This window comes from Diadema setosum, chromosome 12 (assembly GCF_964275005.1).
Source record: "Diadema setosum chromosome 12, eeDiaSeto1, whole genome shotgun sequence".
Taxonomy (NCBI): domain Eukaryota; kingdom Metazoa; phylum Echinodermata; class Echinoidea; order Diadematoida; family Diadematidae; genus Diadema; species Diadema setosum.
In genome coordinates, this window is record NC_092696.1 from 18,094,463 (window position 1) to 18,166,551 (window position 72,089).

The following is a 72,089-nucleotide window of genomic DNA, read 5'->3' on the forward strand; positions in this document are numbered from 1 at the left end:
ATTGTGCAGTATTAAAAGAAAAAAAAAGTGTCTTGTTCAGAATGTGTTCACTGTTATTGTAGTTTGTGTTTATTTGTTTGTTTGGTGGGTCATAGGATTTCTGTACCAGATGAGATGTAATTGCTTAAATGATTTGTGGTATTTTGTAGTACATGTATCATGTTCTTTGTTGATAAGCTTGTCTTGTATTCTTTCAGGAACTTTGCTGGTGCCAAGTCAAAGTCTTTCCGTCGAGAGAATGTGGATCTTTTGGACAAACCAGAGCAGCTGTCTTCAATGGCTATACCAGGTGAGAGTCATGTTACCCCAGTGATAGCTGGAGTCCAATTCCAGAGTGGTTAACCCTGACTTTAACTAGTGGGGAAATTCTGTTTAATCAACATATTGCTTACAGGAGCCATGCTTGTGCTGCGATAACTATTTTATCAGAGGATCCTGATCAGTGTATATCAAAATTTTACGACCCTCATAAAGGTAGTTACATCAATCAGCTAATCTTTGAGGAGTTGTAGATTCAGAAAGAAATGAAGACAGGATACTGTAAAGATTTTTGTTTCAAAAAGTAGATTCTAGAGTATCTATCTTGTGTTGCAATAATCAAAAGTGCACACCCAATTCTTAACAATCTCTATTCTCTACTTACACAAAATGTCGTTCTTACACCCCAATGGAAATAGTTTTGTGCATACTGTAAAGCAAGAAATATTTGCAGTGTGAAATTTTCTTGAATCACAGCTGACAGCCTTTTTTTTCTTTTTTTTTATGCCTCCGCCAAGAAGTGGTGCCGGAGGCATTATGTTTTCGGGTTGTCCGTCCGTCCGTCCTTCCGTCCGTAATGAATTTTGTGGACAGCGTAACTAAAAAACGTTTTGAGGTATCCTAATGAAACTTGGCATGTATGTGTATTAGGGGGTGAAGTTGTGCCTATCAACTTTTGGGTGCACATGCTCAAGATCAAAGGTCAAAAGGTCAAGGTCAAATACGTAAAATTTCACTATTTCCACCATATCTATGCAATGCCTGAAGATATTTTCTTAAAACTTGGTGTATATATGTATTACCCAATTAAGATTCTCTGGTGGAAGTTTGGGGTCATGAGGTCAAAGGTCAAAGGTCAAAAGGTCAAGTAACTTGGAAATTGTTCATGGTATCTTCATGGAACATAGCATATATACATGTACTGACTGACAATGATTATCTAGAGAATTTAGGGTTCATGGGGTCAAAGGTCAGGGGCCAAAGAAAAGGGCAACACTTCAACATTTTACTATTTCCCTCATATTTATGCAATGCCAGCGGGATTATTATTTTTTTTTTTACACTTTGTGTATGCATGTTTGTATTAATGATTATGCAAAAGTATGAAGTGAAGGATCTATGAAGATAGATTGCAACATATGATTTTGTTTGTTTGTTTGTTTCTCTGTGTTGGTAGGAGCATAGCTGCCTTGGACCCTGATAGCCCTATCCATCATCATGAGGTTTCCCAACCCACTCAATGCCATGCAGAGCCTTTGGATCAACGTCATCATGGAAGGACCACCTGCTCAAGGGTGAGCCACAATGTGCACACATCAGCAGGTCTGAGAGTATTCTGAAGGGGGAGGGCAATTACAGTATGCCGGCAGTGCAGTCATTATTCTGATTCAGTCTAATCAGGCCACTCTGCATAAAGATTGACAATCAATCAATCAGTCAATCAATCAATCAATTAATCAATCAATCAATCAAATTTCTTCAAGCAAATATCTTTGAACCTCATTAAAGCTTTGGTTTCAAAATATTTCATTTTACCTTTTCATCGGCTAAAGCAGCATCTTAGTGAGTACCATTATAATTCTTCAGTCATGGGGAAAATAATTTTGTAAAAGTAAAAATCAATACCTCTCAAATCAGCAGTGTTTCGAAGTCTCATTTGTATGCCACTCTCCTTCTCTTTGTGACCCTTCTTATTGGAAAGTCTGGACGTCAACTATTTCTACTCTACACATTAATGTTGTTTCCAGAAATCCTTTCTGTCTATATGGCTACAGATTTTATTGTTAATTTGGAAGAAAGGACAAATATATGTTCATTCTTTAAAAAAAAAGAAAGAGTGTGTATACATGTATTATCAAAGATGGATAATGAACAAATACTGACATGAAAAAAAAAAATTGTGCGTTCTGTAGTTCACATTACTGTATGATAATGTTTCATTCTCTCCCCACTCCTCTGTCCAGTCTCGGAGTGGAGCCATTGGACAAGGATGTAATAAGGAAGCCTCCTCGTTAGGTTCGTGACCCCATGATCACCAGACCTCTTCTTATTTATGTAGTCATTTCTGCCCTCATCATCGTCGTGGGGATCCTCTGGGTCTTCTGGAGAGAGGTTAGTGCTCCCTTTATTGTCCATGACTGTACACACATTTCTATTAATATTGGTCAAGTTCTTCCTTTACATAATTGTAATATTATGCCCTTGCTACATTGTGCCGAGTGATAACATTAGTGCATTTAGCAAGCTATCTTCTGTCAGATGCTTTGTCATGCGGATTGTAATATTAGATAATGATGCATGTATTGATTTGATTAGATTTATCCATTGTCTTTATAGATACTTGGCTGTGTATATTAGTACATGCAGTAGCAGCATTCATCTTCACATACAGTATGCAATGAATTGTTTTGCTCCATGAAGCCTTTTCAGAATATAAGGACAAGCATTATACTATCTTGAGCTGGGATTTATCAACTTGTGCCTGTCAAGCAGTCCAGATGGCACTGTAATAATGACTGCTCCTCTCGATTAGATGCAATCCTGCCTCAGCCTTCTCTGTGTCAGACAAAGTCATAAAAAGACGTGTAGCATACATGTATGAATACAAGACCATACATACTGTCTGATGCACCACTGGTGATGAAATTACTCAATTGTGTACAGACTTTGTCAGTACGTTTCAACATAAAGTAATGAGTGATAATTTTGATAAGTAATGTTGTCAAACATGCAGATCATGCCTTGGTTAGCTGTCCTTCAAGATGTAACTGATGTTGGTTATCTACTTCCCACCACTACAGGAAATATTCCAGATGGAAGCACTGTCAGTATAAGGTGAGTGTGGCATAAACTTCCCTCCCCTTCTCCCATCCCACTGGTGTATTCGCACACTTTTGCCATGTTATTGTTGAAACCCAGGGCCGTCATTTAAATATCACAGGCTAATTGTTAATTGTACACATTGTAAAATTATTGCCCATTGTACGCTAATGTGTACAAATGTGTCCTTTAAAAGCAAAAAAAAAAAAAAATTGAATGAGTTAACTATGTGTAAAACATCTGTCATTATGATTGTACTTCTTCACAACTAAACCTCAGCACTTCTGTAGGATTTCTTGTATTCTGCTCTGCTTCATGTTTTGAGAAAATTAGAGGTTTCTTATACTTTTTTCACTTTATAAGATATTTGTAGGAAAATAATGCTATATACAAGTACTTGGTTTCATAGGCTGCTGACTGGATGGTATAATTGACTAATTTAATGTCTAATGCACTACAATGACTTCCATGTCTGTTTAATTAGAGGGGCAATCAGGCACAGTTTTACTCTTTTCCATAGAACTCCTTTTAATGACTTACTCTCGATTGACTGATTTTTGTTGCTCATTTCAGATATCTGTTTCTTGGTGATGCTGGCTTCCTCTGTCTTAGTTGTGCCGGAGATTAAAAGTAGGGTCATCGGCGGTTGAGTCGGCGTCACATCATCAAGCAACTGTGTGATTTTGAACTTGTTTGACCTGACGATGGTCTCATTGATACTTGGCAGGAATCTTAATATGTGGTTTTGCAGTATTTCTGACGCATTCAATCTGTCAAAATCTTCATACATGTACTGGTGCACGGACATTTGTTTGGTTGGGTATACTCAGTGAAAGTCATTAATAAGTGAAGACTGTGTACAATTGTACCTGCTACCTGTATTTTAGGTGTAAAACTCATATTTAACGAAACCCCATTCGATAGAGAGGGTCTGTTGCATCAAAAAATTTGTTATATAACCAGTTTAAAAGCCGTCACGACATACCGGTCAGAAATTCCTGGGCTAAATCACCCAGCGCCACTGACAAATCGATTCTCTGAATAATACTAAATAAAATCTTCGAACCGGACTTATCAGTCGCAAACAGGCTGTACTGCACGGCCATTTTCCGACACCAGGTGTTGTTGTTGTTGTTGTTGTTTTTGATAATTCGCAAACCCGTATCGCGCCCTCTCTCAGTAAAAACGATGTATTTCCTTTTTTTTTTGTGTGTGAAAAGTTCAGGGTCGGGGGGTTTTCTAGGGTGGGGCGGGTTACGCCAATACAATGATTTTTTTTTTTTTTTTTGCCTTATGGAAGTGTTCCTGTTTGCACAAGGTTTTATACAGTGCACTCCCGTTACAACGTACACGGTTATAACGAAATTTCGTTATAACGAAGTAAATCTTCTGGTCCCAAAATTATCACCATTAAAGTCTATGGTACAAAATTCGCTTATTACGAACACGGTTATAGCGAAATTTCCGTTATAACGAAGTCTTTTCCGAGCGCCACAGACAAAGAAAAACAAAAGAAATGTGCTCCGTTATAACGAAATGCGAATTGCTTTCGAAAACACGTAGCGGAACAAGCATATAGCGTCTCTGCATGGGTGAACGCTTCACACTACTGTGAGTTCGCTCCTTGTGTCACGTACAGTTTCTGAGGGGAACTTGCGTTTATTATTGTAATACAGTTATCCCATCACATTTCACATAGCGTTCTAGTGTATGATGACTATTCAGCAAACAGGATATGATATATATACGTGGTTTCCTTGTTTTCGTTATACATTGTATTTGTTCGGTTATAACGAAATATTGTTATAACGAAAGAAAACTGCCGGTCCCGAGCATTTTGTTATAACGGGAGTGCACTGTATTTAAGTGTTTCTCATGGTTCTTATAATGGGCATTTACTTTAAACAATTATGACTGATAATGGTTTTTATTGATGATGAAGGTTGCCAGTATTGAGTAATGCATTTATATTTAGTTCATTTCTTGAATCTGTAGCATTTGATTTCATGTATTTGAAATTTTGCAATTGGTACATGAATGCCAACTCTTTCATCTGCACTATTGCAGTCTTTCAGCAATTACAGATTTGTATGATGATAAGATGACAAGAACATTTTAATGTGTAATGCTGCTTAAAGGGACAAAACAAATCATGCCCCTATAAAATTGAATGCAGGTTAGTTCTCTCCCTCCCCTTTCCCAAGTAAACATACAGATTTCATAGTTGTGATGACATTCTCTGTCAGAATCGTCTTTGATATATTTGCAAGTTATATAGCACTGGTTACTCAGAGGAATACCAATACCAATGTCAACCCATCACTCTCAGTCAAGCCATTTTTTTTTTTTTTTTTTTTTTTTGGTTGATAGCTGATGATGTTAGGGGAAGGCGAAAGATTGATTATATGGCTCATTGCCAATCGTTCCAATGTCTAATCCACTCAATGTGTTTATGTAACATCCTCAGTCATCATGACATCATAATAATGTTTGTATTATATTTATGACAATATTACATCCCTATCACATCGCCAGCTCATTATCAACATGACATCCTCACATCATCATCATCATTAGATTATCATGACAGAATCCTGATAGCTGAATTACATTCATGAATGTGAACAGGAACCACAAGGAGAACAGTGCAAAGATCACTAAAGTGGCTACCCTCTATGAATAAGTCTAAATCATCATCATCATTGTCATAAAGACATAATTCCTATACCTTTATAACATCATAGCATCATTTTCACATTATTGTGATATCATCACCAAACACTGTGACATCATCATGACACTAATGTGACATCACATCATTTTCCTATCATTCTTCATATTGTCCCTAAACCGTGACATCATCCTGCCATTAACCTTCCATCGCTTTCCTTTTACCCACTCCAATGAATAGCACTTTTAATGGGATAGAGATTTTATAGTCTCTATGCAAGGGGTAAACCCATTTTATCCTCTTTATTATGAGCAGGTCTAGCTCTGTAAGAATATTGGATATCACCTTGCTCAGTACAAAAATACTGTCTGTGGTGTTTCCTCAGTATTCATGACTCTTTAAATTGCCAGAGGTTGCAATGTAAATATCTCGAAATACTGCACCATTTAACTTTGAATGAAATTTTATGATAGATTAATTTGATCACTGTGGTCCAATTGAAATGTACTTACATTGTCAGATTACATGATATGAGCTGAAGGACCCCTGACTGTAAACTATAAACTGCCATATGTAGATTGTTGAAAACAGTAAGATTTACAGTGGAAAGGCAGGATTTACATCCTGGTGTTGGGAAGAAAAATCCACATTCAGTTTTTCACATTGGCTGTGATAATGCTGGAAGAGCATAAACAGAATTGATAGTGTTTAGCTCTCAGTCTTCTAAAGTTCTAGTGGGTTTTCCTTCGTTCAAAAATGTGATTTAGTCCACATTGTGAACAAAGTTCCTTCATAGGTGTGTGAGTTTTTATTGTGTGTCTGTCTGTTTGTCAGTGTTGTTGAGTGTATATGAATCTTTCCTTTGGATTCAGAAATTATTCGTAAATGTACAAATTATCGTCTTATCAAGGAGGTACTAGTACCTCCTTGGTCTTATAAAGTTTTTATCTTTCAATTACTTAGCAATGTACAATCCATACAGGAGTGCCTCTCTTGATCATGTTTTCCAGCTTATCTGAGATTCTAATATTAAAGACTTCCTACAGCAAGTGTAATTGTGTGGTATCTCTAGACTGATGAATATCTGCATAGTTCTATTTGTCTCAGAGTTCATTTTAAAGGGATGTTGACTTCAATACTGTTTATTTAAGTGATCAATGTGAAATAGTTATGTTTATTGACAAAGTTGAACAAAGTTGCTTACAATATACACTGGAACTGGAAATACAAATGAAGTCAGTGACACGATGGGTGCATCTGTTTTACACTCCACATTTTTATTAAAGTTGTACATACAGAATAATATACTAGTATGTGGTAACAGTTCAGCATTGATGTTCATAAGGCCTTGTGTGTAGTCATGACTTTCAGACCCACCTTATCTTTGACACAGTTGTAGTCTGTATCATGTTAACTCTGATTGTTTGAAGGTTGTTTTCACAGTGAAGTACACAGCAGGATCCTGTATAAACTATTGATGTGCAGTAGTCATACTCAGAGAATGGGACTTCATTGGATGATACAATACTTTACATTGATGATCTTTGTCCTGTAATGGCGGCTGACAGTAGACTGGTATAAGCCAAGTTTTCATGTTAACAAGAATTTTATTATGTGTTCAGTGCCTTCAAAGATCAGTGTACATGTACCACTTGCGAGTAAGAATCTTTATGTCTGGAGGTGCTTCAAGTCTGGCTTAACAGAGTTTCCTCTTAACCAATTGAGAACCAGTCGGAGTATACTAGGGCAGGTGTCTATGGGAAATGCTTGTTGTCGCAAAATCAGTCAGTCCTCATTGGGTTAAGGCTAACTTGTGTCGTAAGCAAATTTCTGCCCCCTCTGATTGAAACAGGTTTACAGTATACAGCATAATTTCAGAGCAGAAGCATTGTACTTGCCATTCAAAATTAGCATTCATTAATTATTGTGAGACTGAAATGAAATGAATTTGAAAAATATAGAAAAAAAAAAAGATATGTGACAAGGCATGTACATTTGTGCCAATTGCCTCATTTAGATTGTAGAAGATTGGAATTTGATTTCATGAATTTGAAAGATTGGAATTTGTGACACCTTGACTGTGGCATTAAGCTGGCAATGCCAGAGAAGCTTCAACCACATGACATGTAAGAAATATGATTGAAGCTTGGAAGTTAAGGGATCTGTTTTTGATAGAAAAGAAAGATCCCTTCTGAAATGAATCAAACCTGCATTAATTACTTGCGACTTTTCAAAGTGTAATATTTCAAATATTGACTGGATGTGCCATGCCTACGAGCCCCCTACACGTTACATTGTAAGTGGATCAGTGTTGTAATTGTTGAAGTGCTTCAAGTCTTTTTTGAAAAGGCACTATATACTGTAATTATTGGTTATCATATGTTATTATGTTTTATCTGTGAGTGTCTGATGAAGAAAATGTATGTTTCAATATCTCTCATGTTTCAACAGGAGAAATATGGGGGTTATTTCAGTGCAAATTGTAATCTGCGATGCAACTTTTACAACATAACAGTAAGCATACAAATTTTACCTGGTAATACATGTACTCAGTAATATTCAGATCTTACTCAGTAACATGAAATAACAATGCCATAATGTTAGAAATACTGCCTGCTGGCTCATCTGTGAAATAAGTTCAGCCTCTGAAATCTTGTTACTTCTGGCCATAAGTGGGCGATTCATGACAGGAAACAATTTATCCCCCAAAACTGTGTGGCCTACAGGTGACATCTCTTGGGTCTGTTGTGAATGGAAAATATGGACTGATAACAAAGGGACTGTACCCAAACTACTGTGAAAGCAGTGTGGTTCAGAGCTCTTTAGTAGGTTGTGTGGAATACATACAACAGCAGTGCGAGCTGTCTTGTTGAATAATGGCAAGCCAATTTGAATATACAGTGTTATTTACATAAACTTTGTATTTCTTTTATGTCTAGAATTGTGAATGACTGCAATTAAATTTCCATCTTGTGATTGGTATGGCACGAATATCTTTCCTTGCTAACTTGGCATACAAAGTGAAAGGAGTGATTGAATGCGTGACTGGATGAATGATACACAAGATAAATTTATGACTGAAAAAGTGAGATAGTTACTACGTACATCATATAGCTGTGTACACAACTGAATGACGCCATCTCACAAACTGTAAGTTTTCTATATATATTGTAAGTTGTGCGACTGGAAACAACCAGTTCATTGTGAATGGGCAAATTAGTTTACTGCTGCTCAGAAGAGTACAGTACAAATGTATATGCTCCAGGTGAATGACTGCAAAATTAGAGGTTTTGGTGTTTGTTTGTTTTTTTCATACAAGATGCAGTGCAGCATACTACTAGTACTCGAGGAATAATAACAGTGCTGAAAGTATGGAGACCTATAAGTGAACAAACCATAAGAGCAATCAAATGAAAACACACACACACACACACCCTCACATACAAAAAAAACCCCAAACAAACAAACTTGGCACATAATAGCATATATGTGTTCCTTTTCAATCCATGACTATGAGTGTGATGAAATTAGTGTATCATCCTTGCAAGTTTTATAACATGGATTCTATATTTGTATCCAGTTTTATTCATTCTTTGATAACTGCTGCAAAAGTTCCAACACAAATGAAAATACAGTCAACCTTGCTTAAGCTGGCCTCGCATAAGTCAAATAATCACCCAAGTCAAAGGTCCTTTTCAAGTCCTCTTCTCTTTATACCGGTACATTCTATTAATTTTAATCCCTCATTAGTTGAATTTTCTCTGATCGAAGCTATTTCTTCAGTCCAAATAGATTCAACATGGGCAAGGTTGACTGTAGTTCAATTCCTTCAACATATTCTACAAACATTTATTGACATTTTGATACCAGGTACTACATATGGAATATGTTTGCCGTAGTTCAATGGCACCTCTACTAACCACCACACAACACTTCTCCCATCTGTTCAGACATGAAGTTTTTAATGACAATCTCCTAGAGTGCAAATATGGACTGCTCTTCAGGGAATTGTTGATATCATTACCACGAGGGATCTCGGCTCTGTGCTATGACCCAAGGAACCTTACAGGGGCACCGATAGCAACAACTGCCTTGAAGAAAAGCAGTTCATATCTGTGTATAATAAAGAAAATTGTATATGAAAATTTAGTAGGTTGATGGCAATAGCTCTTGGATAGCCAATTCACACATCGGCGCTGCCATTTCACGTGCATTGCAATCGTATTGGATATTGGTCACCTCTCTCACTATTGAAGCCAAGTGCTTACCCTACATGTGCATATGAATGTGCTGCTACAAATCAAGAGGGCAGTTTAGTATAATATGGGTCAGTTTGGGTACTGTGGGAACTACAGGTAATTGCTGACTGTATGCCCCAATTCTTAACCAATCAGACTTGAAGATTCATCAAATGAAGTATCTGGTTGTAGTGATGAAGTATGTATCTGGTTGTAGTGATGAAGTATGTATCTGGTTGTATAGTGATGAGGTATATAGCTGGTTGTATAGTGATGATGTGATGAAATACTAGTACTATATGTATTTGTATTGTGATGATGTAACCCCGGCGCGCCCGGTAACCAGTAACGTGTTGGGGTCGCTGTTGCATGCGGTTACCGCTGATGTTGCTCTGCCACGGCCACGACCTGATCCCGATCTCGCGCTCGCCAACTGGCAATGGCGGAGATTAAGCTGTGCTGAATCTTTTGCATAACGCCATGGCGGGATCATTCCTACTCCCACTTTCAGAACAGTGGAAGCCCATGGCCCATGATCGACATCGAAATCGCGAAAGCTACCGCGCTCAAAACCCACCACTAGCACGATCGAGCATCCCACCGCGGCGGCGGCCAGCGGCTGCGCACGCGCGCCGCGCCGATGACGGGCTAGCTAGCGCGCTGTAGTGTTATGGTACACACACGTGCAGTGTATGCATGCGTACGTGTTGCGCTGCATGTAGACAAGTCGCATGGGCCAGCTTGGTACACAGCGAATATTGCGCACTCGTTTTGTCGAACGTATTTTGTCATGAAACGTATTTCAGCTCATGAAATGTATTTTCATGGAATGGTTTTTCGTTCATCGAATGATTTTTTTTTTCTCGAAAGTATGGAAAGCCATGTATGTAAAACACTTTTTGTCAAATATATTTTGGGTCTAATAGATTTTTGTTGAAATGAATATATTTTGTCGAATATATTTTCGTCAGATATTTTTGGTCAAATATATTTTGGGTCAAACATATTTTGTGTCAAATATATTTTTGGTGAAATATATATTTTGTCGAATATATTTTTGGTCAAATATATTTTTGGTCAAATATAATTTTGGTCAAATATATTTTGGTGAAATATATATGGGTGAAAACGTTGAACGATGTACAATTGGGCAAATCAGGGGTCAAAATTAAAACATGTGACTCATTGATATAGATACACCTCAGTGAAATGTCATTATTGTCAGCTTTCTTGCACACCCAATTATACTGGGATATCTCCAAGGGTGTTGTTTTTATTCAAGGTTAAGTAGAACTGTGACATAATGGCGAACGTCTCTGACTAAAATAAACATCGTTTTAGTGAAAATTCAAATGAAGGGTGAAAAAAACATTCAAATGAAGATAGTTTAATCTTGTTCATACTTTCGAAGACGGTGTTAATTTGTTCCTAAAATCTGGTTTACCTCCTGTGAAGTTTACAAAAGCTAATACACATGGAAGTTAAAGAAAAAGTGGAGTTTTTGTCATTTAAGCAGAGAGTTTCATATTCTTATCTTCACTTTCATCTCATTTGAACAAAACATGTAGCAGGGGTCTCATTTGTTTAAATGTTAATGTTCAGTAGATACTAATAATGAATTTAGTGCATTTCGTTTGATCAAATCACCATAAAAGCCCTATACAGATGCTGGAAGTAAGTCATGTTTTGATCAGAGACGTTCTGGTTTCACTCATAGACGTTCCTCAGACATAGGCAATACAAATGATGTCCTTTGATCCATATTTAAGAGTTTTGTGAGCAAACAACATTTTCCTTTATTAAACACATGTTAATCTTTTGTCAACAATTCAGAATGGTAATTTCAACTTGAATTGTTTTTCATACTAACTGATTGTAACTACGAATCTCCAAATTGTAAGAGGAATTTCGATTTCTGCACCAAAAATCAACAACAAGCCTATTCTTGATATATTATTCAGATCTTACAACACCTTTTAATGACAGACAACAAAATTACATGAAAAATTTGCAATTTCAACTACTTTACCTAATTACTCATTTATATCAGAGACATTTGCTTTTCCATCAGGGACGTTTCGGCTGTAAGTTATCACTAAAATTAAACATCAAACTCCCTATTTTAAAAGATGCTCGCAACTGGACATTCCACATTCATTGAGAAATCATTTACCTAGGCCTAAATGTCGAGAATTGTTTTTGTTTATGATGACCACTACTTTGCATTTTACCTTCAGGTGTGTTATGCAGGTGTGCCCACACGCTGTCAATTTTGTATATGTTTGCTTTCAATTGTAGTCCAAATCTATAACAAAGGTAAACACAAATTCATTGATACTAATTTAATTTGACCCCTTAGTCTAAAATATGATTGTATGAGTATAAGCCAGTTTGGCTTTTCATTAGGGACCGTACCTGGGCCACTGTTATGATGTCGTCTCAGAAAGCTGTAATTAACCTTTGCTTATCCTAAAAGCATCAAATTTCGCTGCGCTTTTTTTTTCATACTATATGGCAGATATAAATTGTTAACAATGTAATGCACTTGCCACAACACCAAACTCAAAAGAATATCGACAGTATGGTATAGCAACTGTTTGTTGACCAAAAGTGAACTGAAAACCTCTTTCAAGAGATTGACAATGATAACATAACAATATCACATTTTATCTGTCACATCGTTAGGGGATTATTAACCCTTCTTCCTTCAACTCAAAGGCGATGCATTATAGTGTTCATAGTGGAAACTAGGTAAGGGACATTCTTAATAGACGTTTTCTTGTTTCATCACAGACGTTAGTATTTGAACTTTTTTCATGTATTTGGCTTACAAACCTTAAAAATATCACTAGAATATTTCACCTTACTTCCAAAGGAAAAAGCTTCATTAAAGGGGAAATTCAGCCCAAATGTATAAAGTTATTCGCTGATAAGAAAGAAAATCATACGGGCTCCACAAAAATGAGAAGGTTGTGACATTTTGAAGTTTCGCTAGTTCTTCAGTAAACAGTTTTTGAATGGTCATTATGAATCTGCAAATGGCAAAATGAGCATGTCATCCCCTCACAACTTGCCATAACATTTGAACATAATATTTTGAAATTTCCAGTTTTTCATTCAAACATAATTGTGCCCCAGGCTTAAATCCGGGTATATATGTAACTGATCACTATTGCGAAGGTAATCAACCAGGAATAGCATTATGTTTCAGATTTCAATGCCAGAAACATTAAATTTTCGTTATTTTTTGTACACGATCAATGGAAAATGGAGAGGTTATGACATGGTTAGCTCACTCATTTGCATATTCTTATCCACTGTACAAAAACGTTATTTGCAGAAATTGGCAAAAATTCAAAAAGGCAGTTAAGTAAGGGTGCAATTAAACATAATCAAGGGTTCAAGTGTGTCCTGCCATTGTTTCAAATTGGGTGCAAATTATTTCAACCTTTACTTCTTAGCGTATAAGCCTCAAATTTCACAGGCTCAAAAGCAAACGTAGTGACGTGTATTAAAAACGGAGTCGGCATTATAACATTGAACTGAATTTCTCCTTCATTTGGTATTCAATGTCCTCAATCAGTGCATAGTATCGACTGTGTCGCTTGCGACACCTGAAACCGGGTTTGGGAAAGTCATTATTGTGTAAACAGATGGCACCTCCAAGATATCCATCCGGTCTTGCCAGTACCACGGCCGTGTTCCGGAACTTGTAGGCTCCATGAACATGACTGAGACTAAAGATCCTAAACAGGATATTCGGAGTGTTTACAATCCATCCGGTCTTCCCATCTTGCTGTAGGAAAAAAAGAAATAGAGTAAAAATGATATTAAAGTTAACTTGCCATGCACTGGAGCAATGTACGCACAAAATGAACGACTCTGATCAAAATTATAAAATCAACATTGTTTTTAGATTGCGCAAATAACCTAGAACAATGTATGTATACGAGGGCCATCTACTGTGGAATAATGAAAGATCTACTCCCAATTGTAGTAGTTGAAAATATGTAAAACGTCCCGTATAACGTCTCTGACGTAAACATCTTTGCTTATCAGTACTTAATGGGTTTGATTTTTACAAGATATTAGCATTATATTTGGATTGAGGAACCTATGTGCTTCAAACGTAGGCAGCAATTCGCCATGATGGGTCATTAATATTGGTTTGAGAACAGATCTTATTTGTTCAGAGAACGTCCCTGACCTAAACCTGATTTTCTTACATTTCTGCTTCTCTCACAAAAAATACGTAATTGAAAGTGACTACTACATTATTATTATAGACTACTGACCTATTACTAGTCATAAAACACAGTTTCTGTCCAAGCAATGTGTTTACACTTGTTCAATCAACACAAAACCTTAAATTTGAAACTCTTCTACATATTTTCAACATCTTTCAGGAAGCTTCATTTTTCTTAATATTATAACACGCCCGTGTAAACTTTGTTCTTCTTGTTCCTATAATACTAACAGCACCCATCCAGACCTAATTTTACTTTAATGTTCTCATAATTTGTAGAATGGATGTCTTTATTTCATGAAACAGTAATTATCAGAGACGCTTTTCATTTTGCTCAGAGACGTGCGGTCTTTAAACTTTATGTAGAATCTTACATATTTACTGTCTATCCTTCTTTAATTTATTTCTAATCCAAAGGTTAAAATACATAATTTCACAGATGATACTAATTGGCAAATCTACGGAATGATAACTGTTATAAATCGGCACAAACACCAGGAAAGTTTTTGTTATTACTCACATTTTCAGGATTTGTGGGCATTTCCGTTGTTGAATTATGCCGACTCGATTCCAGGATGGTGCGTCAGCGCGCAAATAAAGTATCATGCAGTGTGTAAGTGTCAGATGAGGGAATATCCCTTTAGAGATTTTCAATCAGAGACATTCGCTTTGATCAGAGACGTTTGCCAATTTGGATTTTCAACCAGAACTCATTTGTATGGACAGTATGTTGCTCTTGTTGCCAATCATCATAATCGCCTGGCTCACACTGACGTACTGATCACCAGTTTTTATCTCAAGCATAATCAACTTTCATTAATGACACCATTAACCAATCGAACATCTCTGATGGTTATTCAGTATAATTTTCTTTAATGAGCCACCACGCGATTATTTTATACAGCTCACTCACAAATTTTGATGGAATAGTAGTATGGATAAGACGCTAAATGAATATGGCCTTACACGTTTTCATATTCATCCTTGAGTTTTTGCGTCAAGGAAAAGATAATTCATTCAGAGACGTTCTTTTTCAGACATGAGTGAATTCAAAAGTTCCTGATAAGATAAATAATATACACGTTCATGGCTGAAGTACTTGATTAAATAGTTGGAGTATGTGGGCTTACTCACAAGGAAAAACAAAGCTGTAGAATTGGATAAGAACAAAAATTGCGACGTCTGATTCTGGGATTTTTCATAAAAAAAAAAATAATAAAATATTTTTGTCAGTTTTTTCAGCTTTAAGGCATTATTCTTTAAGGAAATGCGGTAACAACAATACAAAGTGTATATTTTCTGAAAGGCACAACCCTCCCCTACCAAATGATACATAAAACTATGAAAAACACCCACAGGTGACAATTTTACAAGGGTTTGAATATCGCAAAGCCCGAAAATGGCCAATTGTACATCGTTCAACGTTTTCACCCATATATATTTTTGTCAAATATATATTTTGGTCAAACCTATATACTTTTTTGTCAAATATATATTTTGTTTGAATATATTTTTGTCAAATACATATTTTATTGAATATATCTTTTATCAAATATATATTTTGTCGAATATATTTTTGTTGAATGAAATTTTACTTGATGAAATGGTTTTTTAGTTGGTGTCGAACATAAATATTTGATTCCCCTCTGGCGCGCCATAGCATACCGTATAAACGGTGCAATCACAGGCATCCTTCGATCTGTCCATTCATGCCCGTTGTGTAACTGAGCTGTCCTTGATTTAGGAAGGGAAGGTTTTTGTGTATTTTATACCATTCCCAAAAAGAGTGTAATTGAGAAGGCCAAGTGTAGACGAAGAAGAAGGACTTCGCAACCAGCAGTGTCATCATGGCCAAAGTAGACGACATTCTTATGGAGATTGGGGAGTTTGGTCCCTTTCAGTGGCGCGTATTTGCTATCGTGTGCTTCGTGGTGTTTACCAACCCTTGGGTCTCGATAATTGCCGTGTTTCTGAACGCTTCGATGGATCACTGGTGCACGGTTCGTAACAAGTCAACCAAGCCATTAATAGTAGGGCGATTGATACTTATGTATGTGAAGTGTGGGTGTGATCATAATTATATTCAGGTATGCCGATATATGAAGAGCTTACTTCCAAAAGGCGCTAAATCCAGTGAAAAATGATGGATTTAGCGCCTTTTGGAAGCAAGCTCTTCATACAGCAGTACAGTATATATATAAATAACATAAATGCAATTTGTATACGGTAGGAGTAATAAACTTTGATAAAACCAAAGCAAAATATCGCTTTCGAATGGAAATGACTGATGTTGGTAAATCAGCTACTTAAAAGTTGATTTCAGTAATAATTAATGGAATCACCGAGGAAAATATGCGAAGTACTAAAAATACCGCATTTTCCAATTACAATGTACTTGTGTAAATTGAAAATCTGACAATTAAAGAAAAAAAGAGATAACTTTATTGTTACGCTTCGTTCATTCTGCTTGTATTTTTTTTTGTTTACCTGTGTATCAAAGTTGATTTAAACCTTGTGTTAAATTGAACTCTAGCAAGAAATAAGTCACCACGAGCGTTTATACTCGTGACATAATTATATGCGTACATCTCTGGAATAACGATTTTTACCTATGAGCTCAGAATTAACTCTTTATAATAAGTAAGTACTGGTAATGTTACAACAATAACAACAGCAGCACCTATAAGTGAAAGAGTGGTGCAAACATAAAAAAAAAACAACCAAAACAAAACACACTTCCTTATCTGACCGCGCGTTGTCCTCTGACTGACGGATATTTCCTTATAATGACACAACTGCATCTTAATTACTATCAGTAACTATTGCTGTGTGAATAGGTATCTATCGATGGTAAAGCCAAGGCAGCAGGGCTAATATGAAGATGAAAAATGCGGATGATAGAACTACTCTCCTGATAAAATGCTTGACTCCATAGAAACTCTATATTAAAGCCCCTGTCACACAGTATTCCACGTCCAAATCACTTACAAAAAGCTATGAAAATCTGGTGGACGTGGTCGTAAGTGGTAATTTTTTGGTCAATTTTGGTTTGGCCGTGCTTTGTACGGGGTATGGCCGTTGGCGGCTGTTCCACTGCTGAAGCACTGCCTAAGCACGGCTAACCAGCCACTTGTGTGTACGCGGAAAAATCCATTTGTCAGCGATAAGCCGCTAAACACACGCTATTTCCCGTGATACCAACGAGTAACACGCGTCAGATGACCGTGCACTGCCCATGACAGACGCTAAACTTTCGCGTCTTTACCGCGTCTCCCCAAGTTTTAATCACTGCCGGAACACGGACTATCACGTGTGTTACACGTGTGTTGCACGTCTTTACCACGTGTGCCGCCCGTGGTTGTCCGCGGAATAAAATTTTGAGCAGTTGAAAACTTTTTACCCCGCCGTTCAGATTTTTCCCCGCGTCCTGCCTCGTCTATAAATCGACCGTAGCTCGTCTTAAACTCGACATCAACGCGAACAACACCGTCTGCTTCACGGGAGACCAATTTTTGATGTGTTTTGGCCGTGATTAAGCCGTAAAGCTCTGTGTGACCGGGGTTTTATGTTCATTACTCTCTTGCTATTGAGATATTACCCAGAGTATTTAAGGGACAGTACTGCATTAAGCTGAATTCATCTGAATTGTAAAGCTGAATTAAATTCAATCAATTGAAAATGAAATTAACTGAAATAGCTCAAATGAAGTGAAATGATTGAGATGCCACTCTAAATTCTATAGAATATAGAGTGACCGTTCACTTAACTCATTGATAGAGTTCGCTCTTATTTTATGCATACATTGTAATATACGGCATTTTTTTTTCTCTTTGCAATCCATATGATTATCATTATGTTCTTGTATACAAGATTATGATGGAATTGACTCCAATGAGCCTGTCACCGTTGCAGTTTTTCATGACAAAAAAAAAAAAGCAATGCGAACACTATCTTATTTCAATGCTTACGTGATACAAATAAGATCTCTTCTATGTATAACCTATGTTGCGGTAGTTGCTGGAAATTCCTTACATAGACCACAACTCTATATAGCATTTAGCAATTTGCATTGTCAATTCAATTCTCCGTGAGAAAAATACAGATAAATTCAATCGAATGAAATAACGCCGAACCCAGCAAACTCATCAGATTTTTCAATATTGATAATCGACGGTATTGTGTAATTAAGTTAGCTATCAAATACCTATCAGTGATACTATGACTTACGTAATGTCTTCCTACAACACTGTCTGCTTCTACTGTTATGTCTCTCTTCTCTAATTGACAGGCGTGTACACTAGAAGTGGAATGCAAACGGATAGCAAGATTAGCAAGATTATCACAACCGAAATATAAAGGCAGAGTGTACCCTAAATGTTCTCTTTTGATGCCCTATACAAAGTCCAACTCAAAAGACTGGTAAACTAATACAGGCACTCTTTACTTAGTACTCAACATTGCTGATTATGTTTGTGAAAATCAATGACCTGGGTTAACAAAGCTTGCCTGCCACAGCGGCAGCCACCTCACCGGATTCCAAGTAAAGCATTAACTTTGATTTCAAGAAGTAACAGCTAAACTAAATAATTAGACATTATGCTGTTATAAAACAAACAAGCAAACAATCAAACTCGCTAACACTGAAGACATTTATCAGATGGAGAACAATCTCCATCTGATTCATGCAAACATCATCAATGGGACAGCAGGAGTTATATGTTATGAACTTAAGGTATCGTTCTTTTTCATTTTGTCTTTTAGGCCTCTCTATATTCTTCTGCGTCTGTTTTTATCTGTGTCTCGAATTGCCTACTGTTGTGTCTCTTTTTTATGGAATAGGTTTCAGAACATGTCAAGGGATTTGACACTCTCGCCTGCTCTTTGCATTGAGTACAATGACTATAGGTTAGACCCCGTTTACAGTGCGAGGCTCGGCCGCGGCCGAGCCCACCTTCATTTCAGTGTAAATGCGCAAAAGGCCAAATGCGAGGCCAAAATTGGCCAAAATTGGCCTCGCTTTTGGCCACGCTCTGGAGGTGGACCCGGCCTTTTCTCAGTGTAAACGCAAACTGGGCCAAATGCGCGGCCAATTTTAGTATGGCTTCCAAACCCTCGCCTGTACTATTTCGCTATTCAGGATATTAACCCCTCAACGTCGACAACTAGTATAGTTTAAGGGGGTTTTGTCCTGCAAAGGATGTTTTCTTTCGGCAAAGGCCGTTGCCCGAACGGCGACTTCGTCACCATGGAATTCAGTTGGCAAAGGGTCTGAAAACCAGACAATACCAAATTGCCTTTGTTTACAAGCAGAACGCCACTACGACAAAATATTGAAAGGTTTGAATCAAAAGCGCGGCCGAGCCCGGCAGTGTAAACGGACAAAACTGCGGGGCTCGGCCCCGCAATTGAGGCTGGGCTCGGCCGCGGCTCGGCCCAGCCCCGCACTGTTAACGGGGTCCTAGACTGACATTAAACGCAACTGAAACTTCGCGATCATTTCCCGCAACCAGTCCACCAGCTGTTTGCCGGCGGTGTCTCTAATGCGCGCTGGCCATTGTCATGTACAGGTGTGCATTGTTATGTTACTTTCACTGGCCACCAGGCGACGCGCTCTTTCTCTGACCCTTCTAGACTTGCGAACGCGCACTAATGACCCAAACTTCGTCGATTCAAAGATCGAGAAGCTTGTCTGCCAGTGTGAAGACGCGACAGAAGATCGCGAAAACTTCGCGATCGTAAAGGCCGTGCCACACTTTTCCGTGAAAGCCTTGCGGGTGAGTTGCGAAGAACAGTTTTTGCTACCCGGGGGTACCCGCAGATGAGCCGCACATGACAGTATATACCACGTATCTCACCAGTAGTTGCCAGGAGTTGCGCACGCAAGTCCTCTTTACCCGCAGCCAAGTTTTGGCCCTGTCACATCTTTCCAAGCAAGATACGCGGGCTTGATGCCTGTGGGAACAAGCAGGACAATTTTTTGCAGGTGGAAAAGGATTTTGGTGTCTTCGCACGCGTATTACCTGCTGGACCCGTGCTATTTACGTTCTACTTACGTCCATTCCGTTTATCTGCGTGTAGGCGTATGGATGGCTAGAGAGGACTGACAACTAGGTGAAGGAATTCCTCTGAAGAAATTTGATAGGGCAATTAAAAAAAAAAATTCCACGGAAAGTTATGCAGAAGACACGCGCTTCCGGCGCAAAAGCATACATCCACGGGCAACCTAATGTATAGAAGCGGGTCAACTGCCTATGACTTGTGGTAGCTATACAAGGGCCTCCTACTGGTGTTCTGCGTGGACTTCTGCGGGCAATCCCTAGACGACTCACCAGGAAAAGTTTTGGTCATGCTCAAAACTTGGCTGCGGGTAAATCGGACTTACGTGCGCACCTCCGTGCAACTGCGTGCGAGATAGGAGCTATGTACTGTTACGTGCGGTCCAACTGCTGGAAGGTCCGGGTAGCAAAACATTTTCCCCGAAAATCATCCCGCAATGCTTTCCCAGACACGGTGTGACAAGGCCTTGAGCATTCTCAAAACTTGTACCGGTGTGTCGTGGGGGTTTGCCAGCAGAGATACACGTAGAATGCCAGTAGGAGGCCCTTAGCGGCAGCACCTCGCAGGCAACTCGTACTTCTCAGCCCCCGTAGGTCGCTCGTAACTGAAAACGAATCGGTTTCCAAGCTCTCACGCAGGTCACACGGAATACACGCATGTAGCAGGTAAGTGGCACATGTCTAGCAGATTAGACGCAAGTACGGAACTCGCCAACATCAATGTAAACACAAAAATGGATAAACGCTCCTCGCTTGTCAAGGTAATATTTGCAGTTCCATTCATTGACTTTGACAGAATATGACTAATTGCGTGTTGGTGTGTCAATCACTGACCCAACAAATGTCATGGTACATCAAAATGGACTGAATTAATGAATTTTCTGCTTGCCTCTCATTAGCAATTGACAAGACCAGGACCCGTTTCATAAAAAGTTGATATGATAGCAACTCTTTATGGGATGGCAATTGTCCTGGGAACGACAAGAATCCTGATTCCTGATTGGCTGTGATTATGGGAAGTTGCCATTCAAGCAAGAGTTGCTATCCTAACATCTACGTAACTCCTACAGTCTTGGGCTGTCTTTTCACGTCCTACAGGTTTCTCATTGGGATGACTACGATTGCACAGATGTTGGACTGACCGCTGACGCCTGCGTAGCCGCCAAGCGCAACGCCAGCATCCCGTTCAACTTCTCCGCAGATGGAGGCCTTGTCTACGAGCAATGTCACAAGTACAACACGTCAGGGGTCAATTTCTGGCCCGGACTCTCTCCGTCTAACTACAGCACTGGATCTGATGACGTTATCCCATGTGACCAAGGATGGACCTACGATACGTCACAATACAAATCGTCAATTGTCAGTGACGTGAGTATTAACAGTAAAAGTCTATCCACGAAAACAACAGTAACAACAACAACAACAACAACAAATCTCAAGTCGTGAAATGTCAGCAAGAGAAAAATGCTGGGAATTTAAATAAAAAGTGCATGTATGAAGCGTCAGCAGAAGACAATAGTTCACACAATTCTTGATCAGCACTGTCAGGAGTTGAGGCAAGTAATGAGTCAAAGAAACTCTTTATTCAGGAATCACAATACCATAATTATTACAATAATGCCCAACTCCCTACCATAGTCCTACTACACGTGGACATTCATCGCTCGTTAAGTCTTTATGTGCCACGTTCGCACGCCCGACTAAGTCGACGGCGTGCCAACTTCGCATATTCTGCTCAAACCGCCCAAACCGATCTATAAATCGCCAAAGGTCACTGTACAATGAAAGTGTCTCACCATTTCGTTCCTCTCACATAGCCTGCATGTTTGACTAGCAAGCGGGGCTTTTTACTGAATTTGTGTGTAAATTCTAAATTTCTGTCATTATTTTGTGTGCAAAAGTCATGCCTTTTTACAACTATGTAGTTCCTCGCATTTGAAAAAAAAAATAACAGATTAGTCATACAATAATTTACATGAAAGCAAAGCTTGGCATTTTCTCAACAACTTAGCTTATTACAGGTCCAGCTAAACAGAAATCTATGAAAGGTACATGGATTTGAAAAACAGAATGTCTTCTCAGAAAATGACAATATATTGGTTTCTCAGAATAATATGGCACACAGGGGGTTAATACCATAGCACATAAAGAGTTAATTAATTCGTGCACCTGTTTCTGTCAAAAGCGTCACAAAAGCATTTTGAACTAGATCAAGAAAATCAAGAAATCAAGAAAAATGCATGTGCAATTGTAGTGTATAATTGCAAAATTACCGCTAAAGCATTTTCATTTGCAAAATACAAGTACTTTACAAGAAAAACAAATAATTAGGCAGGTTTACTGTGAATTTTATTGTATTATTTTCCCCATTTGTCGCACATTGTTTCAGAATAAACATGGACCGTAACAGTAGAGGACATGCTTGTCTCGTCATTTAGGGACGTTACATGCGTGGCCGCAAGTGACCGCTTCAGTATAATTACCAATTTTGTGACTCAAAATTTGTCCTTGTTTGAGGTTTGCTACTCCCCATTATTGGTGTTTATTCAAAGGCGGTTGAGTCTGGAAAGACGCCTCAGCCAGATAGGACCGAAGTGAGGGAAACGGTTCTTTTAACAGTGGCAATGCACGATTAAACAATCGTCATTGTCCAAAACGTCTAAATGTACTCATTAAGATGCACATGATCAGGTGGCGGTGGTGAACATTGGATCAAAGAAAGACCTCCGTTAATAGTCCATAATGTGCAGAAGGCCCATGCCCCTACACACACACTCACACACACACAAGAGGAAATCCCCAGTGTATTATTTTACCAAAGGTTTTCCCAACCAATTTCATCAGATTTTCATTCAAATTAATGAAAAGACGTTCAAATTCAAGCATTTTTTTAATCACTGCTCCACTCTTACGGTTCATTAAATTCTTTGAGCATTCAACTTTCTTTTATTCCATTCTTTTTATATTCTGCTCTATTCAATTTGGAGAAAATTTAATTCAATTTCAAGTCCTGAAGTTGGCATTCAATTTCGCGCCTGCTGGATAGACGTTCAATTTCTTCCCAACTACGAATTTAGATTCCATTTCTAGGAACATAACTTCGCACCTTGAACGTTGGAATTCAATCAACATAGAAATGTTTCTACGCGTAATTGTAGGCGCCGTTTCTTTTTACTCTCATTTTTGGTATTATGTATTTATACTTACAATTTCAAAGTTTTATTAAATTGTACTGTATGTATTGTATGTATTTCTTTCTTTATAGCCCTTTTCCCAATTTCATACTATTACCTATGGCCCGAATTCACAAAGGTAGTACAAATGAAACCATGGTTTAAACCATGGACAAAAGCCATAGAGCGCCAAGTGTTGCACGGAATATTTCGATACGAAATTGGTCATTTTGTCGACAAAATGACCGTTTCGTTAACGAAATTATCATTTTGTGGACGAAAAGTTGATTTAGTTACAAAATGTTGTCATTTCGTTGCAAAATAATAATTTCATCGACGAAATGACTGATTTCGTAACGAAATGTTCCATGCGACACGTGGCGCTCCATGGTTTTTGTCCATGGTTTAAACCATGGTTTCATTTATACCACCTTCGTGAATTCGGGCCTAATAGTGTGGATGGGTAATATTTTGGAAATTACCATATTCCAGAATTTCTAATAATGTCCACATCCATATGCATATGTTTGATTCTTTTAATACCTTCCTCGTCTTCGTATAACTATTATGATAATTTGCCATAATCGGCCCAGTTATAAACCCGTTTCATCAAAGGGTATCGCCAATGATGTAATCTTACTGGTTGTTGAATGCTTCACCCTTTGTATGCTTTTCATGCCTTTCCTGTGTACTGTGCTGTTGCGTAGCAGCTGATAAAGTCGTGAACAAATAAAATATACATGTATGTGTATTATAAAAGGAAAGTTAAACGAGCTGAGCGAGTATATGACAAGTGTCCAGTTTCAAGGTTCGTAATGTGCATATTCCAACAGATGAAACAACGGAATCACTGCCAACATGTTGAAAATTTGTTGTTATGTAACATGCTTTTCATGCCTTTCCTGTGTACTGTACTGTTGCGTAGCAGCTGATAAAGTCGTGAACAAATAAAATATACATGTATGTGTATTATAAAAGGAAAGTTAAACGAGCTGAGCGAGTATATGACAAGTGTCCAATTTCAAGGTTCGTAATGTGCATATTCCAACAGATGAAACAACGGAAACACTGCCAACATGTTGAAAATGTTTGCCTTTATATTGTGAATTTGAACTTTTTAACGTTCTTCACGGCAGTGCTGATATGAATTTGAATGCGTTTCACGTGCATTTTTAATTCGATCGCCCCTTTTTCCACGTTTATTGGAGAAACTCATAAAAACTAATGCTGATGTGATCAAAAGGTTGATCTCCGATGATAATTCAAATTCACTGGAACTTGAATGACCGAATCATTAAATCGAAGTGCAAATCTGATGGAATTTGGCGGGAAAAACCTGCATCTATCACAACAAATGACGAATAAATGCACTAGTTTTCAGTATTTCATTTACTAAGATTCTGTTTTTCATTGTTTTCATGCGGGCTTGCACATATCAAAGGAACAATTACACCATTATCATGCTCTTCTTTGTACAATTCTAAGGATAGGTGATATTCGCACAGTTCCCCCCTTTTTTTAAACTGGTTTGATTGTGCACGAAGGTCGGCCAATGTTGTTATATCTGTGATAGTAGAGAGGTTAAGCCCTCAAAATCATGAGAATTGTGCAAAATTTGACCAAAGCATGAAACTTTCACCAGTGTTTATAGTACATACCATAATATTCATTTTAAGATCGGGAGGTAAGTCTGATTTGACCACTGATGACCTCCAGAGGTCATTGAACTTTCAATATCAGAATATTGATGTTTGGAGGCATTTGTGAATGATAGGCCTATAATATGGTTACGATGCACTAAATGTGCATATGTACTTCAACGAAACTATCTTCCGATTCCACAGTGCATTGACAGGTTTCTACCCTTGACCTCTGATGACCTTTAGAGGTCAATGGCCTCAAATTATATTGATCTGTGGTGTCATTAGTTAATCATAAACGTGGTTAAGATGTACAAAACAGGCATATCTGTTTTACAATGAAATTGTCTTCATATTCCAAAGAGCACAGGCAGGTTTATACCTTTGACCTCTGTTGACCTTTTATAGAGTTCAATTACTTCAAAGTATCACAATATTGATCTGTGATGTCATTATTTAAGAATAAACATGGTTAAGATGTACAAAACAAACATATCTGTTTTACAATGTAGCCCAGATGGCTACTAACACATACAATAAAGAATGAAATATTAAAAAACCCAGAATAGAATAGAGAGCAAAAGAAAACATCATTTCTCCCTACTAACCAAACCTCTCCCTTTCCCGTAGAATAAGACGGTATAGAAATGGTTTCAAAAGTCGTAAAGACTTACTTTAGTGATGAGTGGAATACTCTACTAAGATGTGAGGAAAGATATGCAAAACTTGTTTGTGATGAAGTCTCGGTTTCAGACCTACAGGAAGGCAGGTCGTTGAATAAAAGACGTTAGTAGCATTGGTGCTATCCATGTAAATTTTATCATTCTCCTGCATTTTGCATTTGGTGCACAGACAGGTTTCTACCTTTGACTTCTGATGACCTTTGCAGGTCACTAAGCCTCAAAGTATCAGAATATTGATGTTTGACATCATTTATTAATGATAAACATGATGATGTTCTAGATAGCATTGCTCGGCCCTATTTATTAATCTGGCCTGGTGCATGCCGAAAACGGAAAAAAAAAAACATAATTAAAAAATCGACCATTGGCCCTTGCCCAAAGCACTGCCCCGGAGCACTCCCCCCCCCCCCCCCTTAGAAAACACACACACACACACACACACACACACATACACAAATTCCGCCGACCCTGTTTAGGTGTATTCTTTAGGAAAATCTAATATGGAATTGTGAGGTGCACGTCACCATGTCCCCGGGGAAGAAATTACGCTGTATTATGCACTCGAAAATCGGTCAAACCTGTACCACCCCACCCTGGCAAAAGGCAGCTACTCGCAGTATGTGACAAATTAATAGTAATGATGATGATGATAATAATAATAATAATAATAATAATAATAATAATAATAATAATAATAGTAATAATGATATCAATGATAATAATAATAATGATAATAATAGTCAGTTCTTAGAACGCATAATACCATAAGATAGAGTCTCTATGCGTGTACAAAATTAATGAAAGCAAAATCTATCACATATTTATCTATTCAAACATATAATCAACAATTATCAAAAAGGTGAGTGTTTAACACAGATTTGAATTCATCAAAATCTCTAATGTACACTGAGAGGGAGATTATTCCATAATGAGGGTGCGATTTTTCCAAAAGCCCTATCACCAAATGTCTTAAAGGGACTGTACAGTACTGGTTGAGGTGGGGATTCATGTTTTGAACATTCTTAAGTGAGATAATGAGAAACTTCATGAACTAGAGAAGAGCATGTAATTCTAAGATGGATTCAACGTTTATTTGATGAAAACTGGTTTTCAAATAGGTGAGATATCCATAAAAGTGATAATAGTGAAAGGCGACAGGCCACAACTTTATTAGGATCTCTTTTTTTTCACCTTGTTTTTGGATATCTCAGCCATTTCAAAACCGATTTTCATCAAATAAACTTTTGATACCCCTTAGAATGGCATGCTCTTTGACATCTCATAGAGTGGTTTCCGAATATCTCGCAAAACGTAAAAAGCTAAATCCTCACCTCGACCAGGGCCGGTATTCCATAAACTTCTAAGTTTAAAGCAATTTGTCTTAGATTTTTGCTTAGCTAAGAAAATTGCCCTAACGGTATTCCATAAACTGTAAGGCATTTTTCTTAAGTCGGGCGATTTGGCTAAGCAAAAATCTTAAATTCTGATGATGTCATAAGCAAGATATTCATGTCCACTGTTCGCGAACAGCTGCCCCGCGGTGAAAGTCTATGTATTTTACGTGTTTAAGCAACAATCGCAACTACCCTAGCCACCCATGGAAAAAGATGTAGGCCTAATGCACACTTTTTCAGAGGCTTTTTTTTTTTTTTGATAGGAGCAACGTCTTCATATTACTCTAGGTCTCACAGTGTCTAGAATGTCAGTAAATGGCCTACTTATTTAGTAGTAGGCAACCAAGACCTAACAGTTACGTGTTGTTTTGGATCTTTTCGGTCAAAGTTATGGCCTTTTTAGTGAGACTCACACCGCAATCACATCACACCACATTTCAAGTACGATACCGAGTGAAAAAACAGAAACATCATAAAATCATGAGAATCAAAATCAAAGCGAGTACAATCTACTTATGTTTACACCCTAACGTAGTTACTAGTCCCAGATAACTTCGGTATTCCGTGGATCACCGATCCGGTAGAGCCGGAGAGGACGCTTTGTGACAGTGCTCGCCTGACTCGATACACAAACTGTGATCGCCGCACGTGTACAGGGCATGTATACGTCTACGTAATGTATGTAGGGGTTGTGGCATAAACGTAAGACTTTGTCCGGGCGGCTATGTGCGTTCCTCTAGCTGCGCGCTCCACTCCGCCGCTAATGCGCGCTGAGAAGGAGGTCGAGGGCACGTATATACGCGCAACACATACCCCCCCCCCCCCGATTCCCGCGTGGCCCATGGCCCATCGAGTTTCTACCGTATTGTTACTGTGCAAGACTAGTGCCCACGAGACGCACACGAGACGCTTCGTCAAATCCTGAACTCATTTCATTTACATTACTGATTACTGATGAACTTCTTTATTCAGCAAAAAGATGAAAAATTATGAGCTAAAGCCGCCATCTTTTCTACATTGTTATGCTAAACCCATATTTTTTTTTTTCTACTGGAACCCAAGTTAAGACAGCTCAATAGCTGTCTTAAATTTAAGGTAAATTTTTTAGACAAATGTCGTTATGGAATACCGACGGCACATTTTAAAGAAAATATGCTTATCCAGCAAGCCGAAATTTGTCTTAGCTAAGACAAAATTCGTAGCAAAATTCTTAGCAAAATGCTAAGACAAATTCTTAGCCATTTTTTATGGAATACGAACTTAAGCTAAGAATTTTATCTTAGCCAGAAAATAAGCAAAATTACTTAGATTTTCTGACATAAGCATGCTTATCTAGTTTATGGAATACCGTCCCAGAACTGTACACAGCCTTTAAATTTGACACTTATTTCAGAGAGGAGATTTTTTGATTTTGAGCGCAGATTACGACCAGGATGATATGGCTTCATGAGTTCACTGAGATATGCAGGGGCATTTCCATGAAAACATGTGAATACAAGGGTCAAAATCTTAACCCCTATAACGAGCTCTAATGGGCAACCAATGAAGACTACGAAGAATGGGAGTTATATGATCAAATTTCCTTTTGCGTGTTACAAGCCTTGCGGCTGAATCTTGTATCCATTGGAGTCCTTTCGGCTGAGAGTGTGGAACTTCAATGAGCAAACCATTATTATTATCCAAATGACTAAAAATAAACGCATGAACCAGTCTTTCTGTAGTTGCTTTATCGAGAACGTGTCTCAATTTTCCAATCCTGTGTAGACTTATGGCTGCAGATTTGCAAATGTTATAGATGTGAGTTTTCATACTGAGATCATCTTGGATAATGACACCAAGGTCACGTGCCTTAGAAATTGGCAGCACAAAAATATCGCAAACATTGACGAACAAAGTTGTTGAGGACTTCTTACGAGATCTTACATACACAACTTCAGTTTTCTCAAGATTCAATTTCAAGCAATTTTGCAGAGACCAGTCTTGAATTTTACCTAAGCATGATTTAATCTGACCAACTGCTACATCATCAGTGGTGTTTTTTGGCAATGAAAGATAAATCTGAGTATCATCAGCATATGTAATTTTACTTATGCCACACTTGTCAATTACATCCTCTAAGGGAGCTGTGTACATTACGAAACACAGTGGTCCTGAGACAGAACCATGAGGAACCTCTTGTCTGAGAACATAAGGGGCAGATGCAGTACCATTGATTGACACACTCTACGTTAGGTTGCTAAAGTAAGACTGAAACCAATCAAATGCAGTACCAACAATTCCCTAAGTCGATGACAGACGACGGAGCGTGATGTTATGGTCAATATAAGTGTCAAATGCAGACGAGTAATCTAGCATCACCAACAGTGTCTCCTGGCCCCTGTCTGCTGCAAGAAGTAGGTCATTAAAGCACATATCATATCTCTCTCAACACTGTGATTTCTCCTGTATGCTGATTGTGTTCTTCCATACATTTCATTTGATTCCAGATATGCATGTATCTGATTAGCACATGCTCGCTCTACCAACTTTGCAACAAATTTAAGCTTTGCTATTGGTCTGTAATTTCCCAATACCTCTGAATCTAAACCTGGCCTCTTAATAAGAGGATCAACTTGCGCATGTTTGAAGGAATCTGGAAAACAGCCGCTCATCAGAGAAAGGTTGGTAATGCGTGTGAGTACTGGAGTCAGCTCAATAACACATTTCTTCAACAGCCATGTGGGTATTGGATCCTGTTTGCAAGACGAAGATGGTGAAGCCAGCACCAGTTTCCTTACCGCTGTCCCGGTTTTCACTAAATAAACTTCGAATTCCTCTTAAAATGGTATGCTCTGTACTATATCATAAGTGTTTTCTTAGTATCTCGCAAAAAGTTAAAAGCCCGATTCTCATCTCCACCAATACTGTACCATCCCTTTAAAAGCATGTGATGGGAAATGTAAACAGTATGTGCGAATGCTTCTATGTTTCTTGCGAAACTTATTTTTTTTTTTTAGTGATGGGGAAAGAAAAGAAAAGAAAAGAGAAGTCTCGCTTCATGAGAGATGTTAAGATCCCGCTCTACACCACAACGCCTACGGATATCTAAGCTGGAGGTGGGTTGGAGTGTCTTGTATATAGAGCACCAACCGTAAATGCAGATTAATTGGCACGCTATCTTTTGAAGAGGAACAATACTTTGTTTCACATTGTTAGTGGGGAAAAGAAAAGAAAAGAAAAGAAAAGAAAAGAAAAGAAAAGAAAAGAAAAGAAAAGAGAAGTCTCGCTTCATGAGAGATGTTCAGCTCCCACGGCTCTACACCACAACGCCTACGGATGTATAGGCTGGAGGTGCAAGGGTTGGAATGTCTTATATAGAGCACCAACCGTAAGTGCAGATTAATTGACTCTTTTAAAGAGAAACAGTACTTTTTTTTCACAAAAGATGATAGAAGGAAGACGACTGATAATCATCCGCTCGTGAAATCAAGCAGAAGTTTTTCAAAACATTTCAACAAGTATCTTGGTGAGATTCAGTCTGTTAAACATGCCAATATAATGTGAAAAACAAATTGAAGGCCACCTGCAATAGGCCACCTGCAATACAGCCTCACATTTTCCGACATCACAACAACTTTGATCAACACGTTCCATAGAACATACTCGTGATGGAGAGGGAAATAATAAACAACAACATTGCAAGATTGATGCATTTCTGCCAAGACGAGTGACGGGAACTGATTCCATGTAAAATACATAAACATGTATCTTAATTTTTCCATGCATTTTCCCCATGTCATTACACACAAAGCAGTGTCAAGCAGTGCAAAATGTGGGAAATGCTAAAAATTACACTGATATAAACTGTCAATCTCTTAAAGCATATTGGGATTGCAAAGAAAGTTTGGAAATTAATTGGATGTAGAGTTTTTGTTTTGTTGAATTTATGTGCTTTCATTTTATCTAGTTTGTTATAGATTTTCAAAATTGAGGGATGTGAATTCGGCAGTACAATACATAGAGATCACTATACTAAATACAAGTAAATCTGACTTTCCTTATTGGAATTTAGGACAGTATCATTTTGTTGATATTTTCCAACTAGTGTAAGAAATAGTTATTTAAAATGCCATTAAGGGTGTACTATTGTACTGGTACTTGGCACCATATCCCCTGGTGACTCCATAAGGGTATGTTTTACAGGTATAACATCATGTAAGGCGGTACATATTGAGTATGCCGTTATACGTCATTCATGACGACACTAGGGTCCCATTACCATTCTGAGGTGCTTGGACAGGGCTGGGAGTATATTTGGGTGCACGTCACAAAACCGACCCACGAATCATTCAGCCCACGAGTCATACAGCCCATGAGTTCGACACTAAGCAAACAAGGCCCACAAGACCGACACATTAAGCCCCTTGTAATGTCGAACTCGTGGGCTGTTTGTGTGGAATGCGGGGCGGAAGGTGTAATTGTTATTGTCCGTTATCATTGTGAATAATGTGAATGTCGCTGTGAATACCATTGTGAATGCTACTGGTTCTATGGCAAGCCGAATTCTCGCTGGTTTCGGTATCTCTGAGAGTGCAAAATGATCACATTTTGAAAATTGAAAGGGTTGACAAAAATTCGAACTCGTGGGCTGTATGACTCGTGGGTGTCGGTCTCATGGGATGTCCCCGTATATTTGCCGGTATAGATAACACTGTAGGACATACAGGTCCTACAGTTGGGCATAATACTTGATATGGTGTTCAGCTCACTGTGTCCAGACTGAGCATGACCCGATAATTCAGAACCCTCTGCCTGAGAAAGGATTGTAGTCTACCCCGCGAGTCAAAAAGAAGCTTCCTTACCACGTGCATTCCGTACACTATGTCCAAATGCACCCATCGTAGCGACAAACTTGTCTTCACCTAAACTGTTTAGATATTGCCATTGGAAGACTGATGATCGCATACAGTGGCTATGCACCTATAAGAACGCTGGTCTGACCCCAGGATGTCTATCCAGTTTAGTTGTGGAGGAGATCTGTGTGCCGATCCCTGCAATGTAAGCTCCATCGCGTGCCATTCACTGAAGACGCAGAATGATGCTGTGTGCCCTGTCTTGAAAGAGATCGAGGGTATAGTTCTAGACCAATTTCAGCAGGAGGTTACACTGAATCATCACTTGCTGGCAGAGTATTTTAACCGGATCATGCAGGTGATATTACCCGCTGCCAGCGTACTCTGATTCACACGTTGAATGCAAACCGGATGGCGGCCATATTGAAAACAAGCAATGTTTGGGCATGGGGCACCACTCTTGGCCAGGCCCAATTGTTAAGGAGTATAGAATATAAAGAAGACAATAGGAGCAAATAGGAGTTCTACTCCTATTTGAAAGTGAAGTACCTAAAGAGGACATTATAGAAATTATGTGCCAAATTGCCTGACTTAATGACCCAAACTTAATTGGATGACAAAAGCAAGTTGCAAGACACAGGATTGCTTCATGTGGAATGCATGTTAGGCCTCACAATATGTCATTTTCCACATGGTCCCTGACGTCAGTGTATGCTCCAGGACCATGATTCATTCATCGGAATCATACAGCCCACGAGCTTGACACTGGCCAACACAGGCCTGCCAGCTCGAAACTAGGTAATATTGCCCATGAGCAATATTACCTGGTTTGCCACTATAGGCAAACCAGGCTCATAAGAGTCCGACACACGGAGGGGGGGGGGGGGGCGGTCCACGAGACCTGTGACTGAATAGATTATGCTCTCTGATGTGATATTAATCTCGTGGGTCTTGTTTTCCTCGAGTGTCGAGCTCGCGGACCGCACAGCTTGTGGGCCTATTGATGTCGAGCCCATGGACCTTGTTCATCTAGTGTTTAGGTAACGGGATATGTGACTCGTGGGCTGCGTAACTCATGGGCTGTACGACTCTTGGGTTGTTTCACTTGTGATGTACACCCGATGAGGTGGGCCTCTTGTTTTCTGGTTAGCACCTTTCACCCTTTCATCCAGTTCAAGGGATTTTGCCATATGCCTGTTCACAAACTATTAAGCATCAACCCAAAACATGGTTCTCCTCTCCCCGCTTTCCATATTTAAGCGTACAAACTTTGTCCAGTGCAAATTGGGTAACGTTGCACATAATTTCATGCAAGCTAGTCTGCATAACTAACCCAAACATAAATATTATATATGAGGTCACTGCAATCACTGAAGACACGTAAGCTTCATTTCTGAAGTAATTGACTGCTCACATTTCTGAGACCTGTTATCATGAATCAATGCTCTGCGGAATATGCATACATACTTTGATTAGAACGTCAAGGCGTGATTTGTACATGATTAAACATTTAGGATTAAGCCAATGAAGCCAAACATCAATGTAATCCTACACAAATTCCGATACTGTATTCTAAAAGTCTGACCTCACATTGTCCTTAGAGGTCAAAGTTGGATATACACAGGGTATGACTAATTTTCTGTGGAATGCATGATTGCACACCAGGTATACAGTTAACCAATGAATATACATCAAATATCAATATTCTGATAATTTGAAGTCATTAACCTCTGAAGGTCATCAGAGGTCAAAGGTAGAAACCTGTCAAGAGTCTGTGGAACATTGAGGCAATTCCACTGTTAAAAAAAGAAAAGGTTTTAGTACATCATTGCCGTGTTTATCATTAACCAATGACGCAAAATATAAATATTCTGATATTTTGAAGTCATTGACCTGTGGAGGTCATCAGAGGTGAAAGGTAGAAACCTGTCAGGGCTCTGTAGAACATGAAGACAATTACACTTTAACAAAAATGAGTTTTTAGTAGCCTACATCATTACATTTTACCATGTTTAACATTAATCAATGACACAAAATGTTTCTGAAATTTTGAGGTCATTGAACTTTGAAGTCATCAGAGGTCAATTCGGACTTACCTCCCGATCTTAAAATGAATCGTATAGTATACAAATATTGACTGCTCATGAGGATGATGGTGGAAATTATCATTCCAAAGGTGCTTTCATACCGACCCTTCTATCACTCCTCGGCTAACGCCTCGGGGTGATAGAAGGGTCGGTATGAAAAGCACCGAGGGAATGATAATTTCCACCACCATCCGAATACAGAGCAGTTAATATTTGTTTTATATACCTCATCATTTGACTACTACTAGTAACTAGCTAGGTAAGATCTGGGGCTAGTCAAATACGAAGTAGATTCTAGGCCTAGCCCTTGGCCTAACGTTGAAACAGGCCACAGCGTAGCGCTCGCTTGCACGGTTTTACATTTCGTAGACTACTCAGTACTCACGCGGCCTTCTGCGAGCTCCTGCATATTAAAAGTCTTGACATAAAATTACAGTAGGCCTATGTTATTATCCAGCTTCCCGTCGCTCGTGTTTTAATTCGATATTTAGAGCATTCGAATTTGTATAATGAGATTTGTCTCTGCTTCGGGATCCTACGACTCCTCCAAATTCTCCGGCTCCGCGCATTCAACTCACTTCAATCACGGACTCGATCGCCATGCACCATGTTGAAACATGCCTGCATGCTGCTGTGCGCGCGCTATTGTGGTATGATGTGATGATTGTGCATGTGTTGTACGATGCGCGTATTACGGTGAATGTCCGGGGGGGGGGGGGGGTGCGGACACCGCGCGCGAAGTCTACATGTACTTGTTATGTGTGCAAAAGTTGCGGAGGGTTTACGAATTCTATCACGAGGGTTACTGATATACTTTTGACCAATCAGCGATAAGACTCTAACTTATGAGGTATATAACATGTACTAACACTGGTGAAAGTTTCATGCTTTAGTCAAATTTTGCACAATTTTTCGGCTTATCTGCTCTACTATGGCAGATCTGCTTCCCGCAGGTCTCCCGTAAGGATTGAGTGTATTACATCTCCCACAATGACTGAATGTATTATGACGTTTTCCTGTTCATAGTTTGACCTCGTCTGTGGCAAAGAGGGCCTGACGGATCTGGCACAGTCCATTTTCTACGGGGGGTTCTTGGCCGGTTCTATCGTGTTTGGTACACTTGCTGACATGTAAGAAATACCCCGTGTGTGTGAGGGTGTGCGTTGTTTGACCATCCTAAACGGATAAAAATACATACAGATACAAACAGTCACATATGGATATATATACATACACAAATGCATTTGTATTTAAACAATGGGCCATTGCAAAGACAAAGAACATTGCAATTGCCTTTCTTCTTTGTCTTTAACTGAACTGGAATCACCTTTTTTTTTGTATAAGATAACATGTGTATAAGATAATGTAAAAACTGATAAAAGAAATGAGAGGCAGTCTCATTGCAATATCTCCTCCCCTTTTTCAATGTGGGGTTAGGGCCGATACTCAAAGTTAAAAAGTCAATATCTCTTCCATTTATTTATATATATATACTTTTTTTTTACCAATTGAAATTAAACATGTACGATTATTTCTGTTTGATTCTGCTGCATTCATCAACAACCAAAATGAGCTCTGATTGACGACACACTTCAGTTCAGTAGCCTCTCTTCTTCCTTTGTTTTGAACAACTTCATCCTTGAATGGCAGGTTTGGTCGTTGGAGGATTTTGATGTTCTCTCTCTCCATGCGAATGACATGCGGCATCGTGTCGGCTTTCGCGGCGAGCTGGTGGCAGTTTGCCACCCTACGCTTCTTCCAAGGAGCCACTTCCATCTCCTGCTACATCATTTCTTTCGTCATAGGTTGGTAAAATGAAATGTAACGAGACTGACTATTGCGGAACCCCCTTTGAGAATTGAGTGCAGTAGAAACATTAGTTGAATGTATCAACGTTTAAGGAAAAACTGAACAATTCATCTTAAAAGTAGTACATTTGTAAATTCTCGATGCACCATCGCTGGAAAACTACATCAAATCGTGACCTCATAGTAAGTTAAGAACAGAACCATACAGCAAATAAGAAAGTCCTAAAAAATTATATTTGTTACAAAAAGTATAGAAGCGTTAACTTGTTAGTGGCATCTTTACATATCGAAAGTAACATCATTCTCCCTGTCTTCTGAAATAGGTAAGCCAATTGCTCTTTCGCTTTAAATTCATCAAGTATGAAAACAATAATATCATTTTGTTTATCACTAATAACCATATCATTTTTAAAGAGTAAATGGCTTTAAGCAAACTCAGTGGAAATAGAGGCGCACTCATCAACTCGGCTTTACCTCGTTGAATAGAGTGATTCAATTTTTCACCTCTTGCAAAATCATGTACAATCACACTCGTGACCATTCACTATTTGTATACCGTTTTACGCGAAGGAAGAACGGTAAGTAAAGTGTGTTCGAGGCAGATAATGCAGTTAAAACAAATCCGTCGAAATTTAGACAAATCAGCTTAGTCAAACTCAGTCAAACTCAGTCAAACTTTCAGCATAATTTCAGTTTAACAAAAGTTAAAAACAAAAATATTCACCAGGAAGATAATTTAGACATGCAGCTTTGTCCATTGCATTACTAACTGAAAAAAAAATTAAAGATGTACAATCATCCTGTAATATTTTGTAGAAACAATTAAAATAGAAGTTTCAATCAAAAATTGAAAGGTGTCCCAACTAATATATGCAAATTAAAAGATGCCGCACCTGCGAAATATGAAATTTTGCTACACAGATATTTACCTCTGCTAAATGCTCTTTTCCCCTGAGGATTCTAACGTAAAATGGTGTATACCCAGTGACTTAATACCAATGGCCGAAAAAATGACGTATCATACAGTTCTGGATAAGGCAATGTGAGATGTGTAAGTGCTACCGTAGTTCCAAACCTCAATTAAGCTTGTGTTTTATTCGTTATGTTTGAAACACCACTCAGTCAAGTCTGATACAGGATGTCATTTCCTTTGAAACACGACTCCCACGTAATCAAATTACTTGTGTCCATGTCTTTAATTGTTCACTTCAGAAAGTGAACATGTGGCATAGTAATTCATTAGTCATTGCAAATTATCACATTGGCATACTTTTATTCTAAGGGATAAAACTTCTAAACTCTGCGTTTCCTTTTTTTGTAATATAAACAAAGGTACAGAATTTGTTGGACCGTCTAAAAGAGGGGCAGTCGGTATGGCCTTTGCTGTCCCTTTCGCCCTTGGCTACATGCTACTCGCAGCCATTGCTTACTTTATCCGCTCGTGGAGGACTCTTCAGCTTGCCGTCAACATCCCGACCGTCTTCATCATTGTACTCGTCTTGTAAGAGCGTTCTCGAAATATGGTTGAAAGCGAATACATGGCTGTAGTTTGTCCATCATTTCTTGAACAATATGAATAGCGTGTGGATAGTTTTCACATTGCACATTTTGAGATGAAAAGTGTAGATATTGTCGCTTCCCATTTTCTCTTCAGTGGAAACCTTCGAATCTTTTAGAGTTTTTTTTTTTCAGTTGACGGAAAACGTAAGTAGAATAATGTGAATTATTATGTGATGTTAAATCAAATAAACAAAATGGTAAAGATTCGAGTGAAATGAGAACGTGTCAAAGTTTAAGAAACCATAATTAAGATTTCTGAAATATTTGGTTTAAAAATAGTTTTAATGAAGACATTTTAGTAGTAGCAACCACATACCCATGCAAGTAAGACTAACTAGATTAATTTAAACATGGTGTCACATGTCTCTATGGAGGAAAATTCGTAAATCTTCTCTAATTTTGAAATTTACTTGACATAACCTAATGAAAATCATCTTTGCGCCCTATTGGTATCGCAGTTTAGTATGTTCCATGTTATAATCTGCCAATTTCCCGCTGTCTACCTCTTACTCATGCAAATCACACACACACACACACACACACACACAAAATCTTCGGAGGCAAAACGTATATCTCACCCTTCGTTGCGAACCGTTTGTCCCAATTTTAGCTTTCTTCCGGAGTCGCTCAGATGGCAGATAGCCGCAAGAGACTTCAACAAGGCCGAAAAGACGCTTTCAAAAGTTGCGGAAACAAACAAAAAACATCTCAATCGCCCCGTGTTCAGTCAAGAATTCATCAAAGAGCGGGTAAGACGGAAAGTGAAAGAGAAGGTTGAGAGAGAAAAGAGAAAGAGATAGAGAGAGAAAGAAAGAGGGAGAGAGATGGGAACGGCAGAACATGCACGGATATAAAAGAATCCTTACATCACATCAAACGGTTATGTAGAGTGGGGAAGGAAAGAAGAATGAGGCATAACATCGAACAGGCGGGGAGAGGAAGAGAAAGAAGGAGAGTGGGAAGAGACAGACAGAGAGAGAGAGAGAAAAAGAATGAATGAAAGAAGTATCAGTGGGAGGTACACAGAAAGCGACCCATTACCAGAATTATGGAGAGAATTGCAACAAAATAGAACTGTAAATGATAAGGAGAAATCCATTCGTGATCCTCTTTGAAAATGAAGTGCTGGGTGTCTATTCAAGACACATCTCCAATAAATAAACAGAATACATTACTTTCTCAAAAAAAAAAGAAGAAATCCCAATAGATTGATGAAATCAGGTTATTCAAAATGATCCATGTCAGGGCATTACATCTGTATACCCAATTATTATATAGAGAAAATACGATAGATTTGCGGCTTCGATAATCGATTATACATCAGTTCTGATGGATCTTGGTTATTATTTTCAAAATGCTAGTGAGATGTGGACCATATTTCACCGGTAGCTAAGACGTATATAAAAAAAAACGCACTGTCCCTGCCAATGTTATAGAAAATAGATGTTCATACCCACAGATTGTCATTTTGTCTGTTGACAAAGATCGGCTCTGCAGTGAAAAGTGGGAGTCGCATATAGTTCGGTATCAACTTGAGGCTAAAGTTCGTGACCGAAATAGATAGCAATCTGCTAAAGCAAAGATTCTGAATTTGCTACGTGGTGTCATCAGGTTTTCTTTACATAGTATTATGTGTTAATTTTGTTATCAGAACTGATGTATTGTGTTAACATTTACCTGTATGAAAAGCAATGATTATCTTTCAAAAGATACCTCCCCCTGAAATGAGGACAACTATTTTGCTTTCAGCAAAGCAATAATTTTCATGCTCTTTAGAATGATCTGAGTGCAATTACAACGTATTTCAATGATACTCATTGTCGAATTTATTAGGGTTCATTTTTCGCTTTACCATCGCTAATATGGAGAAGAGGACATTCTCTTTATCTTATCTGTTTCTGATAAAACAGATGGCGGCACCAAAAGTGAGACGTAGAAACGGTTTGGACATTTTCCGAACGCCAAATATGCGACTCAGATCTATCAATCTTATTTTCATTTGGTAGGTATACACTTGTACATTGTCATAAATTATGAGAATTTTAGTTAATAACTTACAGGTATGTGTGTGTGGTTTTTTTTTTGTGTGTGGTAATGTCCGCAATCGGTTGAAATCTCACATTGAGTGATTCATTTGAAAACTGATATCATTTTGTATCCGTGATTACTACTCCTGACGACTGATCAAAGACGACCTGAGTAGCTCTTTTTTTTATATTTTAGTTTCATTTTCATTTTTGTGCCATTTATTAAAAAAAAAAATGCAAAAATAATTCAAAGATTATTGCAGGTAGCAATGTTATGGATCGTTACAAGCCAGCGAAAAGACACTTTATTGTACTTATTCAATAAAGTAACCACAAATACGTACATGAAATAACGATGAAAAACGTTTGTACTGTGTGCACACCCATACACACCTGCAAGACACAACAAAAATAAAATTTCTTCCACATTATTTAAGAAAAGAACGTTTTTGTACTGCATAATATCTGGAAATGCTCCACCTCCATCCCTGCAAACAGCCGCTTCACATAGAACCTATAACGAGTATCTGAATAGCAGCCCTAACCCGGTTAATGTTTGTACTGTAAATAATGAAATGAAATGAAATGAAATGAAATGAAATGAATGAATGAATGAATGAATGAATGAATACCGAAGCACAAAGACTGCTCACTTTTTTACGATCCAGGATGGTAAATTCAATGGTCTATCATGGACTCTCACTCAACTCATCCAACCTCGGTGTCAACATTTACCTAGCCTTTGCTGTTGCCGGCGCGGTGGAAATTCCGGCCTACCTCTTAGCCGTGCCGATCATCAACACCGTGGGTAGGCGGCCCAGTCTCTCCGGCTGTATGCTGCTTGGTGGATTAGCTTGCCTTTGTACCTCCTTTATTTGTAAGTGTAACCAAATCGGATGCATAATTATGACCCAACACAACAAATTGAGTTTGAAGTCAGATCATCAAAATCGGTCAAAATGATCGGATTTCTGTTTTTTTGCATAATTTTGTAGTCCAATGTATCGTCTATCACCTGCCGAAATTTTGAAGCTAAATGATCAAAGGAAAGGCAAGAAATTAGCGTTTTTCTTGGCCATAATTCTACGACTTTCAACAGTAACAGAAACGTGTCTGAAGATTTGGATTTACCGCCGCAGATAGACTCCGCCCCTTTCTACAAGGGAGTGATCGTATTGGTCAGTGCGTGGCAACCTGGTTACTGATTGGTCATGCGTAGACTGCTGGCGCTAAGCTTGAATGAACATTGCCGAGGTTGCTAGGAACAACGTCAAGAGGTGAAAACTGTCTTGCCTCCCCTTAATCATGATAGCGTCGGAAGGAAATCTTTGAAGGTGGTTTTCTTGAAATGTTGATTTCTAAACCACTCGACATGCGCTAATAAAGTCATCTATATCTCAGCAACTGAGTTCTTTTATGAGTCGTGTTATATATGAAATAAAGTAGAAGCGTATATAAGGAAATAATGTCATGCCATTTTCAGAAAATCTTCCTCCCCCGTCTTTTGGATCCTTTTGTTTTAGCGGGTCACTAATACCGGAAGATTGGAGCTAAATTCCGTTCTATGTTTAACGTTCAACAAAGCAGTAAAAAGCAAACCAAGAGACAGGGGAAACGTTTCCAGAAAAGAAAAAAAAAAAAACCAAAACAAAACATCACAATGAAATAGGAGAGTTACCCTGAACTTCGAAACACGACTTGTTCTCATGGAATGAAATCCTCTGGATGAACTCACTTCACAATTTTAAAAAATACATGGTATCAGGTGATAAGTTAGAAACTACAGTTTCAAATCTATAACGAAGAGCAGAATGTGATGTCTTTGCCCAACGCAGGAGATTTAAATCATAATTTTGTGTAGATCAGCAGGATAAATAATTGTATGTTCCTTGATCACACAGCACCTAGCGTTGCCCTGTCAGTCGTCGCCATGGTCGGGAAATTTGGCATATCGGCTTCCTACGGCATTATATACCTCTACACCGCCGAGCTGTACCCCACTGAAATCAGGTATTCGTAACAAGATGATAGTCAATGGAACCAAATGAACCCTGGGCAAACAAGGAAAGTCAGGGGGAAAAATCAGTTAGAGTAATGTTTGACGTGGCTAGTTAATTTTGTCGTTTTCAATCCAGACGGATTCGATCAATAAATGAGTGTCTTAAAATCTCATACCACTGTTACTGATTATTGAACACAATTTAGGTTGAATATCAAATAAAAAATACTTTGGACCATATAGAAACGTGTATTTGAATAGCCAACCACCACCGAACATCATTTAAGGAAAAGGCGAACAACAGTAGCAATGTGCGACTTGATCAATGTTCAAACGTAACTTCCAAAAGTATATTCATTGGTGCAGATGTAAGGTAATATTCCTAAAAAAAAAATCAGTGGGGCTTATGTCTTTCGACCTGCTTCTGTAAAAAAAGAAAAAGACAAAACAAATAGAAGCTGAAAAAAAGAAGAAATATTGAAAAAAAAATGATAAAGTAGGGAAGACAATGGAACAGGTTAAAAGCATGCTCCGCGGGGGGTAAGAGACATGGGCTTAATAACAATTTTAAAAGGTCATATAAAAAATTCATAATTATCATATTCAGTATAGCGGCTCCTGCGTTTGATTGACATCGTAAATAGTATGTCACGTGGTTTGGGTTATCATTAGGTATCGTAAGTAAGAACAATAACCGGGATAATTGAATTGCCAATAATGATGGCTAGAACTAATTTCTTTAATAATGCATGGGACGTTCACCACCTGTAAAGAAAAAATGAAATAAAAAATGAAAATTCAATTTCCCCTTCTACATTAGGAGTGTGGGAGTTGGGACCTGCTCGATGTTCGCGCGTGTCGCCGGAATTCTGGCGCCACTCATTCTCGCGCTCCGGAAGGTTTGGACGCCACTGCCGCTTGTGCTCTACGGCAGCGTGTCGGTCCTAGCGGGACTGCTGTGTCTTATGCTCCCTGAAACGCGGGGACAGATGCTTCCTGAATCCATGAATGACGGAGAGAATTTCGGGAAGTAAGTTATCAGAATCTCTGACATCGACTTTCTCTGTAATGATGCCTGCTGAATGTTACATTTAGCATTCAGCATAGGCTCAAATGCACCGTTTCAGCAATAGAACATTGACTTGTAAGAGAGTAGATGATGAGTTAGATTAACGCTTTTGGAAAACATGCTTGGACATTCAGAATGCTCTAATGTACCAAAATTGTCTCCTTCGACCCAAATGTAAAAAAGATAACTAAAAATTATGTGGTAATAATAACTCGACAACCGCATGAAGAGGTCTGCAAAAAAAAAGTAAAAAAGAAAAATGGAGACAAGAGGTTATCACTATCAATCACATGCACATCCGGTTGATTTGACTCACTCGAGATGGACCAGCATAAATGTCGATGTTGTCTTTTGATTCATTTTCGTATTAAATATTTCTGGATACAAAAAAAAAAATGACGGAAGAGAGAATGTTATACATTACAAATAAATGCATGGTAGCACATCATTAGAAACGACGATCAGTGTCGCTTCTTTGCCATGAGGCTCTAAAAGATCAGCCGTGCAATAAGGAAAGTTTGCGACGCGGTGTGGTACAGCTGAATTATGTGTAGGGTTTAAAGTGCATAAGACCCTAGAAATTCAATTTGTGTCATATAAAGGAAGCACCGACGAGGTATTACAAACATTTCCTTATATTTCTTCCATTATTTGCAGTAATATATTTTATACTGAGGGAGTTCTTTCACATCTTGAACTCCGTAAACACTCCTTTCACGAGTGCGTGTTTTCTTTTTGTGCGCCAGCTCATTGCATCTGTACGAAGTCATTGAAACCGTGAAATTGCAAGCGTGAAAGTGGTAAAGTTAAACTGCAGTTAAAAAATGGGCTTTAGAATCTCTGCAATATGATTGGTCGATTGTCATGCATTGATTTTTACTGATCCCCACTGAGCCATGCGTCCGGTAAAATCCAATTGCATGGCCATGCGTCCGGGTCCGAACGCATGGCTCCAGTCTTGTGTAGTGTTGTAGGCGTGCTGGATGCATGATGGGGAAAGTGGTTGTTTTTCATGAATTTACGGGCCCATTTTATAACACTAATGATGCATAGGCCTTTTTCGTGGATCATTGAGAATTAGATGCTCTCGTTTAACTTTGGAACAGTCTAAAACCCACGAGCCCATCGAGTGGGTTTAAACAGTTCCAAGGTTAAACTCGCGCATCCAATTCTCACCGATCCACTCTGTCCTGTGCATCGTTTGTATATTGTTGTGTGAAAGAAATGCCATACTTTTTTGAGCAAGTTGGTCCAGGAGTCTGCTTACTTGGTGTAATGTAAACCGATGTTATTAACCCTTTCCCTTTATATTCATACCTCTCTAAAACAGGAAATCTCCGGAATACCTTATGGTGCCAGTAGCAAATGATGGCGCCTTGGGTAAGAGTGATGGATGTCACAAAGATGACGTTCACAAGACATAAACCTCTGATGGATTTCGAAAGGTGATCATCCGCTAAACGACGGTTAGACATCGTCACGTCATCAGATGAAAACGTTCTCTTTAACCCTAACAGAGAGCTTATAAAAAGATAATCGTTTCCACTATCATACACAGATATCAAGATCCTACTTAGGCAAAATTTTAAGATGCTGTCTTGCCCTAATCCATTCCAACTAGTATAAAGGAAACATTATGAAATAAACTTGAAGGCTCTACATCAAAATGAAATGATCCTATTGTACAATATCAGACTATTTAAGATTGCATTTTTTTTTAAAATGTCAGTTGGATGCGAGAAACTTAAGGAAACTGGAAGACTTGATAATAAAATGGAATGATCCTAATTGCCATTCTTTTAATGTGAATTACGTGCAAGAAACATATTATAGGAAGTTCTCATTGATATTGATTTGTTTATTGTGTTTCCCTTTTTTGCAGAATCTTTTGTCCAATATCCCTTGCTTACAGACGATACTTCATCGCTATTCTAAACGAGATGATGCTGGTCCTGTGAGCCACGTGATTGACCAGTCGACGTGACAACATAAACCATTGATGGATGCCCTTTCACGTTAGCGGTTGTCAATGGAACACTAACTATTACCGTATTCGTATATACCATATAAGTAGTGTCTCATTAACTTGACAACATTCTTTCCCTTCGCCACCCCCCATATTTGTTGCAAATTTAAGGGGTGCTAGCAAGTATGTTCTCAAAATTATACACCTCCTGATAGTCATGTTAGGTATAGGCCTATTATTTATGTTCAATACCTGTTTCAAATTTGCTGAGCGGTAGCGAACATGATGTTCAAATAATATCACCTTCTGTGATATATATATATATATATATATATATATGTATATATATATATATATATATATATATATATATATATTTATATATGTATATGTGATAAAAATCTGAAATGACATTAGACTTAAAACGCTTTATCCTGGCGAGGAAAGCGCATGATATAGAAACAAGACACCAAACAGGTTAGTCATCGCATTCTTCATCAGCGACCAGGATGCAATGTGATGTTAGATTAAAATCCGTTTCTGAAACGGATTTTAATCTAATATTATACAAATGATGCACAGGATAGAGTGCGTTAGTGTAGGCGTAGCGCACTCGAGGGTATTTACAATTGTGAAACATGCACTACATTGTAAATACCCGAGAGTGAGCTGCGTCTCCACTAACGCCACGAAATAATCCTGTGTATCATTTGTTTTATAAAATGGGTCGAAAACTAACAACATTTTTCACGTACCTTTGTGGATCAAGATGTCCGAAGATGTTCGTTCCAAACACGTCGCACTCGGAAATCCCGCACATATAAGTACTGTACGAATAAGAGTATACGTACGCCACACATGTTATGCACACAAGAAAGGCCGGCCGGCAGCCCGAACTAGAAGTTGTTTACAGGATTGACAGCGCGTATAGTAGCGCGCGACGCACTTGTAACAACTGATTGAGTGCGCACTGCTAGTGCAAACATTGTGACGTCGGCCGTGGTTCCGGATGTTAGTGAGAAATTAATACAAGCACACGTGACTCATTTCAGCGCTTCCAATTGGTTACATTCTTGAACCCATTTTATAAATATAATATATCTATAATACCGCCTCTTCTTTATTCTCACCTATATATATCTATATATATATATGACTTATATATATTTATATATATATAATTGGGCCGTGACGCGAGAAAAGGGCCCTTAGGGCATTTTTATACCGAAAATGAGTTTTCACCTCCATATTGTAGAAGAAACTCTGACGTGTTTGGATATGCAAACCTTTGTCTGAAATTCCACTCCTAAATGCTCCAATTACGACATTCAAATCAGCATGTTTTGTCCAAATCCTGTCACTTTTTGATGCGTCTATGCATTTCCGCATAGTTAGCTAGTTGATCTTTTTTTTTTGCGCGTATTGTTAAACTTTCGCGCCGTTTTCTGGCGTTTGCGCGCAGCGGCGCTAAGGGCCCTTTTCTCGCGTCACGGTCCATATATATATATATATATATATATATATATATAGGTGACAATAGAGAAGAGGCAGAAGACGTATCAGTTTTTTATCCTCACAATTTGATTTTACTTCTCGAGCTTTTGGGCCCTGCTCTTTATCAAGACTGAGAACAAATCGGACAATACATAACATGGATATTATATACAAAAAAAAATAATGATGGTCAAGACAATAGTGAAAATAATAACGACAATGATAGAGGCAGAGAAAGCAGAAAATAGCAAGACTAATAGGAATGTATATATGCGTCAATCATACATAATATAACATACATACATCACACTGTACAATCACAAACAAGCATACATATAAATGTACAAACATGTGTAACCAAACATCTGGGAACACAATGTACATATAAATACAAGTACAAATATGTACACACATACACACTTGCAAGTCTCCACACACATGTGAAGACAGGCAACCATATAGACAATAACGGCAATTACTAAAAATCATAATAGTAATTAAATTGAGGAGGTGTATGTATAAATAAACTGAACATAGGCACAAAAAAAGAGAGCACATGGGTAGCATTCTTAACCAGAAACATAATGGATAATAGTGTTTTTGACAGCATTCACAGGTACAGGAAGGGAAAAACAAAAATCTATAGATACGAACAATGTGAGATGCACAGTTCACATTAGGGCTGGTTGCACGCGGCAATCATGTGGCAACCGGTTGCGGAAAACCGAAACATTCTGGTGGTATATAAGAAAATAACAAGGGGGTGGGCTATCGGACATCTAAACACAGTGGCAGCAATGATAGAATCGGAACATTAAGGGTTGTATGAAAATAATTGGTAAAATATAAAAAGTAATTGGTAAAAAAAGAAGAAGAAGGTGCTGATTGTTGCTTACTGTGATGATGGGTGGAGGTAAGCCTGTTGAAATTAGGTGTGTATGTGATAGCAGCTCAGTGAGGTTGTGAGGCTGATGGTAGAGTTATTAGAGCATGAGGCGGGGTTTAGTGGGACTATAGAGAGTGTCTGTATGTGCGTGCGCGCGTGTGTATTTGTGTGTGTACGTGTTTGTTTGTATGTCTGTATGTGCGTGTGTGTGTGTGTGTGTGTGTGTGTGTGTGTGTATTTTCGCCTGCCTGCATCCATTTTTTTTTAACAGTTAGCGCAATGTGCAGAGACCACCGCAAGGCCGAGCGCGGGGCAGGGTGAACAGACCAATGTTCAGCTGGTGGTGAGTGAATGGAGCAAGGCGGGTGGAAGGCTAGGTGGAAACAGAGGGGTGGAGCCATGTTTAGAAAGGGACGAGCTGTGGGCGCCCCGGACAAGACAGTGCGCACGGTCGTTGGCGCGTGTAGAGGATGGGGGGGGGGGGATGAGAATACTCCGCTTGCAGGGCAAGGGGGCTAGGTGGCCGCCAAGTGATGGCGTATAGGGTGGGGGGGGGAGGGGGGGGGGGAGTTAACAGGGCTGTGTAGGGGTGGCTATTCCTTTACATTGAGGCCATTGGGTTGGAGGGTTTTGAGTTTGTTAATCCAAAATGATTCATGTTTGAGAATGGTGAGCCTTTGTCTGTTGTGGATGACTTCGATGCCTCTGATAGTGAGATCTTTAATGGTGTGGTCTGGCAGGTTGTAGTGCACAGTGTATGGGAGTGTTTTTCGTTGAGGAGTGTGGAATTTTTTTTTTGGTTTTGTTTTTGTTTTCTGACTGAATGTTAGAGAATCTTGTGTAGAGTGAGGTTTCGGTTTTGCCGACATATTGTTTTCGGCATTTTTTGCAGGTCACTAGATAGATTGTCCATTCAGATTTGCAGTGTATGTGGGTGGTGATGGGGTAGCGTTGGCCTGTGATAGAACTTTTGAATTCGTTGGTTTCTGTGATGTATTGGTGCATGATGCACCGCGTGGATTTGCATTTGAAGAAGCCTGGGGGTCCAGCAGTGGCGGGGGTAGGTTGTGGGGGTGGATCTCGAGAATTGCTCGTACAAGAAGGTCACGGAGGGATGCCCTTCTTTTGTAGGACACTAATGGGGGTTCAGGGAAGATGGCTTGTAGTTGTTTTGATCTATGGAGGGTGGGGAGGGAGTTTTTCAATATTTGGGGGATTTTTGCTGTTGCTTTGGTTCAGGTGATTACGAGGGGTGTACGTTTTAGGGGTTGCTTGGACTTGTATGTGAGGAGGTCCTCTCTGGGGAATTGTTTGGCGCGGTCGATTTGCGTCTGGGTCTTGTTAGGGGCATTTGAGGTTGTTGAGGTGGTGTTCTTCAGTTTTCTGTGTGGAGCAGATGCTTTGCACGCGTAGGGCTTGGTTGTATGGGATGTTATTAAATGTATGTGGTGGGTGTGATAATGTGGGGAGGAGGCATGAGTGGGTGTCTGTGGGTTTCGTGTAGAGTTCTGTTTGCAGTTTGCTGTCTACCATTAATTTTTAGGCGGGTGCCTAGGAAGGGGATATCATCAAAGGATGATTCGAATGTAAATTTGATGGTGGGGTGGATGGTATTTATTTGAGTGTGGAATTTGGATAGGGAGCGTGGGGAGTGATGCCAGATGAACTGTATGTCGTTGATGTAGCGTACCCATGAGCCGGGGAGGATTCCACTGTTGGGGAGTGATGTGATAGTTGCATCTATTGTGCCCATGAATATGTTCGCATAGGAGGGTGCGGCTAGGGGTGTGCCCATTGCTGTCCCTTTAGTTTGTAGGTAGTGCTCGTTGTTGAATTGAAAGTTGTTCAGGGTCAAAATCAATTCTAATAGTCTGATGAGGTCTTGAGTGGGTGGTGAGAGGGTGGGGCGGGTGTCAAGTGCCTTGCGGCAGGCTTGTAGGCCGTCTGTACGTGTGGGGTATATTGGTGTAGAGGGAGGTCACATCGGCTGTGACGAGGATGGATCGTGGACTGAATGGGACATGGGCATTGTTAAGGGACTGGACGTGGTTAAGGAAGTAAGTGGTGTCCTTTAGATATGATGGGAGGGCCTGGACGAGGGGCGGATGTGGAGGTGGACGAATTTGGAAATGAGGACGGTAGGGCATGCACAGCCTGACACTATGGGTCTGCCGGGGTTGCTTGCCTTATGTATTTTGGGGGAGAAAGTATATAGGTTGGGGCATTGGACGTTGTTGGGTATTAGATGGGGCTTTGTGTCTGAAGCTATATGGATTTTGTCTACAGTCTTTTGTACGGTCCTTAGGTGGTCATTGGTAGGGTCATTGGGTAGTTTGCGGTAGGTGGTGGTATCGGACAGTTGTCGCATGCCCTCTGCAATGTATGCATCTCTTGATTGGATCTCCACCGCTGAGCCTTTGTCGGCAGGTTTGATTACAATGTCTTGATTTTTTTTCTTAGGGACTGTACTATAGTGCCTTTCTTTCTTCTTTGCTGAAGTTGTCTTTGTGTTGGGATCTGTTGTATTTTTCAACGGATTCCGTGATTTCGGTATTTACGTCATTAATGTACACCTGGAGTCTGAGGTTGTCGACCCTTGCATGGTGTCCACATGCTTTTTGGTTTGAGAATTTTTCTTATCTGTTCTTGCATGTTGGGGCTCTGGGAGGAGGGTTGGGTGGGTTCTTGGTCGTAATCTGGATTTTGGGAGGGGTCGCTATTCGAGGTCTCTTTTGCGAAGTGTGCCTTGAGGAGCATTCTCCTCTCAAATTTTTTGAGGTCTTACTGGGTTTGGGCTTGGTCCATTTGGGGGAGTAGGGCAAAATTTGAGACCTTTTGATAGTAGGCTTCTTTCAGCTGGGGGATAGAGGATGGGGGGAGAGGTTCACAACAGCGCAAGGTGAGTGGTTCTTTTGGCTCGCAGTTTCATTGCTCAACTTTGTATTGTCTGTTGTTGATGGTTCCCTATCTTGGTTTTGGGTGGGTTTGCGTGATTGGCTTATGATTTTTCATTTCCGGTTAGTTATCTTTTTTTTTGAACCTTCTATTATTTTGAGTGTCAACATTAGTGTGGGGGTCAGTATATATATATATATATATATATATATATATATATATATACATATATTGGAGATTTTGTTTGCAAAAACCGATAAGTCCATATTTGCCAAATGGAGATATATGCGATTAAAGGTCAAGAAAAATAAAGAGAATAATGAGAAAATTTTTGCTTCTTTTGACCATAACTTCAGAAGTGTACCTTTATATGTAGTGACCAATATATCATTTAAAAGGTATTATTTTGTACTTTATGACAGAGACCGTACTTCAAAATCTTCAAAAATGAACTTATCGGTTTTTGCAAACAAACTCTTGATATACATATATATATACATATATATATATATATCCTACTCAGAACGTTCGAAGGTGATATAAAAGATACCTTTCTCCACCTCACTCTGAACATGGCTGCAAAATACCTTTGTTATGTGTCCCTCTTTTCTGTTCAGAGCCTTGCTAAACCTCTTTAAAAGTCTGAATAAACCACGAATTCGTGCAAACCTGACTCCCCGTTCACAGGGCATAATTATTTCTTTTGTGTACAAACATTATAATTGGACGTTATGTACTTTGTGAAGTTTTAACACTGTTTGAAAACATATTTTGGTTGTTTGGGTGTGTTCGTTGACACGGTATAAGAATAAGTTTGTATGTTATTATGAGCAGGTATATGATCTAGCCTTATTCAACTAACACAGACAGACATACAATCAAACGAGTTGGGCCAAATTGTCCTCTATGAGTATTATTTTTGCGGAAGGGTCTAGTCTGAATAAACCACGAATTCGTGCAAGCCTGACTCCCCGTTCACAGGGCATAATTATTTCTTTTGTGTACAAACATTGTAATTGGACGTTATGTAGTTTGTGAAGCTTTAACACTGTTTGAAAACACACTTTGGTTGTTTGGGTGTGTTCGTTGACATGGTATAAGAATAAGTTTGTATGTTATTATGAGCAAGTATATGATCTGGCGTTATTCAACTAACACAGATAGACATACAATCAAACGAGTTGGGCCAAATTGTCCTCTGTGAGTATTATTTTTTGAAGGGTCTTGTCGGATGGACATGAAGAATACTGCATCATATTGCGTAGATTTACGGGGATCAAGAGCTTGGTTATGCTTGCAAACTAGGGTCTTATCAAGACACGCGTAATGTCGGCAAATGCATAATCAGCATACAATGCACCCCAAAGAGAGAGAAAGAGAATCAATGAGACCAGATTAAATATTTTACACTAGTTTTGTCATTCATTATTCTATCGTAATTTCTCACGTAAAGAATGTCAACTGAAAAATAAGTCGACGAACAGAAAAAATAACAGCGACAAATACAATGAAACCACATTGTAGTATCTTCATTGTTGAATCTTCAAACCGAACAGCCAGTCGATCCGGAAATTGCCTTGTTTTAAATTATTGCATTCGTGTGTGCGTGTGTTTGTGTTCGTTTGTTTGTGTGTATGTGCATGTGTGTGTATATGTGCTAAGTGTCTCATATGAGTTTGAATGAAACAGATAAATGCACAAAAATGATCCTTCCACTGGGTAGTGTACCTCTTTGTCCTTCAACCACAGTCGACAAAAGATCTTCCCCACCCCCCAAAAGTTTCTGTTTTTATTGCAGTGATATTCTTAAGAGTTTCTTTCACTTTCACAATATCATAAAAGTTGATTTATCTGTCTTTTTGATTACACATATTACCCAATTGTATATCACAGTCGCCGCTGATTTTTGTCCTGAGCATTGTGCACTACGTTAGTGACCTTTCTTGAAATAATTGCGGTGTGTTTTAATCAAATCAAAACTTATGAGGTAAACTTTCGCTCCTCAAAATATATAATGTATATAATATCATAAAAGTAATTTTACGGTAGTACATCACGTATTTGAGTTCATATAGTTTTCTAGTTTCTTAAACATCAATTATGCCAGCGTTGTGGGGGATATTGCGTTGCCTGTATCGTGATAAATATGCTGACACACACGTCTACTATCATAAATAAATACACACACACACATACACGTACAAGCGTTTGAAAGGCATAGGACGCACACAGATTGGTTAACGCCAGCTATCGCTTCTTCTATAAATTTGAAATCTCGCATCAGTGCGACATCTATATAGATTATGTACTCTGATTTTTGGTGCCCTTGAATCCCGCCACGTGGTTAATCTATGTTCGCTAAGCAGACTACGAAAAATTTCGGAGAGGAAAAATTAATATCAACCATCGGACAGTCAATTTCTCACCCATTTAAAATGTATTCAGTTGATGGGAAGCGTCGTTTTTCGGGAATGGTTTTAGCACTGCTGATTTCCTGTTTCCTCTTCCCTCATACCCAAGCTTCTCCGAACTGTAAGTCTTTTTTTTTGTGTGTGATAGTTTTAGTGTTTATTCTGGTGCCAGTGGTCGTGGTAAAGGTATATGCTGATGGTAGTGTTTGTGTGCACAATAAGTGTTGATAGTGGTAATGTTGGTATGATGAGTATGAAAGTGTAATGATGTAAAATGATAATGATAGGGTGTAATGATGTTAGTGTTGCTTTTGTAGCACACTCTAAGAATTTTTGAGAACGCCATATGTTGTTCAACTCAAAGAGAAGAGATGAATATCAATCAAAAACCACATTTACTTTATTCTCTTCAATCCACGAACGTTTGTCTACATTTGTACTGTCAGAGATCTTGCGAATGACAAAATTTTATCACAGCAATAATTTGGATCATGAAAACAACACAACACAACTTTTGCTTTATTATCTCCCATGTAAACCTACTGATACATAAACAAAGTGTCTCATGGTATTCCGTGACACTTTAAAATGACTTTTAACATAATTGATCGTAACATATCAACATTGAGCTTTATGTATTAAGGCAATTGGGATCCACTTGTAGACATTTTGATGATTTAAAAATACCTAAAGCTGACTGCGTTCTTATTCTTCTCATTTTTTCTTCTTCTTTTTCTTCTCCTTCTTCTTCTTCTTCTTCTTGTTTTTCTTAACGGCTACATGTATGGGTATACGGATCAGTTCACTTTCATTCATTGTAAAGTGAAACACGGTTCCTCTTCGAATTCAAATTGAAATTCAAATGAGATTTTATTTCCGATAGTACATTTTTGTTGATAAAGTAAAAAGAGAAAAAGTATAATGTATTACAATATACATGTTATATAATACATATGAAGGGCTCGGTGCAATGTAGTGCTAACCCACACAATAGTCGTTTTGAGATAATCGCTGTTGAATGTTTGGAAATGATAATGATAGGGTGTAATGATGTTAGTGTTGCTTTTGTAGCACACTCTAGGAATCTTTGAGAACGCCATATGTTGTTCAACTCAAAGAGAAGAGATGAATATCAATCAAAAACCACGTTTACTTTATTCTCTTCAATCCACGAACGTTTGTCTACATTTGTACTGTCAGAGATCTTGCGAATGACAAAATTTTATCACAGCAATAATTTGGATCATGAAAACAACACAACACAACTTTTGCTTTATTATCTCTCATGTAAAATGATACATAAGCAAAGCGACTCATGGTATTCCGTGACACTTTAAAATGACTTTTAACATAATTGATCGTAACATATCAACATTGAGCTTTATGTATTAAGGCAATTGGGATCCACTTGTAGACATTTTGATGATATAAAAATACCTAATGCTGACTGCGTTCTTATTCTTCTCATTTTTTTCTTCTTCTTTTTCTTCTCCTTCTTCTTCTTCTTCTTCTTGTTTTTCTTAACGGCTACATGTATGGGTATACGGATCAGTTCACTTTCATTCATTGTAAAGTGAAACATGGTTCCTCTTCGAATTCAAATTGAAATTCAAATGAGATGTTATTTCCGATAGTACATTTTTGTTGATAAAGTAAAAAGAGAAAAAGTATAATGTATTACAATATACATGTTATATAATACATATGAAGGGCTCGGTGCAATGTAGTGCTAACCCACACAATAGTCGTTTTGAGATAATCGCTGTTGAATGTTTGGAAAGTCCATACATTGTACATTAACAAAACATGAACGCATGCATTTTTTACCATCTTATTGGTTGAATTCAAATATGATATTTTCACGGAGGTTAGAGTGAAGGATAAGGATTATGAAAATGCATGTAACTCAGTTTTGACAAAAGTGTGGGTTAGCACTATATTGCATCGACCCCCTTCATATAATATATACTTACACATGTGAAACTCATGTGTAAAATAATTGCGTTATTGGAAATGATGGGCCCACGTAAAAAAAAAAAAACCGAAACAAAAACAAAAAAAAAATAAAATCAAACTCGCGATACAAAAAAAATATGAAAGAACAAAAGCACAAAAACGAGCAAAAGACGCTCACAGTAAACACAGACGTAGGATGAACAACAGGAGACAATGGGAAGGGGAGGTTAGAGGGACAAGGAAGGGAAGAAAAAGGATACAGGTGGGAAGAAAGAAAGGACTACTAATAAGAGGTAGCAGGGGTCCTCAGCGCATGCAGGGGTATTGCCAGACACTTTTAAGTGGCATGAGCATAGTAAATAACATAAAAAGTTAAGCAAATGAAATTTGTTATTCAAATGTTATTTAAAAACCAACCAAAACCATTTAAATTTTCTGTTGAATACAGTAAGACTTGGTGCGTCTTTTGAGTCATCACTTAGTTGGTCCAAAAGCTTAGTCCTGTAAATAGAAATACCCTGGTCGAGGATGGGGCGGAGTAAAGGTGAAAGAAATTCATTCGATTTTCTTGATACATACGAAAACTGACACTTATACAAAACACATCATCAAGTACTTTAGGGAACTAATTTTTACTATTAAAATTACACATAGATTGTCTTAATTGATATGAATATAAATCTTTAACCTTTAAAATTTTACTTTTCAAAAAACAATTCGTCAGTGTGGCCACATGGTTGTAAGAGATAGATAATTCTCAAAACTTTTTTCTTTGTTACAAAATAATATAATTATTTTCAATCATAATACTGATGGGTATTTCCCCAAGCAAGTATACCATAGTTCAGATATGGAAATATACTGTAATATAAATCAAGTAAAGTATAGGTGGGGAAGAAATGCTTTAACTTTATTGGTTATACCATTATTCCGGGATATAATTTACAACAAACATGAACATGAAATTTCTAAGACATCTTACTGAGAACATAAACACCAGGAAATTTAATGGATGAAACCATTTCTGGGGAGTGCCATCAAGCGTAACATTGCCTGACAGCGTTGCAAGTGAATCAATACTAAAAGGTATACACTTAGTCTTCTACAAATTGAGAGATTGTTTATTTACCCGTATCTATTATGTAAAATGTTATGCAACTCAGATTCATTGATAGTTTGTAAAATAATTTTGGGGTCTCTGCGGGTATAAAGAAAATAAAATAAGATGGAAGAGAGCACAAAAGAAGATCTATGGAAATTACTGATATAGATAATTAGTAAAAGGGGCCTAATGATCTACCTTGTGGTACACAATAATGAATATCTCACATCGCAGATTCATTTTTATCGACATAGACAAACTGTTGCCTGGTGGTTTGGTAACTCCTGAACCACTCCAAGGCCTTTCCACGAATATTGCAACATATAGAGTAAGATTTCATGATTAATCGTATCAAAGGTACTGCAGAAGTCCAAGATATTATTACTATGTATTTTTTTTTTATTTTTTATTGAGGTGGTTATCTGTTCTATAAATGCAGGTAAAGCATGGGTAGAACTATATTTACGGTCGAATTCCAAACTGAAAATCAACAAACAAATAAAAACACACAGGCACACACAAAAACAACTCATTTTTCGGAAATATATTACATAAAAAATATTTCTTTAAAAAAAAGACACACACACACACACTCTTAGCAGTGAAATAAGCCTATAATTACATACATCATATTTATCTACTTTTTTTTTTCATATTGGTACAACTTTCGCAGTCTTCATAATAGACGGCACAACACCAGACGTTAACGACAAAGTAATCATATAAACAAATGGATCTATAATACAAAGAATCATATTTTTCTATGAATGATTTCAAATACCATCATAACCCGGGCTTTTCTTCTTTTTTTTTGAAACTAGAAACGATTTCTGAATCTCTTTTCTTATATGTTAGACTTTGAAAAAAAAAAATGATATGATACACCTAAAAATTCATGAAATTGCTTATCAGAGGGAGGTACATTCCGAGCAAGATTAACGCCTAGAGAAGAAAATGATTATTGTAATCGAGAGGGGTCTTCAGTCCCACTATTATTCCGTCTAGTTTTTGAAATATTGTTAAAAAATGTAGACGTGTTAAGAACACTATTTACCACATCCCATTTTTTTTTAATATCATTTTTAAGCAAACTTTTATGTATAAAACATTTTTTTTTTTTAATGTTGAGTGATTGTAAAGGAGAATTTGCAAATTCATGGTTATCTTGGAACCTTTTTTAATCACTCTTTAAGTTTTGCATAGTGTCACAATGAAAGTGACAATTTTGGAATTCACACTGATCTCTTTTGTCTATCTTTAATAAAGTAATAAGATTGGTATGTCAACCACATGTTTATTGGATTGCAACTAGGAGTAAATACTTGTATTGTGTATGAGTAGTGCCATTGATGGTGAAACTAATTAACATGATAATGATTGAAATTTGTGTGTCAGTGTAGTGAAGTACACACTAAACAGTATAGAGACTTGGTAATGTAGGTGTATTGAGAACTGGTTTTGGCTGGTTGGAAGTTGGCCATTTGGTTGCACCTAGGTAGAGGAGTGTATTAGAAGGAGTCAGACACACCCTAGCTGCCATGTTGAGTGGACAGAGTTCTCTAGAGATGTCACACGGTACAGTCTACCTTGCAACACGCAGCAATTCGTCTGAGAGTTTAATTTAAGCAGCTGTAAACTACTGAGTTGAGGAAGACTGCTAACCTGCCAGCAGAGTTGGAGCTGGTTTTGCAGTTTGTAAGCTGTATTCGGACAATTTTTGGTCACCATCGGTGAGTTTTATCTTGACTTTGTTCTTCACTAGAAACAATGGAGTTTGAGGTGAAAAACAATGAATCTATAAATGAATTTACAAGTGACAAATATTAAAGGTCTTATATGAAAGGTGAAGACTGTTGTGAAGTGCACTTATGTAATTACAAAGTAAACTGAGAAAACTGGAGTTCAGCTTTTCAGTAATTACAGCTATTCACATTACATTGACAAGGTCAGATGAAGTATTTGATATTTTTGGACAAACCTCATGCTTTTGTATGTCAGATTTTGTATGTCAGATTTAAATGTGAAGATGTGAGGTAGGAATAATTTTATTGGTTGGTCATAAAGTTTTGATGTACTATTGTGGGTCTTTAAATTGAATGTCATTACTTGGGGACTTTAAATGCCCATTAGTGCAATGCTTATTTTTACATAAGTGTATCTCATTGTAAATGATAAATCCATAGGCATTTTGGTAGGAAATGTGTTTGGAATTATGACTATCGTTACTATAGATGGCACTAAGGACGGAACAGAAGTTTCCGTGTCGCACTACGGACTGGACTGGAGTTTGGGTGATGCACTTCAGCTGGGACTGCATGGCCTAGAGTCTCCATGTTGCTGAGACAACGTGCATGTGAGGTCAGACGAGTTATCGCGATAGTCATCTCGCGTTGGTAGTGAGAGTCGCGTGGTTACATCGTTAGTTAGCGAGACTAGTGGACACGTCCACAGATTTACAGAGGCCAGATCATGGTGATGTATGCATTCGATACACATTCGCATTTGAGAGCAGAAGTAATTTCAAAGTCTGATGAACTTTCAAAGACTCGTAGTGAGAGGAGATACACTTTAACACACTGAGATAGATTTGATTTGTACCTATTGAGACCCAGGTTGAGGTGAAATTTTCAGGTGGTTTATAAGTATGAACTACCGAAATTCCCAGATGTAACATTGGTCATTATTGAGTTGAATCATAATATGCATAATGTATTCAGGTCAAGTCTGTTTCAGGTAAATCAATGGAGAATGTGGCTTTAAAGTGTGATGATTGGGTTTAAGACTTAAGTGAGATTATGAAGTAAGATGTGGCAGTGATTCTAAGCCAGAATTAGCAAAATTTCAGGACAAGTCAATTCAGGACTGTCAATTGAGTTGTGGTAGCCCTAGACATAGAGTTTTAAATGTCAGGTGAGATTAGGACCTGGACATTTTGGTAAATTTGGATTGACTCAGAATCAGAGAGGTCGCACAGAGTCAAGTCAGCTCAGGACTTGCTGTGGACCAGAGTTAAAGCCAATTGGTTAACAGAAACAGCATCTCATATGACCTGTATACATGAGACGGAATCTAAGCAAAGGAAGTCAATTGGTGGACTACGCTTGAATTTCTTTAAGTGAGAATAATCGAGGTTGGGTCAGTGACCTTTGAGTGGAATGGTTTGAGGTCAAGACAGTGTCAACTGATGTGTTTAATTTTTAAGGGGGTGATGCATTTTTAAACAGTAAAAGTGAGGTTTCGATACTGACTTTTGCATTGGTTTAATTTTTGGAATTTAGAGATTTGAATGGACGAGTTTGCTATAGAAATGGATTGACCGGTCAAACAATCTTTTGTATGGGAATTGAACTTTATTGGAAATAAACCTTGAGAGGTAACTGTACATTACATGTGTGAAGTTATCCTTATTTGTGTAAACCCACGTGACACAATATAGGGATATAGATATCCAACATTGACTCAAAATAGTAGCCAAAAATGTTCAAATGATACTTTTATCGGCAAACTTTGTTGTTGTTGTTGAAATAATGGAAGTTGAAATTGTCACAGCCTGGGAAACATATGAATACATTATTTGTTTGTATTAGGTTTCATTAAAGTCATCAAAGAGTAGTTTACAATTTAAGAATTAAAAATATAAAACAGGCAATCATGGTAAACTACAGATTTTGAAATTGACAGAATAGAAACCAATAAGAATGTCTTACTGGTTTTTCTATAGGATCCTAACGGGGTTTAGACCTTCGGACTGCGTCTATAGGTTAGTTTTTATGGGCTCTAATAAGAAACTAACTGAAACCTGGAAAAGCAATAGAAGCCGATAGGATCAATAGAACATCCTGTTGGCTCCTACGCAGCATGGTGGTTTCCCTGAAACCAAAAGAAACCACTAAACCAATAGGAAGAATAAGACCTATTGCCCATTCTGTTGGTTTGAATTTAGTAAGTCCATTATTTCTATTTGATTTTTGACAGTGTTTATAGGTAACCAATAATAAATCATGTAACAGCTGTACAGTGTATTTTTTCCAATGCGACACCAATAAGAACCAACAAAACACATAAAGAAACCAATAGAAATTAACAACTTCTTATTGGATTTCAATAGCTATTAGAATTATACAGTATACATAATAAACTACTTTGTATACGCTACTTAGTATGTATGCAAATGTGAATGCGTTCGCAGGATTTGCCTCTGCGAAAAATGCCAACAGATATTTTTTTAACGCACAATTTCTCCGCACTTCGGGGTTGTTAGCGCTAGAAACGATGCCAGATTGAAGGAAGTGGTCATCCGATATAAACTCACTTTTAATATAATGCACTCTCCCGTGTGTTCATAACGGTTCCATGACATTTTTTTCCGGCGACAGTTGCTCCCATGGAATGTCTGCGCGCTAAGCTAAACATAATTTCTACCCACAAACATAACCCTAATACTAATCCTAATTCTCACATCAAACTAAACCCAAAACCCTGTCACAACCCTAACGCTAACCGTGAGTCCTTGTATATAGAAAATAAGACTGGAGTAATCGTCTCAGGCGCAAATGTCGTGTCATCCGTCGATGTACGCATTTGAATACACTTTTCACGCCGCGTGAATAGAGAGAGGGTATACATTACTGCTCCAATGAGTTGAGTTTAACGAGAAGGCGAAATTTAAGTTAAAACGCAGAGGAACGGGGGGGGGGGGGGGCTCACGGGGGACGGGGATGAGAGGTAGTTTTCGTAACCAATGTTAGAAGAGCGAGCTGATGAGCAAGTTTGGTAACTTGAGTTTTTCGAGTTGAAAAAGGATGGTCAAAAAAGTGTATACTCTGAGAGAGTGAGTTGTTGACTCTGTGAATAATTGTTCGTGGAGAAGCTGCGAAAAGAATGAGGTGAGGAAATCTTTAAGAGGTTGAGCGAGAAATAAAAGTGTGGGTGGCAAGCAATGTCCATTTCGTATTACAACGTTGTACATGACAACACATGGAGTGACCGTGGCGGTGAAATTACGAATTTATAACAATTGAATTTTCGTGCAACAATGGACAGTAGAGATTGCAAAAACAACAACAACAACAACAACCAAAAAACAAACAAACAAACAAACAAACGCGATTTTCGAATCTAACCACAAGAGTCAGAGTTTAGAAATATATTATGGCGAGGATGGACGAAAAGAAATCTAAGTATAGTGTTGACCAGGGAGAAATGAAAGCATTCCTCGTAGTGCTGCTATACAAAAATGTAAAAAACTAATTTCGTCAATTTCTCCTAGGTATGGTGCTTGCTGAGATTCATAATGGAGTTCGTGCACTTTTGTATGAATATTGAACTTCACATATTATATCCGTACCTGATTTTGTCAGTTTGTGGTATTGTTCATTGCTGAGCTTTCAGCAGTTACTACTCTTTGACTTTGACTGACAATAACGTAACATGAAACGATAGCGGTCGGCATGTATATTCTTCTACTCGCCCTCAGTCTCAAAACACCTAGGATGTTATGCAACTTGTCATTTCACACGCTTGTTATTTTTTTTAGGTATAGTCCCCATCATAATAGATATGCTTCTACTCATTCCGTAGGCGAACCTTTAACATTAGTACGTCATTTATCTTGTGCGAGATACGAAACACAAATCAATATAAAAATGAAAATGCAGTGTTATCAAATTTGTGTTCCAAGGCTGTCACTTATAATGTTCACTCGAGAATTGAATTTTAGACCATCTGAACTTCCTGATTGTTGATTTTACGAGCGGTTCGTGAAATTTCGGTATTGAAATGAAGAGCAAATACCTCGATGACGAATCGAAAAATTAATGCTGTTCAAGTAAGCCTACTGCTCAAAAGCAGAGCCGCATTCATAAAGTTGTGATTAAATGTTTGTTTCGACTATTACTTTTCCTACAAAAGGGCAACATTTTCCAAACCGATTGCATACTCTTTGAATCGAAAAGTCTCCCTGCAAACACATTTGCTATATGGCAACGACAAGTTTACTTTTCCACAGATTTGAGATTTTATTTTGCTTTATCTCCATTTGTATTAACAGGTACATTCTGTATTGCTAGAAGTGAGGTTCTCACACTAACTTACACGCATGAAGCAGCGAGAGATGAATCCTGGTACCGAAAGGATTGGGAATTCTGTACGGCAGTCGACATGAAAATTCGAATCAGGCTTCACGCAAAACCCTTTCTAAATTTGGAGGCACGTCTGCAAATAGGTGAGGGTATTCAACCTGCTGGCCAATATCCGGTTTATACCCTGCGTGTGCAGGATCTACCTTGGACTGTTACGTCACGGACCAATGCCCTCTGGTTGATGTATGAAGATACCAGCTCCTTCAAGTATACAGGCGAACTTATCATTGAAACAAAGGCGATCACTCCAGGTACACAAACTCGGCAACCGTAACATAGATGCAGGTTGAGCATTTTCACTAGGGTTAAAAATACAAACAGTTTTATGGCGTCCTATCTTTTATACAGTGAGGACATTGAAGTAACCTTGACAACTCGAGCAATCATGATTTCCAATTTTATACGATTTTAACGATTTAAGAGTTGATTTCCATCCGTTGAAAAAAGAGAACATAATGTGACCCGCTATAAAACAAAAGGATCCGAAAGTCAAGGGAGGTCGATTTTCTGAAATTAATGACATGAAATTATTTCCTTCCTCTTCCGCTTTAATTTCCTATATAACACGACTCACATAAGTAATGCAGAGATATTGATGATTTTATGAGATCATGTCGAGTGGTCAAGGAAGTCAGCGTTTTGAGAAAACCATCTTCAGAGTTTTCTTTCGGTCGCAATGATCGTATATGATCAAGGGATGTTCAAGCTTTACAAATAGCGCCAATGGGATACGTACGACCAATCAATAACCAGGATGCCACGCACTAACCAATAAGATCACTCCCTCAGTGCTTGGAGCAGAGTCTATCTGCGGCGCTCAGTCCCAATCTTTGGACATGTTTCTGTTCCGTTGAATTGGACGGAAATTCATGGCCTATAAAAACGCTTATTTCTTACGTTTCCTTTATTCATTTGGCTTTGAAATTTCGGCAGATGATAGAAGAAACACTAGTCTACAACATTATGCCAAAAACAGAAATTCCATGGTATTGACCGAGTTTGATGATCTGACTTCAAGTTCGATTTTCCCTGCTCAGCCGCCAGCGACTTTCGGATGCTCTTGTCATGGCGGGTCAAAAATGTTTGCTCATTGAAGGAAATATGAATGTACATTTTACTAAGAACGATGAGAAATATCTATGCATAGATTGGTATAGCAATTTGTTTCTTCGCATAATGGAATTGGACACACTGAGGTTGTTGGACAATAATTGTCGTGAAATAATGAAGCTATTTTCCAAACTCATCTTCATGAATTGTATTATTAATGTATCGAAGCTCTCGGGTTTATTAAAGATTTTACCTCCCCACATTAACTGTTGTAAAGAATACATATCAAGAAAGCGTCGAAATAACTTCGCTTTTCAATGGCGAGGAGTGTTCTCGTGGAGTTGTCGAGAAGTGTTGTTTTGAACATGAGTATAGTGACGGCATTTTCTTCTTCTTTCATGCAGACGGACAAACAGCAGGCCCCACGACTGATTATTCTGGTAGGATTTCCTCAGAGTCTACAGCCGGCCATCGTTATGGGGATGAAAACGTTAAAAACGGTTCGACAAGTTATACTGATACACATACTCTCAGATCGACTGAACCTGTGTATACTACACGTAAGAATGTTTTGAATTTCTGATAAACCTCATTATGAACAGTGATCCCAATTTTAATAACGGTGTAATAACGTGTGGAAATAGTAATTATTGGTAACAATGATCTTAATGTCTTCTTTTTTTTTCTATTTCCTTTCCATATCTCAAGTGATACTTTGAGTATCGAGTGTCTTCTTCATTCTTTCCTATTATAGCCATTAATGTAATAACACAAGGTGAAATGTACCCTATTAAATATCGTGATGCAGTCATTTTTTTTTTTGCTAGAAGAATATCATGATGTACTGATGAATTGAATAAATTGCTGTGATTTGGCCGGAAAGAGACTACATTTAAAACTCTTTGACAAATATGTGACCCGCAACCATCTAAGACGCTGCAAGAATAAGGCGATTTAGCCTAAAAATGAGAAAGTTGATATATCTTTTTAAATACTTTTAATACTTTCTGTCTGTGAAGCCTAAGGATATTTTTAAAGGTATTAGGCCTATATTTCTTGTAGAAGTTACGACTCCCATTATCTTTTATTGTAGTATATTATTGCAGACCAAATCTCAGACATGATTCGCCGCTCCTTTGATCCCCAACGCTGATATTTTCCCCCTCAAAACTGTTTTTCACGGTGATATCTCACATTTCAGCGTGTACAATAACAAGGCAAATCACAGCAGGCAACATGAAACATAAGAAGACATCAAAAAGTTGCTGTTCGACGAAATATACTTTACTTTCATGGTACAAAGTAACAGATAATGAAAATAATAGTAATAATGAAATCAAAATAACAATGATTGTAAAGGTGAAAGTTAGTATGAATGTAATTTATATCGTTATCACTTCGGTTCTAATTCAATGCTCCCCCCCCCAAAAAAAAAAAAAAAAAAAATCATGCAAAATACTATTTATATAACATCATATACAACATCCTATAAACAGACAAAAAGGTTCAGAATTCGTTATGCGAGACTTGCAGGGGGTTGCAGGGACGGAACAGCTATAATTATTACGCAAACCAAGGCTTAAACGTACATCGTGGAATCTGACCCGATCACCCTGCCTGTTAATCGATGGATATCTCGCCTTCAGGTCCACAACCGGATACCAGCCCTGATACACGCTCTGCGTCGTCATCAACTTTGGGTTCTCCATTCAAATCCTCGGAGTTTCCCTCAAATTACATGGCTTCTCCAGATACAACATCAACGCCGGCAGCATCCGCCGACTTGGGAAGCAACCACTGTAAGAAAAACTTGTTTAGTCTGTTCTTCATTTGCAAACTGCCATGTTATTTAGATGATCTAGTGAAGACAGATGATAATTCTCCTTCTTTCCTCCGTCTTCGCACAAAACTTCCTTTTCGTCGGTTTCCGCCATTCTCTACCTGTAACAGACTAGTTTCTCCTCTACATTATTTTATTCGACGTACTTGACTCCTGCGACTGAAATATTGCCTTCGAAAAATTCATAACACACACACACACACACACACACACACAATAAGATGCAAACGATGTTTACGAAACACTCCTGTTGATCTGAGTATGAAGAGCAGGATTTTAAATAAAGATACATTATGCATGGTTTGCTCTGTAAAACACAAAATAGGCCCTGGGCCTATAGTAACACCACGTGACCACAATGTATTCACCTCAATGACTGGACTCTTGAAAAGACAAGCAAGGCGTTCGTATCAGAATTGTACATTAAAATATGAAGTAAACAAGTTCCTCATGAGTTAAGTTTTGAATCTGTTGACTAATCCCTTTACTGTAAAAGTACCCCGAGATCCAAGAGTCATATGGCCAACATGTGCGACATTGCAAAAGAGCCCATGATTCATCGAGCCCACGAGTCATAGCGCCCATGAGCTCTACAATACGTAAAATAGAGGCCCACCAACGCGACACTATATAGGCAAATAATGCCAGCGAGTTCGACATTAGGCAAAAACGGTCCATGACACCGACACTGAGTACATGTTGCCTCGTATTGCCGGTCTCGTGGGATCTATTTTTATTTTAATTAATTGATTGCTTAATTGATTAATTTTTTTTTTTTTTTTTTTTTTTGCCAGTGTCGGACTCATGGGCCTTGTTTGACTACAGACCTTATGGGTCTTATTTGCTATGTGGCTAAATATAGCTGGTGGACCATCTCGCGGGCTTTACGAAAGTGACCGGGTAAACCTATGTATAATACAATGTCTGACCGACCTTGATGTAAAATTTGAGTAGCAAAACCCGAGAACTGCGTAATGGTATACATGCAACATACACAGCTGTATTCACACACTTTCATACAGAAATCAACCGCAATTGTTTGCTAATTTTACGTGAAGCAAATTGCTCAATAATACTTATATATCGCGAAACTCTCATCAACCGCGGCAAACCTTTAGAACAGCACAGAGTGCTGGAGTACAGTAACTATTATTTCCCTATTTCCCTCTTTTTCTTAACACGTAGAACTCATATACAAAGGGACAGAGGAAAATTAAAAATAAAAATCCCCTCTTTTTCCTTTAAACACTTAATAACACAAAGGAACTGAATTGTACAGAATACAGCAGAGATGCCTGAATCTGCAGTAATAAGAATGTTACTGGCTTCATAACAACATGCGTCTTTTTCCGGGAATTTGATTATTTCTCTTTGTGAACATTGCACTGATCTCATGCGATTTCTTGCAGGTTATTATACTGACAGATATTTTACGACCATCGTTGCCCTTGTCGCTGCCCTGATTGTGTTGTTTTTCATCTCACAAATGATTTTCCTGCTGTTCTGTGTTGTTAAATGGCAAAAAGAGTCTACCTTTGCGGGGGTGAGTAAAAAAGATCTCCTTTTGTTTTCCAGTAATAATGAATATTTTTTTTTTCACTGGAGGGCGCGTGTGTGGGGAGGAGGGAGGAGGGGAGGCCTGCGGAACGCGAGTTACGAGTTTGTGGCGTGTTGGTTTTCTGCCTCTTTGTAACTAGTATTAAATCGGTTCTATTGTTACTCTCAGTTGATTCCAAATTATTGATTGTTCTTGACAAAGGTTGAGCAAGGCATATTACTCAAACAAAAAGAGTAAGATCTTTCATTAATTTTTCAAACTGTCATGAATAATAGGCGGGCAGTTACAGTAGTTACGATCAGAATTTTGAGCACGCCTAATCACAGTCACGCATTATCTTACATGCAGTTCGTAGTCATAGATTTATTCATTTTTTCCTCTCTCTCCTTAAGTGAACAATATTAAAAGTCCATTTAAAATGTTTTTAATGTCTTTTAATGTCAAGTAAATTGAATATGACAAGAGATGGGATAGGCGTATTAAATTTAACATGTTATGTAATGAATTCGTGACTTTGATCCAATCTAAGATATTCCATTATGACTGTATTATTACCCAGCTAAGACAACCGTGAGTCTTTGTGACCAAATTATTTCTATACCTACCATGGATTGCAATTTTTGTTTTGACGCTGTTACAACACATATCACCTTTTAAATGCATTGTTAACGCATTTTGCTGAGCACATTTCGAATTATTTACAAACTTATAGAACAAATTGTTCTGACTCGAGCTTAGACAAACATCTATCTGGAGGAGAAACTATAGAGAAAGGGGACTTGTTTTTGAAACAAATATCTTTAACTTTGGAATTCGTGATGACAATTTTTATCGATGCAAACTTGAGCATGTAACTCTAAAAGAATCGTGAAGTTGTAAGTATTGTTACTTGATTACCCTATAGATCGTAAATAATAGATCATTAATCATGGCCAATAAGCATTTGCATACATTCACCTTGTCGTAAACACTAATTTTAAAATTGTCATGCTGAGTGTGGTACAAAAGTCCTATCATCCATGATAATGCTTGATCAGTTGATTTCAAGTTACCAATGAATCGAGAGTGAATAATGCATGTTATATATATATATATGAAGAAACTATAATGTGACCCTGCTCCACAAAACCAACAAAAAGTCGCCAGACATGGATTTTTAGTTAAGGGTAGATTCTGAAATAGTAGACTCTAAGCTTTAAAATGATGTATAACTCAACTCAGATTGACTCCCCTAACTTTAAATACTGGAAAGAAAGCACACACTCTTCATGGAAAAATTTTAGGAAGTGAGAAAAGAGGCTCTAAAGTGCAGAGTCTATTCAAGTGCTTAATCTTTACCAAGCCATGCTACAGTGTAGCTGTGCGATGAAGGGGACAAAACAAAAGATGCAAACCACAGGAGCAACAACAATGAAGAGATTATCAGATTAAGCTGAAATTGATCATGCTCTATTAATACATTCTGTCCATGGTTAAGACCAACTTTCAAAGCAGTAGCATTATCCACTCAAAAGTTATTAGACATGAAAGTGAAGAGTGTGCAAAGGATTTCAAGAAGTGAAAAGGGCCTCTAACACATAGCTGATCATTCTACTCTCCCCCAAAAAGGGTTGTAGAAAAACTGCTGAAAACACACTTCCCCATTCTTGTTATGATCCCAAAATAAAGAATAATGTAGAAGAAGGATAGTTCTTCCAGAAAATATGAAAAACTCAAGATTGACTCAGTTGACCCATTTCACCTTTAATGAGTCCTCACGTAAAATCAAGGGCTGCGACTTTTTGTTTGCTTTGTGGTGCACGGTCACATAATTATATAGTTTTTGTCCATAGAAAAAAAAAAATACATGCGATATCAATATGCCCATCGAATTTAAATGTTGATTTTGTACCTACCACACCCTTGTTGTCAATTGTATGTATTGTAAACATTTATGTATTCATTTATTTTCATACAGTCAGGCAGGTTTCTAGGGCATGCAGCACCCCCACGATGGTTGCATTTTGGCGGTACCGCCCGAGCGAGCACTAAATGGTAACTGCCCAAATAGCCAAACTACAGATGACGAACCTGTGTCATCCGGCCACAATGTTTCCACAGGTACACCAATGAGGGCTTTAGGGCCGAAATCCGCGAGTATCGGCGAAAGTCATTGTATCATGTCCGAATCTCGAATCTCCAGATCAGTTATTGTCCATGAGTGCGCCAATAATGTTGAGGAATCTGCGTATGAAATTCCCGACAACCACTGCAATGAACGTTCTTCTTTGTCAGCACCATTCGGGTCCATCAAGAATCCCAACCTTGAGATGGACGGATATGAACTAGCCGGCGCTCCTGTCGAAACAAGCAAAGAGTTCAGAAACTACGCTTTCAGCGTTGATGAAGATAATATCATTAGAGAAAGTGGTTCTAAAGGACTGAGAGAAGGTGAAGAGCAATTTTCTCCTCCCTTATATGGAGGTCTTAACACTCCAGGAACAATACAAGATGAATTATATGAAACATGTACATTTGACCATGAAGTAAACGTAGATTGTTCAGGGTATCTCGTATTGACCTGAATACAAAGGTTCTGCTTACAAGCTTACGAGGAGTTCGAGAGTCATTGAAACTTATTGGGTAATGCTCTGCTAATGTGGCATCGTAGCATCCGTTTTAACAAAAAAAAAAGTGACGGAAACAGAGCAATATCGACATACAGATTTAAAACCACACAAGTAAAATTTATAGGAAATTACACTTGCACTGTAAAGAGTATAGGATGTTAGCAGGATAGTAATTTAAATCTATATGGTTATGTTATCAATCTCTACAATGCTCGGAAAGCTTTAGTGCCGTATTGCATTAAGAAATTAAAGTATGGAAGTCAACTATTGCAAATGGAAAATATACTTCGTAAAGGTATTCATCGAAAATGGAATTTGGTAAATTAACAATTCCGTATAAAAAAAAAAAATGCGCATTACAAAACCAACAAACAGTTACTGTCCCTGATTTACTGTAGGGCATACCCAGATTGAAAATAGGTGAAATGTGTCAACGTAGTAAATCATAGAAATTGCTTTTTTTCCCCCATTTTCTGAAAGAGCTGCTCTTCCTCTGCATTATTCTATAGTTTGGAATCAAAGCTATTTGTCAAAAGCTTTTGATGTTGTTGATCATACTATTCTTTTATATAAGTTAGAACATTATGGGGTACGTGGGACACCTTTACTCTGGTTTAAAAATTATTTGTCTGATAGATTTCAATATACATCATTAAAGAATTGTTCCTCAAATTATTCATCAATAACCCGTGGTGTTCCGCAAGGTTCTATTTTAGGTCCTTTATTGTTCTTGATTTATATCAATGATATTGTTCAAAGTTCTACTATGTTTAAGTATGTGATGTATGCTGATGATACTACTTTGTTTTATACTCATCCAAGTTTGATTGATATTGAGAACAAAATTAATCAGGAGTTAGATAAAGTTTGTAATTGGTTTAAAGTAAATAAACTAATTGTTAATTTTGTTAAGACAAATTATGTTATATTTCACCGTAATGTTTGTGATGATAAATATATTTTTGATGATGTGTTATGTTCTATTGATTCTGTTCCTCTAAAGAAAGTTGACTCGGTAAATTTTCTTGGTGTTTATATTCAGAGTAATATGCATTGGGATGTACATATAACGAATGTAGCAAATAAGGTATCTAAATGTGTAGGCATATTATATAGATTGAACAATATTCTTCCAGAGTTTGCACTTTTTTTTTTTTGCTGTATAATACATTTATGCTTCCGTATCTGTATGGCGCAAATATAATAAAACAAAGATAGAAGTTTTACATAAATTGCAGAAAAAAGCATTACGAATATGTTCTGGTAGTCCATTATCTTGCTCATTCGGCTCCTCTTTTTCGTAGATTTAATACTTTGAATATATTTGATTTGTACACTTATAATACCGCTGTTTTGGGATGTTATTATTTCAAAGATATGTTACCTCATAATATTTCATGTATGTTTTCCACTAATAATGAAATTCATAAATACAATACACGAAATTGCAATAGATTTCATATGTGGGTAGTAAAAACAAATCTGGTTTCAAACTCCGTACGTCACCAATTTCCGTTAATCTGGTATTCGATTCTTCATATAGAGATATTATTTTGTTCACGCAATATAGCCTGTCCTCATTTAAGAAATTTTTGAAAATATACCTACTTGCAAATCACACATATTCAGTCTATCATATCATTTGTCTTATGTTTTTGTTTTGTTTTGCTTTGTTATGTTATGTTATGTTTTGTTGTATTTGTTGGTTTTCTGTCCATGTCTACACTTTGTACCTTAAAAATCAATTATTTTATGCATACTCGTATAAAGGGAACTTACTTCACAAGGCCCTTTTTGGCTTTATTCAAGTTCTCTTTTTTCATTTTCACTGTTATATGTAAATGATTGATTATCTCTTTGTTCTGTATTGTGAAATTCAATACTGTTGTATTGTTTTTATCAAAAAATGAGATGAATAAACGAATTGAAAAAAAAAACCGAAATAAAATGGGAAGTTGTGTTATAGCAGTTCCTGTAGAACACAACAGCGTGAGTAGGTATGTCTTAGAGGCCCCTTTTTATTTCGTAAAGATTCTTACACATTCTTCACTTTCAACTAACAACGTTTGAAAAGATAATGCTATACTGTTTTGAAAGTTGGCATTAATTATGTACAGAATGTGATAATAAAGCATGCGCAATTTCAGCTTAATGTGATGATCTCTTCTCTATTGTTGCTACGGTGGTTTACATCTTGTTCTTTTTTTTTTGTCCCATTCATAGCAAAGCTAGATAGCACGGCTTGGCAAAAATTGACAAGTGATAGCTAGGTGATGACTTTCACTTGTTAGCCCTGCTTTCACTATACAAGGAGAGGAAAAACACTTTTTAGGTCATTCTTTTCAGTAGTTTTCAGTAGTAAAGGCTTACAACATGACATATCTCAACATCCGCTCAATCTAAAGCAAATCTTGTCAAACATGCTTCGTTTTTGAAAAAAACAACAACAACGTATAGGCCTAGTCAATTTAGTGTTTATTAAAGTCAATATTGAAAAATGCACATTTATTGTGATATTTCGCATTTTTGCCCTGTCTTGATCTATTATAGTGCAATGTTTCGTTGCTATAAGGAGTCTTTATATTGGTCTTGCTGTTCAGTTAACATTTTTCGTGTTTACATTATATTTCTGTCAATGATATAATGCAGAGAAAAAGGAGATGTACCTTTTTTGTCGAAAAATGGAAGTTAAGTGAGATAGGGCCTACCCATAGAACCTCTTTGGGCCTACCCGGCAAGCTCAGTGGGTAGACGCGCACAGCTAAGCAACACCCGACTGCTCTACCAGACGGCTAAACACGACCATCCGTTTATAATCGATCACATGCAGATGACCGATAACTATGTATTGTACGTTAATTTGTAGGCGCTAGGCTACCTAACTGCACACTCCGTACGCATACGGTGTCATTCAATCTGCGACTGCGTTATCAGCACACAAGCAAGCGGCGCACGACCGACCGACCCAAGGCCGAAGCAGCGGCTATTATATCCCTCACAAATTGCTTCTCGTCCTCTGATTGGTCGAGAGCACTGTAAACAACAAAACATAATTCTACCATACAAATCCGCGAAAGACTATACTCCCTAGGGAAAATGGTAAAAACTATATCACGCTGGTGATTTTCGCGCCTTTTTTGCTTCGCGTCGCGACGCGAAATATTTCACGTGTAAATGAATGGGTATCGCAGCACCTTTGCTTCGCGAGAGATTTCATGTACAAATGAATGGGTATCGCAGCGCCTTAGATCACTGCACTTCGCGAGCGAGAACCACAAGGCACGCATACACTCAATGCGACACGGGTTACGTTAGAGAGACTCAGAGAGACTCGTATAAAGCCCTCATTCTACCTAAAAAGAAAAAATTGTATTACGTTACAACAGAGTAGGCGATATCGTAGATCTATAATTAGACAACAATAAGCAAGCTAGGGTTCTTCGACGTACCGTAGGCCTTTGGGGAGTTCATGCTTCGCCGTCTGAAAGTCGCAGTTCACTGACTCGAGCGACCCACCCAAAAGATGTTGACAAACGAAACTGCAGTAGATAGTAGGCCTGCTTTAACGTTAGCGCTAGTTAAGCCTAACGTTAGTTCAACTAACAGACCTGTCTAACAGTA

At 38.1% G+C, this 72,089-nt stretch overlaps 1 protein-coding gene, 1 long non-coding RNA gene and 1 pseudogene across 2 annotated transcripts; all 3 read left to right on the forward strand.

Annotated features, from left to right (window-relative positions):
• LOC140235772 (N-terminal EF-hand calcium-binding protein 1-like) overlaps positions 1 to 3,080 on the forward strand; it is a 5,921-nt pseudogene extending 2,841 nt beyond the window's left edge.
• Positions 3,081 to 16,080: 13,000 nt separating this feature from the next.
• Positions 16,081 to 42,526, forward strand: LOC140235974 (organic cation transporter protein-like). Its single transcript, XM_072315963.1, has 10 exons — positions 16,081 to 16,233; positions 21,388 to 21,657; positions 35,125 to 35,228; positions 35,749 to 35,903; positions 37,239 to 37,407; positions 38,077 to 38,215; positions 39,377 to 39,468; positions 40,162 to 40,370; positions 41,395 to 41,503; positions 42,313 to 42,526. Exons 1-10 carry the CDS (start codon positions 16,081 to 16,083, stop codon positions 42,524 to 42,526), a joined length of 1,614 nt encoding a protein of 537 aa, XP_072172064.1.
• Positions 42,527 to 61,220: 18,694 nt separating this feature from the next.
• LOC140236077 (uncharacterized) lies at positions 61,221 to 64,233 on the forward strand. The gene is made up of 3 exons (XR_011901749.1): positions 61,221 to 61,662; positions 62,866 to 63,021; positions 64,108 to 64,233. It is a non-coding gene; the product is annotated as an uncharacterized lncRNA (long non-coding RNA).
• The last annotated feature ends 7,856 nt before the right edge of the window (positions 64,234 to 72,089 follow it).

Excerpts from the sequence above, each read along its gene's own strand:
- LOC140235974 (XM_072315963.1), top strand. The coding sequence starts at position 16,081 with ATGGCCAAAGTAGACGACATTCTTATGGAGATTGGGGAGTTTGGTCCC. Across the intron at positions 16,234-21,387 it reads CGATGGATCACTGGTGCACG|GTTTCTCATTGGGATGACTA; the intron begins GTTCGTAACAAG and ends CACGTCCTACAG. Across the intron at positions 41,504-42,312 it reads CTGTACCCCACTGAAATCAG|GAGTGTGGGAGTTGGGACCT; the intron begins GTATTCGTAACA and ends CTTCTACATTAG.